Below are 72,089 nucleotides of genomic sequence, written 5' to 3'. Positions count from 1 at the left end.
AGGTATGAGTTTTCAAATATGGCTGCCAGTGTATTTTTAGGCGTCATTGCTTGCAACGTTTCATGTTATGTAGGTCTATGGTTCATGGGAGAACATGCAACGACGATAACAGACAGACAATAACGTCTTGACATACTTAGTAAGTTTCCTTGGCCTTATTGCTCAGGTGAACTAAACATTTAAGTTTGCGTAGTGATACTGCGTTTGCAACACCATGAAGATTTTTGGGTAGTATAGGTCTTCAGCAACCCATGCTTGCTGTAAAAGGCGACTATGCTTGTCGTAAGAGGTGACTAACGGGATCGGGTGGCCAGGCTTGCTGACTTGGTTGATGCATGTCATCCAATCCCAATTGTATGGATCGATTCTCATGTCAATGACAGGATTGTCTGGTCCAGACTCGATTATTTACAGACCGCCGTCATGTAGCTGGAATATTGCTGAGTGCGGCGTTGAACAACAAACAAACAAATACACACAGTTAAAATATATCTGTTCACTTGCAATCGATTAATAGACAGATGCTGAGATAATTTAGTGATATATGCCAATGAATGACATGAAGGATTCATTTCCGAAACAGTTCTGTATGGACAATGTAAACATGAAATCGTATCAGAGACCTCCTATTCGAGGTGTTACATAAAAGTAGATGACATGCATCCTGACCTCATACCACGATACTGTCAGCTCACAATGAGTGTGTCAAAACTCCTGCGAAAGCTTTTAACGTGAAATTAGATAGATTTGGATCATTGAAAAATGGTGGCATTAGATCGAGATTACACATAACCTGTATAAGGATACACGATTTTATCTTTTAACTAAAACCACTGAAAACATGAGACGCCGATAAGTGTAAAAAGACGATAAGTGTATAAGAGTCATGAACATTAAAAAACGGAGGGGCACCGGTGGCCCTGTCGTCTAAGGCGCCGCGATACGCTGTGCAGAGTTGCGTCCCTTGGGCATGCCAGAAACCTATGATTGTGGGTTCGAATCCCGGTTCGCCACGATTATGTTTCTAGGTCTGTCAGCACCATTCCCGTGCTCGTGGGTTTCACCGAAGTGGTAAACGCCTGAAACCTGCATCACTTTCATCCCACATAAAGCTGACACACCGCGATATAACTGGAATACTGTTAAAAGCGGCGTTAAACCAAACTCACTCACTCACTGAAAAAAGGATGTTCTGAATGTGATTTTACGTACGATTTACCGACTTATAATACCACGAATGTGTTGTGAACAATATGAGTCTGTCACTGGCAATGGCTTATCTTTGTTCTTTCACTGAAGTCTTTTACAACCTGCCTTTCTCCGAAAAGAAGAATGTGTGAAATTCGAGCTGTTCTCCCACATTAAACTGACACGCCGCCATATGACTGAAATACTGGTTTGGGGAAATAGGGGTGTCCATGAATGATAATCCTAAATGAGCATTTCGATGGCCCTTGTGAAGACTGGTGCAATACACGGCCAGTGTTCTGTCAAGACATGGTGAGACTGGCGACAATGTCCCCTTATACTTAATACGTTGTAAGGGATATCCTGTTCATAAAGATCCGAAAAATGAGTAGATGGCTTTGGTACATGATTCAATAGTATCTTTTATAGTTCAAAGTTGAATGATTCATAAAACACAATTATTAAGGTACACTATCATGACACGCTCTATTCATTTGCAAGCAAAATGTCAATATCAATGAAGCAGTCAGTAATTGATGATGAACTGGCTTTACTCAGAAGTCCCGGGCGTATCTTATCAGTACGCTTTGACTTTTCACTGTCATTTTTGTATCTCTAAATGAAAATGAATTTCTCTGTCTGTCTGGGGTATCCATGTCAAACTGCGGCATGGTGTCTCGCTGGGCTAGCACTAAAATTCCGGAAAAGTACAAGCAGCCACAAACACCCACACGTGCATGTACGTTGTTGTATAGAAAAACACGACATTAAACCTGCTTTCAACTCACCTGGCGGGCTTTATAAACGCTTTAAAGATAAAAAGTTTCTGTTGCTGTGGAGCTCGCTTGTGTCACATGGACAACCAGTTCAGAGGCAGACCCCAGTAGACTTTCAGTAGCAAGTCAGAATAACAATTGGAGTTTTCATGTAGTATGTGAAATGAAATCCTAATTTTATTAGTAATTGAGGCAAAATATGAAAGTGTTATCTCTGTTACAAGCTGAATTCAAAGTCTCACAAGACTCAACGAGATCACACCATTCTCCATTACCAGCGAAGAGCCAGCAAGAAGAATAAAGAGAGAAAACAAATTATTAAAGAATATTCCTAAAAAAAGGGCTTCTTTGGCAAATGTTACTTCGCTCATTGAGCTTAAACAAAACAAAATTGTCCAGTTCTCCTTGGCCGGAACGTCTATACTCAAATTGGCACAAAATGTGGATCATCTGTGGTTCAGTCTGCGAATCACACTATTCTACTGTAGTTTCGAGTTTCACTTTTCCTCACTAATTAGAACTTCCGGTCCCTTGCAATCCTTGGAATTATTGCTTATCTGTTCTGTGGCATTTGCCGTAATGCTGATGTTTCTCTCTTCTTAACTGAAAGAAAAACAGTTTGTAAGCAATGAGGCAATTAAGTAAGTTAGGGAATATGAAGCAAGGGTAAAAGGGTGGTAACAATTTCATATTTTGCCTCAATTACTTAAAACATAAGGTTGGTTGTTGGTTGGTTCTTTTTTGTTTAACGCCGCGCTCAGCAATATTCCAGCCATATGACGGCGGTCTATAAAAAGTCAAATCTGGACCAGACATTCCAAGGATTGAGGGCATGAGCATCGATCTATGCAATTCCGATACGATGTCATGCATCAACCAAGTCAGCGAGTCTGACCCGATCCCGATCCCGTTAGTCGCCTCTTACCACAAGCATTGGTTGCTGAAGACCAATTCTAGCCCGGAATCTTCACGGGACTATATCATTACGACTTCATTTCCAATTTCATACCGTAATCTCGGCAAGATATTCCCGTGTTAGTTTAAAGCTTACCCTGAAAGAACTGCATTCTGGAAAAGTACAACTCTTCGGTTCCATATAATAAAATCTCTTAAAGGTAGAGATTTCTTACAATCTACCCTGATGGATGATTTTGGAAGCTGACATACCCCTAATCACTGCTTTTGAAGTTGATGCACTTCTTGTAGAGTGAGCCTTGAACACCGATGTGTCTATGCTGGCCTTTTCTATCATAAATACGATCCATCTGGATATGGTGCATGTATGAACTGGAAGATGAGGTTTTCAACAACTGAGCAAAAGGTTATTCTACACTTCCTATCCTGAACTGTCCGCCTTGGGTTCGATCTCCTTAAGTATATTCTTATGCAGTCCACAACACATAACAAAGAATCTCAAAAGGCTTTAAATATCAGTGCTGAAGCTTCCTTACCTGGTCTACATGTTGTTTTACCCATCACAGCTCCCACAAACACGAAGAAAAAGATTTGAATGGAAGGTCCATAAGTGACAAAATCCTACTCAGTAAGCATGGGAGTTCCGATTAATATATGGAGAGCCTACCCTGCACAGTGCTATTACTGTCGATGTACACTTCAGGTATGACCATAGAAAACAACGCAAGCTACGTGTGTTCTGATCTGAGTATGTTTGACACCAGAATACACTCTCATATATGTGAGTACAATCACACCCCTTTGTTTACATTTGAAAAAACAGACCACTCTCGAGACAGTTATATGTGTATTCCATGTGCACGTATTCTTATATATCAGTCAGGAGAAATAGAGTTAAACCCTGGGAAATCAAATAAAGATCTAGAAGACATGAAATCAGCAATCATTCTACAAATAAAAGATTCAGAGGATAAACTAATAAACGAGATCAGTTCAATGAGGAACGACATTCAGTTGTTACGTGGTGACGTCACAGATCTTGAAAAACAACTCAGGGAGACCAAAGAAGAAAATAACATCATGAGGGCAGATACTGATGCTGTTAATGATAATGTTGACGAGATCCATAATGGTTATGATGCTATTGATTCACGCATAGAGGAATTTGAGAGACGTAGCAGAAGGGACAACATTATTATCTATGGTATCCCTGGGAGTGCAAACGAATCTTATTCTGATAATACAAAAATAAAGATTGAATGTTCTGAACTCGGCCAGAACTGATGACAGGGAAATATTAACACTGAGGGATATCGAGAGGGCACATAAGATCAGGCCCAGTTATTGCAAAGAGGTTCATTGGGCGATAAAATAAAGACTCTGAACTTGAGAGGTTCTCTTAAGTCCAGAGGCCACGGTATAGTAAACGACCTAACGATGACCCAGAGACAAGAAATAAAACAATGCAAAGAGAAAGACCCAAGCACATTACACATTATGTAACATTTCTAACCGCTTCCACATTGTCATGTATTCTGTACTATGGGCCTGTGGCCTTACAGTTATATATGAATAAACTGAATTGACAGATGCTTGGTCACCCCCATTTGTTTAATGTTATCAATGATCAAATACACATGTCATGCTTCCGCTCATTAAAATTGTTCGTAGATGTTTCCACACCATGTCATGCTGTCCCAATGGTGTCCCATTTACTGGCACTTAACATTAGATATTGCAGACCGGTGGGTATTCATGGACCTATATTGCGGGCCCTTGTCAAACAGGTTCAGGTTCAAGGTTACAGGCCTCCAAGGTTTTGTGTGCAACTCAGCAGACCCCTGTGAAATGTCTCTTGTTTCCGGGTGTATCCAGAGACAAGACATGCTGCCAAGGTCAGCAACCCCAGCTCCATTAGAGGGTGGCGTGGCCCTGAGGGCTGGTCAGCACATTTACTGGCATTGTCACTGACATCCTCAGCAACATGGAGCACCGTGGCTGAGCTTGCGAAGTTGAATATCATACTTTAAAAAATAAAATAGAGTTTCAGTGTACAAGTACATATAACTATGTTGTATAATCGCCGATAAGGCTATATGCATGCAGTTCAGAAGTGTTATGGCAACACCTCTACCTGAAACGCGAAACAGGCGATTACAAACATGTTGCAATACAAACGCATCCTTTCAATGTGATGACTGTCAATGATAACTGATTAACCGTTTTATTCAAAACTGTAGGAGTTATGGAAATGAAGACCACCTAGATATAGATAAAATTTGTTTATTAATCAGCTGATATGACATAATGTTGGATACCCGACAAAATGCATATTCTCTCATCCGATCTAGTTCTTGGTTCTTATGTATTTCATGATTTTTAAACTATAATCAACTACAGCAAACTACGCTCATAACGAACTCAAAGGGACCACTAAATTTAGTTCGTAATAACCATAGTTCGTTATAAGCATATATACAGCATTTATACAACAAATGGTCGGGACAAAGAAATACGTTCGTTACACCGGTCAGTTCGTTATAAGCGTGTTCGTTATAAACGTAGGTTACTGTATGTCTAAATACATATTATCTGAATCTTCATATTTAACACATTGTTAACCAACCATCTCCACATACTGAACCACTGACGTGCTACACTTATACTGATCGCTATATAGCGCCTCACACACACACAAGAGCAACTCGGAATAATACATCCACGTGAAAAGACAGATCACGTACTTGCTTTGAGTTGGAACCCCTATACCATGATACTTTCAATCATGAAGCAAATGTGGCGAATACGAGGCATCAAAACAAACTTGGTGATCATGGCAAGGTTTTTGAGTGATATTCATATTCATTGTAACCAATGACAAGATAGCGCGGATTCTCAACTTTAATATTACAATTGTAGACACGTCTCGAACATCCTTATGAAGCAGATACATTTGTATTAAAGAAGTTGATTATCCATGATAACCAAAATGCATTCAAAGATTGTATTTGTTCTCACCCTCCCTGTCGCTCGACATAAAGGCATTTCAATGAGCTCTCATTATAAAGTCGGAGAAAGTCCGCACCCCCAAGCCCACCAATCCAACCCCCTCACTCACACACACACACACACACACACACACACACACACACACACACACACACACACACACACACACACACACACACACACACACACATACACACACACACACACACACACACACAAACACACAAACACACACATTAGCAGCTAAAGTACATCGATTGTAGGCGTGTACAAGGCTTCGACCCAAGACAAATTGTACGTGGTGGGTAATGTTCACCAAAATTTATAGTAAATTGTGCCACTTGTCATTGTACGACAGAAAACAGTGAGATGAGTTGAATTATAATGTTATAATGCTGAATAGAGCAAAACATTAGCTGATAACGTAACTGATCAGATTAGTATTACATTACTAAGTTTATATGTATTTCTGATAGTTATTTTCAAGTAAACACAGTATGTTGTTCATGACAAGTGATGCGCCATATAATGATCAAGTGTGTCCTGGCGAAAAGCACTACTCAAAACAGATGATATATAAAATACAACACAACTAGTACTGTTGGTATTTGAGGGTTAACATTCAGGCATGTAGGCAACTACAGGCATATATAACATGACCAGAATGTTGATGTAAATTGTACATCTGGCGGACGGATTAGATATCCGCCATTTGGTATGTATTTTTTGCGGTAACTGTCTGATATGTATGCTGTATTTAAACTCCATATCTCACTGGAGTGAAATAACACTTCAGGTCTGAACTTATTTCAGTCTTTCCTAGTGACTGTAAACCTTTCACTGATAGGTCGTGAAGTTCACTAAGAAAATACATTACACACATGTGGATACAAGATTTTATCTTTTCTTGTCAAATAGCATGGTTAGCGCATCTCTTTGCATGACAAGGTTGGCATCTGCATTTGTGGCTTCACCACTTATGAAATATCCTCCATATATCCGCCATAAATCTGCTTCATAGTTGGAAACAGTTATTTTGTTACATATCCACCTGTATTTCACAAGCAACTGATAACAACCTCAGTCAGAGTCATGTGTCACAGATTGGATAACGGTTATCATTTCAATGAGTGAACAAATAGTATAAGTTCCTTAAACTATGCGCTTAAAAGAAAAACTACTCAAAGCTGAATAAGAACTGATCGCGATTTTATGTTCAGTTTAAAGCATTGTGGTTTTCATCATAAGTGATACGCTACTTATCGACCCAATCCGTCCCGCACGTGCGCCGCACGAGGTGATCGCCAGCTGGAAAGGATTCCGGTCATTGTAGGAACTCGCGTGCATAAAACTGTAAGTGGACGGCAACTGTATTCGTTTGGAGTTTAGTACACCACGGTAGCGGATTGTGAATGCGAAAAAAGTTTCATATGAAAGATGTGTTCAGGTGTTTATTTGCATGTGGAGATTGATACACGACGTGGATGCATTTCCTTGTGCACATACTTGTAGCGTTGTGGGTTCTACATACTCATTCTAATTATTTTGACAAGACGTGATGCTGGAGAGAGACTAAGACAAGGACGAACAGAAACACAAGACGACGTGCCGGCCGGACATTTAATTAACGTCTGAGAACGAGGTACAGGTCACGAGACGCCCGGTTAACTATACATTACATCTAACAACGAACCATAAAATTATAACATTAAACCGACTTCTGCTGAACACTACAATACTGATTCACATATTCGTTTATAGATTAGCTTGAATTCAGTGCTCTCTCAGTATCATTGCATTTATATGCATGAATCACGACATGCTACTCTTAGCTGGTGCTCGTATTTAGCCTGTTACATTTATCGTATTAATCCGCTGATCAGTACACGGAAGTAATTCGTAACCTTCATTTATCCACACTGTCAATGTGTCAGTCATACCTATTTGGGAGACATCCAATCAAATGCAACCAATCAGAAGGACATAAACCATTGGACACGTGAACACATGGCTGACGTTATTGTTGACTTGAGAATAGTTTTACGTTGATATTGGATATACAAAAATAATTAAATTTATTGAGTGATTGATAAGCGGTGCACTCAACAATATTCCAGGCATAAAACATACATACATTTTGTAAGACCTTCCCTGGTATCAATAGACAGGATAATAGATCATTAGTGATTTTTTAAACTTGTAAATATTAATTAATGAGTTACATATATTTTTCTCAGTTTATTATTTGTAACAGTGATATGATGGTAAGAAACATTGATGGTGATGCATAATACCAATTGCAAAAAAGGTTCGGGTGGGTTACACCGAAACACGACACTTGATATCAAGACTTGCAAACAAAGACAAACCACAATTACCCTTTGATAATGACAATTTAATTTTAATAAAATCTCAAAATAATCGGTTTTGATCGTGCCATACAGACCCATGAATGTTCAGTATTGTCTTCAATATTGTTTGTGTAAGCTCACCTGTCGAAAGGGAAACGAGCTGATGTCGTTTTATGATTTGATATGTTGTATGCAAATTCCCATTCATATGCATATAAAAGCACAAGAATGAGGTGGTGATCACCAAGGTTTTGCCAATGTCGATGCCTACTTCTTGGCTAAATGCTATTTTCACATTATTTTCAATCGCCCGACGCCCAGTGTCCAAATTTCCTCAAGGTCCATTTCTCTAAAATTCCACAGAAAGAAAACAAATTTTCTCGTTTTTTTATGATTTTGTGATATGCAGTTTATTTTATAAGACTCTTGCTCAGAAGTTGTTTGATCAATGTTACAACATTCAAAGCCTCAGTAAATCTTTCAAAAAGGTTTATGGTAGACATGTGGAGGACATTTCCAATCTTGACGCATCAGTGACAAAAATCATGTCCAACGCAATTCCCTTTTTGACTTGTACAATATGTTTTCAGGATTTTTTAGGTGAACAATTGGCTTGCCTTTGCATGTGTTTGTAATGGGTGCCTCGGGTGGGATAGGATATATACGATCATCTTTTTCGCAAACACCTGGAATAATAGCTATTTGATAGTAATTCATAATGACATTGTCATGATGTAGTCGGAATCGTACAATCGATTCTGCTTTTGGCAGAGATTCATATGAATGTCGAAAGGGTTTTGCCGCATTTATTTCCAAGTACATCAAACATGTCAACTAGAACTAGGCATGGTTACAGCCTGTTTACCTGGTAACCCTCCTTCTCACAACGTTGCTCATGATATTAACCAAAGGTTTGCCGATCCAAACTCGATATGCACTGTGATACAGATTTGATATTTACAATATATATTCAAACACGCAAACACAAATATTAAGTGGTCGGTCCATAATGCATGCACGGCCCATATATGCAAGAAATGTATTTTATTATAAACGTTCCATGACTAAATTCGATGTGTATTGTGATCCACCTTTGGCATTTGCACGATGAACTCAGCAGTAGAACTAGTTCTATGTTTTGTATTTCATTCAGTACAAGGCATGTGCACCGATATCTAACCACATCTGCCCCGTGAAGATCCGGGGTATAATAGGTCTTCAGCAACCCATGCTTGCCGTAAAAGGCGACTATGCTTTTCGTAGGAGGCGAGCTGCATGTCATCGTATCCTAATTGCTTGGATCGATGCTCATGACGTCAATCACTGGATTGTCTGGTCCATACTCGATTATTTACAGACCACCGTCGTACAGCTGGAATATTGCTGAGTGCGGCGTTGAAAAAGAAACACACACAAAAAAAACAGCTAATCAACAGCTGTTATATCTATGTTGGAACAATTTGATACTTGTTATGTTATCATCAACGCATATTGTAGAAAAGAAAAACTGTATTTTATATGAAACATCTGGCGTTATGTTTTAAATCGAGTAGTGATGAAACCACGTTTTTGCGAAAATGTGAGCATATCCAGCACCGGCACACAGATAGTAAGACAACTCAATTGTTCACCTGAAAACACGGGAACAGTTTGTACAAGTCAAAATAAGTAATTACATCGGGCATTATTTTTGTCACTGATTGTCACAAAGGTAAAAGCAATAGAAAACATTCCATGTCTACAAGAAATCTTTGCCAAAAGCTAAGTCGATTTTAAGGTTCCGACTATATCATGAGCATATACACGAAAGGCCGTCGTCAGCAATATTCCATTTATGTCATGTTGGTTTACTTGATGTTAAAACAATTCTTCAACGCACGAGCACAATTGCTACATATTAGTTATTTCGTGCCAGTGAAATATGTATTTGTGATCAAATAATGGGCAGCTGTGTTATCAATATCAGTATACGTTAAATCGGTCGAAAATGTTTTTGCGATTCGTCACATCAGACAGACAGATCAGAATCAAAATTAAACTCAAGGCATAACTCACACGTGATCTCTGATATCTTGAGAAGATATACAGTCTTGTCCTGGTTGCATTTGAAGCAAGTACAAACGGTTGGCAGGAGGATGTTTCTATACACAATAACTCTGCATTGTGCATGGCACAAGGTCTGTCCATCAATAACAAAATTATGTCTGGTACAAATCCATATTTTGAGTTTTATGGACAATCGACTTGCCTTTGCATGTGCTCATCTTTTCTCGAACACCTGGTATCATCATTATTTCATATGGATCCATACAAACATGCTTCAAATATTCTCGAAATCGTACAATATAGATTTCTTAGGATAATGGAAAGGGTTTTGCCACTTTATTTCCGAGTTTTGCATCGTTAGTGTATTAAACGTGATGACGGAAATATATGTAACTGTTATGTTGATGTTTCATAACGTATCGCCTAAATCCTTGTTGTTAGCTCTTCTAAAAATACAGTGTCCAGTAGAATCAATAACTCAAACTAAAACACAGCTGATCCATTACTACTTGGTCTCAACAATCCATTTATCTGGCTTCCGTCTGTATCACATGGCGAATGATAACATCGTGTTTTCATGACAGCACTTTCCAGCTACCGCGCAGTCTGGTGTGAAGATTCACAAGTAGTGTTAGAGACGTCATTGGTGACACATACACAATACTGATTGTCTGACACTTCAACCATGAGCCCACCAACAGCTGTTATATTGGTTTATACAAATAGATATTTTTAATGTTATCATCAACGTATATTGTAGATAAACAAACGTTGAATTTTATTTTGTATGAAACATTGAAAATCTAATATTTTTGTGTGTATATGTCTTTGGTAACTGGCACCTGGGACAGAAAAGTGAAGAATAGAACAAAAGCAACAAAACAATTTCCTTAATCATTAACAAAATGTGTACTATACCGACTATATCAGTTGTGGGTTATTCTCTGTCGTTAACGTGTTATGTCATGAATCAGAAAGTGATGATACCGTGTTTTTGCGAAAATGTGAGTATATCAAGCCCCACTGGTGACACCCGTCACAAACACATGCAAAGGCAAGTCATTTGTTTACCTCAATACACGGGAACTTACAGTACAAATCAAAATGGGGAAATGCATCGGCAATAATTTTTGTCACTGATGATCACAAATTAGGAAATGTCCTCCACATGTCCATTATAAACCATTCCGAAAACTTTAGTAAGGCTTTGAATGTTGAAACTATGATCAAACATCTTTTGAGCTAGAACCGCATGACATCTTTGAAATCTTCGTTGAAAGAGCATGCTCGAATGTACATGTACCTCAACAGTTTAGAAAAGTAGACACCGAAGGCTGGAGCTGCTTGAATATTGCTCGACATAAAGGGACATTTGACTTTTTGAAAGTTTGGGTCATTTCCTTATACTGTCTTGTTAAGAGTTTACGTTTGTGCCTCTGAATCGTTATGCATATAAGCATAACTCAAACGAGAGTGTTTCAATGTTTTTTTTATTTCTAGTTCAGGTGGGTAGGTCAGTGGAAGAGAACTGGCTATTTGATGGTTATTGAATCACATCCGACTATTGATATACCCGAAGCTTAGACTTTTAACTCGTGTGCATAAAGATGCAGATCAGCACGGGGGAAGCACAACTGGTGGCCATGGGGATGCCTCTCTGTTGCATAAATATCCTATCCCCAAATGTCACATATATGCTTGAAATGAGTTTCAGTTTTGACAATTTGTGATGAATCACGTTTAGTTTCAAATCCGCCGAGGTTCAAGGAACGGCGTTTTCCACGACGTGTATGGTTTGGGATAGTTGTGTACAAAGATGAACAATCAAAATGTTTTCGCATAATTGAACTTGGTTCTTTTTTAAGATTGCAAAAGTTAAACAAATCCTTTGAGTTTTTGAGAATCCACATGGTTTTAATTCCACATGTCTCAAATACTTTTTGAGAAAATAAAGAAAGCCCTTCTTTAAATGTATTACGGATATTGGCTAATCTTTGCGACAGGGATTTGGTGGTACATTATTTTGCTTAACCAGCAAAATGTGTCTCTTTTATGGGGCTTTGTAATCCAGTACAAAAGGGGAATAGTCACATCTTCGATAAGGTTTTAGAGTTAAGTGAGTGAGTGAATTTAATTTTAAATCACGTCGGCAATATTTCAGCCATAGTGTGACTTGAACATCTTTTACAATATTTATAAAAAACTGTCAACAAAAGACATTAAAATAAATAGCAATATGTCACAGTTTTTCTTAAAACTAGTTGTAGAACATTAAAACACCTATTAATGGGTAACGATACGATATAAAAATGGGGCTATAGGTCGCCAGCAACAAAGGTAGGGTCACCATACTAGGGACCAAGGAGACTTACGGTACCTCTGCTACCTGCATGGTTCCCCAGCATGATTTACACCTTTCCCTTAGTTACTGGCAATTGTTTCAAGTTCAGCCACAGATTAAAAGTGAACACATTTTCTGCAATTAAATTTGGGTAGATATATTTATTTTTTGAATGAGGTGGTCTTACATACCCTCTCAGGGGGACAATAATGTTTACGGTACTGTAACCCCCGTCGAGGGCTTTTAGAGTCAAGGCAAGAGTGGATAGTACTGGTGCATGGTTTTGTCAGAGTTTTTCCTCACTTAATATACTGGTCGTTCATGTGACATTATTTGATAGGTCACGTGTACCAGGTTCTTGGATCAAACAACTAATGTCGGGATGAATGTTATATGATGGTTATGTTATCTAAGGACCTGGTCAGTTGGAACAACTAAATACTTTTTTTACAGGGCATTGGCAGCTGGTTAGGACAGAATGGATTTATTCGAACTCTCAGACTATGTCTTTTTTTCAGTTTGCGCATTCTATCCATTTGATCAATGACAACATAACGCACTGACATAACCTAGCCTAAAAGACACGCAAGAGACATATGCGTGTGGGTTCGAATCCCGGTTTGCCCCGATTATGTTTCTAGGTTTGTCAGCACCATGGCCGTGATCGTGGGCTTCACCAAACTGGTAAACGTCTCAGGCCTGCATCACTTCGGGTTCTCTTCCAATAAATAGACACGCCGGGATACAACTGGAATACTGAATACAAAGCGGCATTAAACCCGACGCACTCACTCATTCTTCGTCTCTGTTTGACCATCTTGTGGCATACGCTTCAACAGCATCCGTAATTTTAAAGTTGTGATCCCAGTTGAGAGCAGGCTGTTTACGATATTTGGTGACATATTTGAATAACTGACAAAGGATGTTATTGTCAACGACATATTCTAATAGTGAACATGGTTATTGGTTTGTAAATGCATGTCCACATGCGTTTTCGCTGAGTGTTATATTCTTCAAGTAAATCAAATAGAAAAATCTATTTTAAACGTTAACGACAAAGAATAATCTGTCTCCAATATGTGATTCCATTGGGTGTAAAGGGGTAAACAGTAATGAAAATCATATGACAACATCACCGAATATCAGCATGTCCTATTCTATCGTGTAACTCCCACCACTCACACAAATAAAGCTGGAATATTATTGCTGAGTGCGGCGTTTAAACAACAAACAATCACAAATGTCCTAGTGAGTACCAGTAAGTAGATGTCAGTTATAGTAGGACAAACTATGAAACACAAAATGACGTGGGAAGAAACTATGAAGTGACAAGGTCTTGCGCGTTTGTCTCTTTGGTGAAACCGACGAGCACAGGCATGGTTCTGACATACCCAGACACATTATCAGGGCGAGCCTAGGATTTGAACCCGCGATCATGTATTTGTGGTACGATTTAGGGACACAGCAAATCGTGGCACCTTAGACCACTGGGCCACCCATGACCTTTGGGGGTAAAGACAATGACTTAAATAACCACATGTGGAAACATTATACACTCTCTTCAAAAGCAATAATTAGCTGCAATTTCCATTTTTTTTACTTTTTACAATTCTTAAATATTAGTCTCTGTCCACATGTAGAAAACCATACACATTGTGAGATGGCTTCATAAGGTACACAGACACAATTAGTTAATATTATCAGCTGATGCAGCAGGATATATCACATGATCAACCATATCCCTTTGTATAACATTTGAAAGAATATTTGATTTGGTGATAAAATACGTATGTACGTCATGGAAAATTTTAAATCCCTCAATAGCAGGTGTGATAGATCCATTAGCACCGGTTTGGGTGTAAAATCGTGACCATATATTTAGGAATCCATTTTCCGGATATTCGCTATACTGACACCATCATTATGGAACATATATTGATTGCATTTCAATTTCGCATCTGGTGCACAGGACAGTGTTAAACCAGGAGAAACTTTTTTCAAGAGGATTAAGTGAAACATTTTTTACTGTACGAAACACAGGAATACTGTGAAGTGACTGAGTGAGTGAGTGAGTTGGGTTCAACCGGGATTCGAACCCACAATCATAAGATTCAGAGATGCCCAAGGGACGCATCTCTGCACACCCGTGCCCTAAATACTTGAAGAAATGAAGCTGATAAGAAGGAATTTGCCAGAAGCCAGTTGACAATCTGTGTCTGTTAACTTTTGATAAAGGAGTGCGTTTAAAGCTACAGAAATTAGAGAGTTCGGTTTAACACCACCATTCCTCTGTACAAACATCTTGTCTCTGAAATCAATTTTTTTCACAGAAGAAACAGTTGTGAAATTATCTTACTAAATTATAATAAAAAGGAGAGCAGAAGTTATCGTCATTCTTTTGGTCCGTAGTCAGTCAATTCGGAAACGTGGAGCATTCTTCACGATCAACTGGCACTATCCTTCTTCAGACGACAGGCTCCGCAGTCGGCTGCTACTACCTCATCCTAATAGCAACGTGTAGCACAATGTTCTTTGGGTTGGTATCGGTTCCCTACTTGTGGGGGATTTGGTTGAGTGTATGTCTTAGGTTTTTCCTGCCACCATGGTCTCTCAGGTGTAACTCGCAATACAGGTTGTAACCGCCACTAATCCTTCCTTTTGCCATGCATACACAGTGTCATATCCATATCTCTTTAGTTAGATTAGTTTAATGTTATACAGCTTCAGTGTAAAAGTACTTCAGCTCTAATCAGGATCTTGGTCTCCCGGGATGGTTGGGGAACATGCTTCTCCCAAAAGCAAGATTAACAGAAGTGCAAAGAAACAACGTCATAGGCCGCCTGCTGGCAGGGGAATCCCAATCAGCAGTAGCCTGGGTTTTCAATGTAGCGCCCGGCACCATCACAATACTATGGGATCGGTTTCAACAGCATGGGTCAACACGTGATCAGCCTAGGTCGGGACGACCAAGAGTAACCACCCCCGCCCAAGATCGCTACAGCCAACTGCGCAACCTACGTGAAAGGACGACCACAGCAACCTCAACCGCATCCCAAATACCCGGACTGAACAGAATCTCCGACCAGACCGTACCAAACCGTTTTAAGAGCAGCCGGTCTACGAGCAAGACGTCCTGTTCGACGCGTCATGTCGAGTCGTCATTAACGACCGCATTGGTGTCGTCAACACAGGGTAAGGCCTCAACTGCGATGGATTTTCTCCTCCGTCGAGGGGATGGAAGGGCACGGGGCTACAGACGTCGGGGAGAACGTTATGCCGGAAACTGCGCACAGGAAGTGGACCGGTTTGGTGGGGGAAGCGTTATGATGTGATCTCTCATCATGGCAGGACAGGTTTGGTCCATATCCAGGGCAATCTTACGGCTCAACGATACATCAACGAAATTCTCCTACCACACGTCCTCCCAGTAGCAGCCAACGGCAACGGTCTTTTCCAGCAGAACAACACTCGACCGAATAAATCACGGATTACAAGAGCCCGTCTTCACAACAACAAGGTTGATGATATCCCCTAGCCCTCCAGATGTCCGGATTTGAACTCGATAGAGGACCCGTGGGATTAATTTGATAGACGGCTACGCCAACGTCAACCACAACCCCAGACGTTGCAGCAGTTGGCTTTTACGTTGCAGGCCGAGTGGGCTACCATTCCCCAGGATGTGATTCGAATACTCGTCTCTTCAATGAGAAGGAGATGTCAGACCGCTATCGATTCCAACAGGGAACATACGCGTTATTGATGGTAGCTGACCTTCACCTTGGACTTTTCCTATGAACTGAAAACTGAGATGACTACAATCAACAAGTGTTCTCACCACAACACTTTGGCTGAATACCTTGTACGGTTCTTCGTATAAATGTATTTTCCTACCTCACACAAATCTGGCTTTGTGTTTCTTTTTTTTCGAAGAGTATGTTAACTCAAACTTAAAACAACTGGAACAAGCGGAAATCAACTTGCAGGCCAGTCATACCACTTTCTATGACCGGTGGCAGACGGCCTCTAAAGGTTTCAGCAGCGAAATGGAGGTTGTCTCTGAAGATCTTACCAACCTGGAAGCCAGTAACCCTGAAGATCCTTTATGTGGCCGTCTCGCCAAAGCACCCATGTCTAGACCTAGTTCTGAGGTATATAGTATTGAAGTGTCAAGGCGGAGTTCTGTGACAATGTCCAGCACTGTGGAGGTTCTCCAGCGTGGTGAGGGGAATGTCCACCAGTGACATGCTCTAACCCCTGGGCATAGGGAGGGGAGGATACCAGGTCAAACAAAATCCAGGGCCCCTCGGCCAATCCCATTTAACGCCCAGTGGAGTGGTAGACAAGAAACCACATCCATCTGAGAGACCATTGCGTCCAGCTCTCAGTATTTGTCATTTGAAAAAGAGGACTGTCTCTTGTCTGAAAATGAGCTGTTGGAGGACAATAAAATCTCTGGCACGAGGTCTGAAATAGACAACCCTCTTCTGCTCAACAGACATGGAAGGTATGGGTAAAACGATACACCGATATTCCGATGCATCGCGATTCTTGACCAACGATACGATATACGATAAACGTGAGCCCAATTATCGATACGACTACGATACGGAACGCAAATCTCAAGTACAGCGTTTCCTCGCTATTGTGCCTAACCCCACTCTATATTTAGCAAGGAGGGTCACTGGACAGTACCCTTGGGACAACATACTGTCATCCTTTGTTTGGCCCGTTTTCAAGGCGTGTGGGTCGACGTTTAGTCTTTCAGGACGACAACGCTCACCGTTCACAAATCGTCAATGCTCACCTGCAGGAGCACAACATCCACAGAACGTCATGGCCAACAGTGAGCCCAGACCTTTCCCCCTTTGTACACGTCTGGGACATGATAGGGAGACGTGTGTGTCAAGGTCATAGCCCACCGACCACTTTTTCTGAAGTTGACCAGGCGCTGTAAGAGGAGTTGAACAAACTCCCTCAAATCGCTATTGGGAGACTCACTCGTCGAGTGAATGAATGTTTGATTAATCGTGGCAGTTTTACGCCCTACTTTTCCAAAACTTTGAAATTCAACCCTATCTTCCATCAGGATCTTTTGTGGTCTCCTGTCACAATTCACTACCGTTTGTATTATGTTCCATATTCCTTAATTATTATCATACAACAACTACTAGAGGAAGTAATATCTCTTACAATTTTGGACATTTTAAGTTATTTCCGACTATCGCTTATATTATAAGAGTCTATTAGGTATCCACTTTCTTGATCTTCGCTATACCATAAAGGAACCGATGTATACTCAACAACAAAAGTTCCTGGGACACCAATATTTTAGTGTATTTTTCAAACAAGTAAAGTTTGGTTTTCAATATTGTAGTACATGTATGGAATCAAGTCACAACGCAATCAACGCAACTGCTACAGAAAAGCATGCATTCCATGCAAAAGTTGACTTTTATGCAAGCCCATGCATTTCACTACCCAAGAATGGGTATAAAAACATGTGCGTTAACAGGATTCCATATGCATTGTTTAGCATCGTGCTGACAACAACCACTCAGAAAAACAACAAAATTACGCAATTATTCAACATTACGAAATGCCACGCCTGTCCAAAAATGAGCGTCTGCGAGCCATTAGTATACTTGAAACAGAATCGAGTCAACGTGATGTTGCAAGAGAATTTATCGTCCACAGAAACACCATTTGGTGTTTATGGCAACGTTGGCAACAGACGAATGCAGTCAGAGACCATCCTCGGAGTGGCAGGCCACGCGTAACCAATAACAAGACAACTGGATTCGAACAACACACCTACGAAATCGATTCCAGCGAGCAACAGTGACTGCAAGAAGCATCCCTGCCTTTGACGAATATCTTCACAAACCGTACGTCGTCACCTCAGATGTGCTGGGATTATCGCCAAAAGACCCGCCGGACGTCCCATTTTGTTCTACCGTTTTTGCGTCGTCATGGCCCAGGCATTACCTTTCAACATGACAACGCCCGGCCTCATATTGCACGACTTGTTCATGATTGTCTTAAAAAAACCAACGTGAATGTCATCCCCTGGCCGGCTCGCTCCCCTGATCTCTCACCAATCGAGCACATGTGGAACGAGATGGATCGGCGCCTTCGACGTCAACCAGGTGTTCACAGAGACTCCAGGAAGTTCGAAACATGCTCCAGCAGATATGGACGGATATCTCACAGGACTTTGTGCGACGCTTGGTCCATTCCATGAGACGAAGATATGTTGCTTGCATCGCAACCAGAGGTGGACACACACGCTATTGATTTGTAAATTGACATTTTGGCATGTTTGTGATTTTTATGAAATCACGCATTTTCTGAAGTCAGTATGGCAAATTAAACCATTCGAACACTAACAGGAATCTTTTATCTGTTGCAAACCGAATTTGTTTCAGATTTGGTAAAAAACATAACTTTGCATTTAATCTTATTCAATGTCACAGGAACTTTTGTTGTTCAGTATAGATTGCAGACATTATGGGCAGTGCTAGACCAGGATTAACACTGAGTTGAAGGATTTAATGAGACTTTATTTACTGCCATAAAATTGTAAAAAATGGAATTTGCTAGGAGCCAAATGTCAATATGTGTCCGTTAACTTCTGCTAAATCTGCTTCCCAAGGCATGTCAAAGGAAGTATTTGAAGCTATAGAAGCTAGCAAGTTTGGTTTAAATATTGCACCATACCGATTAATCCCAACAAAATACCAATTCATCCTTTTCGAGCAATATCAATTCTAGGAAGTAATTAAAATATATTTTTGAAATATTAAGATAATTTAGATAGGGACAAACTATTTGATATTCTGAGGGGATGGGAGTTTATGGTTTTGAAACAAAATGATGGATGTTTACAAGATAATTTCGGAGCAAATAATCACATTTTGAAGCAGAGACCGAAAAACATATTGTAGTCAAAACGAAAATCTCAGGCACGGTCTAAATATAAGGAATTTTCAATCAAAATATTAGATGTATTTTTATACATTATTTGGGAAGTAAGGAGTATGAACAAGTCCATTATTTCTTTAATATGTACCCCAGCTGAGCTTGTGAAGGCCTGTGTAAAATCAGCAGCGGACTCGAGAACGTTACGTTACTGTTTAAATCTTTACCTCAAACCATGACCACGACAACATATTATTCAAGCTGGTTTGTATTCAGATCCACGTGAATCTGACGTACACAATGAACGAAATAATGGATCCGGAATGCAGTCATGACCATTACTCGTAAGTGGACGGCAGCGGCCCCAACCTAATTTTTAATAGTATATATGTCAAAGATCATATGCGACTTGTCACCCATTTTCGTGTTTTTGTTGATCTCAGTGTATATGTAATATAAGATGTAAAGCCATAATAATAAAATCTTACCTAATTGATGACTACTGCTTCAATAACCTGCACCGTCGCATTGAAAGAATAAAGAATTAGAATTACATAAGTCAACCATGTCAACCTTCGCCAAATGCCAAACAAAAATGCTCAACTGGAAGGATATGTTTACATTATAATGTAGGATAAATTAGATGTATGCAATTCCGTGAAGATTTCGGGTTAGAATTGTTCTTCAGCAACCCATGCTTTCGTAAGAGGCGACGAACGGGATAGGGTGGTCAAGCTCGCTCACTTGATTGATGCATTTCATTGATGCTTATGATGTCAATCACTGGATTGTCTGGTCCAAATTCGATTATATAGCCGGAATATTATTGGATTTCAAGCTATATTTAACAGTATTGCAATTATATTGCATTGCTCATCAGCAATGGGTCCTCTGTCAAGAAGGAAAACCTCTGGAGAGGGAACTATGCAAACGACTTGAAGAAAGAAACAATTACATGTGGTATGACAAAATACTATATGTATTATGAATCTACAGATTATGATACTAAATGGACGTGTAAAACCCATTTCTCTCGTCTTTGTTTTAGATTGTCTGTGTTGTCCACAACTTCATATCCCATCCTATCTGATCATTATCCAACAAAAAATGAGTAAAATGCTACTGTCAATTTGTTCCAGCTACCTTTGTATATGATGGCATACATGAAAATCAGTGATGCTTCAATAATGGCGCATCATTGTTCGTCTTTTTAGCCTTAATGAGAAGATACCAAATCCTTCAATCACAGTTTACTCATATTATTGCATTAACCTACATGGTCTACTCATGCATACAAACTCATACAAGTCTGGTTTGCATTAATTTTGGGCGTGTGCCATCTGGAGTTCAGAACAGACGTGTGATCAGCTCTTTGGGTGCATTAAAAATCAGATCAGTTGTTGTGGACATATGGGAGTTTCATATATATCACACCTTTGCAACATGTTGGCAAATACAACGTACCCGGACACTATAAATGAACGCTAGATGCCAGCTGTCTGTACACAACTGACATCATGGAGAAAGTCATCATTTGCAGCATTGTCGCTCTGATATCACTAGTTCTCGCTGCAGGATCTGGGTTAGATAAATCAAGTACACTGGAATCCGTGATTGCCCGACTGGCTTTCAATGACAGAACAACTCGTAGCAAAAGTAAGTGTTCACAATCTAGCAAGTCTCTGACATAAAATACACGTTTCTTATGGTATATGTGTATTGTACATCAATACGAAGACCTAATAATTAGATAGACCGATTATAAAACTCATTGAGGTTCAAAAATTCATTTAGTTTATTACATTAACAATAAGCAGCTCAGAAGAAGCACTAGTCTGGTTGTACCCACACAAGAGACATCGCGAAAGCCTATGTGTTTCTTACCTTCGCTCTCTTCACCCTAGCCCTAGAGTCCAGCCAAGACAAGCGAGATGGGGAAAACATCAACGCCAGACTCGAGGCTGTGGAACGTCAGCTTTTGGCATTTAAATCAACACCATTGGAAAGAAGAACCCCGTGCACATCCAGTAAGTCTTGCTAATCCGTTTCTTACCATCCACAGTCGACGTGGAAGAACTTGGTATGTCCTACAGTAGATATTCACCAACAATCGTCTGTCCACGTGGAAGAACTACGTAAATCATGCAGTAGATATTTACACACCATTGCCTATCCACGTGGGAGAACTTGGTACGTCCTGCAGTAGGTATTCACCAAAAATCGTCTGTCCACGTGGAAGAACTACGTAAATCATGCAGTAGATATTTACACACCATTGCCTATCCATGTGGTACGTCCTGTCGTAGGTATTCATCGATCATCGCCTGTCCACGTGGATCAACTAGGTACTCATGCAGTACGTATTCACCAACCATCACCTGTCCACGTTGAAGAAGTAGGCACGTCCTGCAGTAGGTAAACAGTAAAACAGTAGGTATTCACACACCGTCGCCTGTACACGTGGACGAACCAGGCACGTCATACAGTAGATATTCACACACCATTGTTTGTGTACGTGGAAGAACTTGACACGTCCTGCCGTAAGTATTCACACACCATCGCCTGTCCACGTTGAAGAACTAGGCACGTCAAACAGTATGTATTCACGAAACCTTCGCCTGTCTAAGTGGAAGAAGAAGGCACATCATGCAGTAGGTATTCACAAATTATCGCCTGTACGCGTGGAAGAACTTGGCACGTCCTGCAGTAGGTATTCATCGACCATCGCCTGTCCACGTAGAAAAACTAGGTACTCATATAGTAGGTATTCACCAACCATCGCCTTTCCACGTGGAAGAACTAGGCACGTCATGCGGTAAGTATTCACCAACCATCGCCTGTCCACGTGGAAGAACTTGGCACGTCCTGCCGTAGGTATTCACACACCATCGTTTGTGTACGTGGAAGAACTTGACACGTCCTCCCGTAAGTATTCACACACCGTCGCCTGTCTACGTGGGCGAACTAGGCACGTCCTGCCGTAAGTATTCACACACAATCGCCTGTCTACGTGGAAGAACAATGCACGTCATGCAGTAGGTATTTACCAACAATCGCCTGTCCACGAGGAAGAACTTGGCACGTCATGCAGGAGATATTCACACACCATCGCCTGTTCACATGGAAGAACTTGGCACGTCAAACAGTAAGAAATCACACACCATCGCCTTTCCACGTGGAAGAACTAGACACAGCATCGGTAGTTATTTACAAGTACCTCGGAGTGATTATTACCACTGATTTATCTTGGAATTGAATTCATTTACATGTACACAACAAGCCATAAAAGCAACATTTTGCCTTAACGATTTATCTGCAAATATAGAATAGATATTGAAATGTTACTCTTCTGCTTACACCCCTTGACAATGCTGGTCGGAGGGTCTAGACTGGTGATGTACGTAAATGAATATTTTCTTTAGGATTTGGATAAACTTTGCTTGTTTGTCCAATGTATAACAGTTTTCAGAAAGAAATATCTACAGCCATCCAGTATGTTATTTACATATCAATACTCTATTAAACATGTGAAACAAACAAAAGGAAGACTGGAAAGTAGGAGCTCAACGTTGTTTAATGTATTTTCTGAGGATGAATTTGTTTCCTATTTACAAATGCTGTTGTAGGGAAGTCTGTTGTATCACTTGAAGCCACTTGAATTTGCAAATGTATCTATAAATTAAAACATTCTGTAATGTAACCAATCTGGACAGGTTAGCGCCGAGAGGCCTACATTTTGAATAAATCATTTTGATTATGTAGTTGTCACGTCATACAGTAAGCATTTACAACTGTTAGCCAGTCTACGTAGGAAACCTGACCGCATAACCGAAAAAAAGATTTATTCAAAGGCACTTCTTTCGCAAACATGTCCTACCTTATTGACGTTGCGATAGTACATGTTGAGGTTCCAACATTATTCACAGCGAGTTTGGCAATATATTTAAGGTAGAGTACTTGGCGAACAAATACTTAGAGAATGTATTGTAGTAACATCGACAAAGCTTGACGTTTTACTATCGCAACTTGATAGTTGCGTACTGTGACGTCATGTCTACTGTTTCGACTTCCCATCAGGAGAGCTTTATGACGCCAAAGTGGAGTAGGAAGGGACAACAGTAATAAGTAAAGTATATATCGCTAGTCGGAATGATATAGGGTAGGAAGGGGACAGAAAAATATACTCTTCGAAAAAGGAAATGCAAAACGGATAGTTTTAGCCATAAAGCAAAATGAAGAGGCATAATGTATTATAGTGTCAGTGACAAATTTCACGGATCAAAATTATCACAAGAAGAACATGCAAACCATTAGTCGGGAAACACGCACGATTCGGAACGTACGCAGTGCATTAACAAAAGGTAATGGAGCTGCACGTACTGAACGTGCAGCAGCACTATGAACGCTATTAAAGTGCAGGGTTTTTGATCGCCTGGCATCTGCGTCAATCGAGCAGTGGCAGTTCAACAACATGCCAAGATAAACAGAAGTGCAAAGAAACAACGTCATAGGCCGCTTGCAGACAGGGGAATCCCGATCAGCTGTAGCCAGAGTTTTCAATGTAGCGCCCAGCACCATCACAAGGCTACGGGGTTGGTTTCAACACCATGATTGGCCTAGGTCGGGACGACCAAGAGTAACCACCCCCGCCCAAGATCGCTACAGCCGACTGCGCCACATACGTGAAAGGACGTTCACAACTACCTCAACCGCATCCCAAATACCCAGACTGCGCAGAATCTCCGAACAGACCGTACCCTAACCGTTTAAGAGCAGCAGGTCTACAAGCAAGACGTTCTGTTCGACGCGTCACTTTGAGTCGACAACATCGTCAACAACGACTGCATTGGTGTCGTCAACACAGGGTATGGCTTTAGCTACGACGGAGAGATGTCTGTTTCAGCGGAGAATCAAGATTTCACCTCCGTCGAGGTAATGGAAGAGCACGGGGCTACAGACGTCGGGGAGAACGTTACGCCGGAAACTGCGTACATGAAGTGGACAGGTTTGTTGGGGGTAGCGTTATGATGTGGGCGGATATCTCTCATCAAGGCAGGACAGGTTTGATCCATATCCAGAGCAATGTTACGGCTAAACGATACATCATAGCAATCCAGTTTGTTCTAAAAAATTCACGTAACTTACGGGTCTCCACGCTGTTTCAATATGTTTTAACAACTCGAAATCGGAAATATCGACGGAGCTCGTCAAATGTGCGTGGTAACAACTTCTCATCAGGCGGCGCTGCTCCAAATATGTTTATAAACTAGTATTCACATTATCAAAATTTGGCTGTAATACCTAAAGCACCATTCAGCCTTTTTTGTAAAAGTGTATTGATTCTACAATCATAAATTTTCCTCCGATAGCCATAACTGGACATTTATCAATTGTGAGATTGATATCTTGTTTAACATCCAATTGTATATGCTTAAAGTATTTATGTCGTACGCACACATGTAGCTATACAACCGCTCCAATGAAGGAGTGATCAAGTCTCCCATAAGAGTGTTACACATAGTCGTCATAATGAAACCATAATGATTTTTATCACAAAACGATAATATTCCATGGAGAGTTATATATGCATTCTATGCGATAAGTATGATATAAGATATGGGCAACTGATAAGCATATATATAGAGGTTATCACGCAAGTGTGTTTGGGGATGGTAAATATCCTGTATTTCAAATAAACATTGTATTAGCGAGCTTTGGCGAGCTAAATACATAGTGTTTATTCCTAATACAGGATATTTACCATCCCCAAGCACACAAGCGGGATAACCTCTTTATCACATAATATGATATATCATTCTTCAGTTCATTGTTCGAAAATCTCTTCCCATCTCTCACATACATTACCTAAACATTGCACAAACAAGGTAACAGACGAAACAAGGTAACAATTCGGGCATATTTCTCCCAAATCCAACTGTTAATTTGTGGAGAAGGTTCCGAGCCGCAGAGGTCTGCACAAGCACTGATATGGCACCTGCTCCCGCTATCTCAAGAGTTTCCTAAACACCTGGTTTGTTGTTTTACGCCGCACTCAGCAATATTCAAGCTATATGACGGCGGTCTGTAAATAATCGAGTCTGAAACAGACAATCCAGTGACTGACATCATGAGCATCGATCCACGTAATTGTGATCAGTGACATGCATCAACCAAGTCATCGAACCTGACCACCCGATCCCGTTAGTCGCCTCTTATGACAAGCATAGACGCCTTTTTATCCAAGCGTGGGTTGCTGAAGACCTATTCTACCCCGGATTAACGTTAAACGCCCTAGCTACGTCTCTGTTAGACACTGATTTTCAGCATTTTAGACTATTCTTTTGATAATGATAGCAATTATCCCAGTAGTTTCTCCAGATTCCCGATGGTTAATTCTGACTCGATCGCTGATTATGTTTGTTTATAAAAAAACTGAAAGTTGTCCCTACTTTATCTTTGATATTTGCATCTCTATCCGCATATAACCCCAACGGACATCGTTTTTATCCGTTGGCTTTATCCTGCCAAGAAACCTACCCATTATTTGATAAAAAAAAATTAAATATATGGCTTCTGTGAAATATCTTTTTGAAAATTGAGTGTTTTATGTAGGTTTACATCTGATACTTATACTGACGGATGTAATTTTATGACAACTTATCCCATTGTCTCTATTTCATTAATGCATTACATTTCTAAGGTTATTCGTATGAAATCCCAGTGAAATCAATATGTTGTGAGTTTGAATATTTTTATTTCAGATAGATCGCACGAATTTGTCTCTTTCCAAGTGAAATTAACGCAACACATTAAGATTGTCCAGAAGCATGAGGTTCTCAAATTTGACAAAGTCACAGACAACAAGGGCAGAGGTTACCATGCCTCTTCCGGTATATTTGAAGCCCCCGTGTCCGGCACCTACCTCTTCTGGGCCAACATCCTGGGATATAACAATGGGTACCTCAATATTGCATTGATCAAAGAAGGTGTTGTGATTGGAATGGGGTTTGGTACGTATGAAACTAAATACAGCGTTGCACCTCTTACCTTCCTGACGGACATGAACGAGGGGGAGAAAGTCTGGTTTACAAAACCGGACGGAACAGTGCACATTTGTGGCCGATTCTCCAACTATGGAGGAGTCCTCCTTCACGCAGCCTAAAGTAAAGCAACAAATGCCAGTAATAGGTTTCATGTCTTTGATGTTGCTTTGACATTTCAAGCTCGAATCACCTGAGACAAAAGAGCATTTGATTTTGAGGTCTATTTGAAATGTTCAATAAAAGTTTCGTCTCCCTTCAATCATTTCTTGTTTCTTGAAAGTCTTAGTGAGAAAGCTCGTACATGTAACACATCGATCACCTCTTTCTGATGTCTCAACAAACCATACAACAAACGTCAATTATCTCAACCCCGTGAAGATTCGGGTTCGAATTGATCTTCGGCAACCATTGCATTTCGAAGAGGCGACTTACGGGACTTGGTTGATGCATGTCATCGTATCTCAGTTGTGTAGATCGATGCTCATGTAATCTGGTCCATACTCGATTATTTACAGACAGCCGTCATATAGCTGGAATATTGCTGAGTGTCGCATTAAACACCAAAACAAACAAACAATGATCTTAAGTTGTCTATAATATATTTTGCCCTTTTCGCCAAATGGAATCTGTTTCGGCGGATAATCAAGACTGGTTGTTCCCTTGCATTGGTATTTTATTGAGACGCGGATATGTTTTACAATCCGATCATTTGATACAAACTGATACATTTAAAGTCTAGTCTATGTTGTTTTGTAACTGATAATGAAGTAATAAATGTCTCAAATAGTCGGTACAAGATGGAAAAACGACGTAAAACCAAACACTCACTCATTCCTTTTGGAGTATATGCCTTAACAACTGACAAGGTAGTTGGACAAGAAAGACGTCCTATAAATCTTGTGACATATAATTGTTTATCTTCATTTTTAATACATTGTTAACCAACCATCTGAACACATTGTACAAATGATACACTAATACTATTGATTGATTGATTGATTGATTGAGTGATTGATTGATTGAGTTTGATTTTACGCCGCTTTTAGCAATATTCCAGCAATATCACGGCGGGGACACAAAATATGGGCTTCACATGTTGTACCCATGTCGGGAATCGAACCAGGGTCTTCGGCGTGACGAGCGAACGCTTTAACCACTAGGCTACCCGACCGCCCCCCTAATACTATTGGGATGGTATCTTTGGCTGCCGTAAACGTTGTCTTATTAGGTCAGCAGAAACAAGTATTGGGCGAATTTGTTATGCCAAAGGGTTCACACTATCTCATATATTGATTGCACATTTGTCAAATGAAAACTTTGCACCTACGACCGCTGACGTAAAGGGTAAAAGGGAGACAACTCTTTAACCCTTAGAGACCAAACGTTGTTGAAATGTTTAACTATCATTTTTATTAATACAGTCACGAACGTGCTGTATTTTAAGTTAATGCCATTGCATAACACAAGGGGTGTTACACAGAAGTAGATGATATGCATACTGACACACTACAACTATATCTGGAAAACCACGATACTGTCAGATCACAATGAGTGTGTCAAAACTCCTGCGAAATCTTTTAACGTGATATTAGATAGATTTTGATCATTGAAAAATTGTGGCATAAGATCGAGGTTACACATAACCTATATAAGGATACACGATTTTATCTTTTTAACTAAAATCTACTTAAAGCATGAGACGACGATAAGCGTAAAAAGACGATAAGTGTATAAGAGTCATTAACATTAAAGAAAGAGGTGCTGAATGTGATTCTACGTACGATTTACCGACTTATAATACCACGAATGTGTATGTCACTGGCAATGGCTTATGTTTGTCCTTTCACTGAAGCTATTTACAACCTGCCTTTCTCCGAAAAGAAAGAATGTGTGAAATTAAGTGTGGTGGCTACCCGCCTAATCAATTCGAGCTATCACCCACATTAAACTGACACGCCACCATATGACTGTAATACTGTTCAAAGCGGCGAGTATACGAGAGTTTAATTGTGGAAATTCTTTAATATTAAGCCAAGGAAACTTTGGTAAGTTGTGCACGACCACAATAAACGCAAATTCAATATATGATGGTTTTATAAATATATTTCTTTAAACATTTGGTAAATAGAAATATTGTGAACATGTGTAAGAATCCTCTCTAAAAGGTCAAGTAAAGTCAACATAGCAACTTTACAAATTTTAATACTATAGGGCATACTTAATCCCAGATGCTTGACCAAAATCAATTTGAAAAACAGAAATAGTGTGGAACAGACAATAAAATACGACACGGGAAGAAAGTCAACATAAACACCAGAACACCAATGTAGATTTTGTAGCAGCTTCACAGTCTACAGTTCTCCTTGTTTTCTACAATTCTACCTTGACTGAGGTTTATATTGCCGCGTGCAATTACAAACCCCGTGGGGTTGCGTCCTAAAACTTGCTAATCACCTGGCGACAGGTCTCGCTTCTGTTTGGTTCTTATTTTGTGTTATAATGTTTTGTTTTATCCACGTTTTCACACGTACATGTACATGTACATGTGACAGTTTTACATCTTTGGGCGGGGCACACAACAGGTCTAGGTGCAAATAAGATAGTAAAATGGTCACCATTTGATGCATTACATGTTCAACAAAACAAGGACAAAAATGTATTTCATTTTTCTTCAATGCATAAATTGTATTCAATATCCAGTTCTCCTTGGACGGCAACGTCTATAGTCAAATTGGCACAAAACCTCTGATCATCTGTGCTTCAGTCTGCGAATCACACTATTCTAGTGTAGTTTCGAGTTTCACTTTTCCTCACTAATTAGAACAACTGGCCCCATGCAATCATTGGAATTATTGCTTATCTGCTCTGTGGCATTTGCCGGACTGCTGATGATTTTCCCTTCTTAACTGAAAGAAAAACAGTTTGTAAGCAATGAGGCAATTAAGTAGGTTGGGGAATATAAAAGCAAGGATAAAAAGATGGTAACAATTACATATTTTGCCTCAATTGCTCATAAACATAAGGTTGGTTGCTGGTTGGTTCTTTTTTGTTTAACGCCGCGCTCAGCAATATTCGAGCTATATGACGGCGGGCTGTAAATAATCAAACCTGGAACAGCCAATCCAGACAAACCTCAACATCATTGAGGTCATGAGCATCGATCTATGCAATTGGGATACGATGCCACGCATCAACCAAGTCAGCGAGCCTGACCACCCGATACTATTACGACAAGCATTGGTTGCTGAAGACCAATTCTAGCCCGGATTCTTCACAGGACTATAACATTACGACTTCATTTCCAATTTCATATCGTAATCTCAGCAAGATATTCCCGTGTTAGTTTAAAGCTTACCTTGAGAGAACTGCAGTCTGGAAAAGTACAACTCTTCGGTTCCATATAATAAAATCTCTTAAAGGTAGACATTTCTTACAATCTACCCTGATGGATGATTTTGGAAGCTGACATACCCATAATCACTACTTTTGAAGTTGATGTACTCCTTGTAGAGTGAGCCTTGAACACCGATATGTCTATGTTGGCCTTTTCCATCATAAATACGATCCATCTGGATATGGTGCATGTATGAACTGGAAGATGAGGTTTCCAACAACTGAGCAAAAGGTTATCTCTACACTACCTATCCCGAACTGTACGCCTTGGCTTCGATCTCCTTAAGTATATTCTTATGCAGACCACAACACATAACAACGAATCTAAAAAGGCTTTAAATAACAGTGCTGAAGCCTACTTACCTGGTCTACATGTTTTATACCCAGTACTTGGCTGGGAAGACATGTGGCCCCCTGTCACAGCTGCTATAGCGTGTACGTAATAGCCTCTAGGATATCTGTCAAGTCCCATATCTATAATAGCCTGTAGGATAGTCAGTTTATCTGTCAAGTCCTGATCTGTAATAGCCTGTAGGATAGTCAGTTTATCTGTCAAGTCCTGATCTGTAATAGCCTGTAGGATAGTCAGTTTATCTGTCAAGTCCTGATCTGACAGATGCCTCCCGTTGGAAGCGGTTGTTGTTATCACAGCTCCCACAAAATCCTACTCAGTAAGCATGGGTGTTCCGATTAATATATGGAGAGCCAACTCTGCACAGTGCTATTACTGTCGATTTACGCTTCAGGTATGACCATAGAAAACAACGCAAGCTACGTGTGTTCTGATCTGAGTATGTTTTACACCAGAATAACAAACGATAACAAACGAGATCAGTTCAATGAGGAACGACATTCAGTTGTTACGTGGTGACGTCACAGATCTTGAAAAACAACTCAGGGATACCAAACAAGATCATCATGAGGTTAGATATTGATGCTGTTAATGATGAGATCCATAATGGTTTTGATGCTATTTATTCAAGCATAGAGGATCTTAAGAGACGTAGCAGAAGGAACAACATTATTATCTATGGTATCCCTGAGATTGCAAACAAATCTTATTCTGATAATACAAAAATAAAAGATTGAATGTTCTGAACTCGGCCAGAACTCATGACAGTGAACTGTTAACACTGAGGGATATCGAAAGGGCACATACGATAGGGCGCATGTCGTCCGATATACCAGGCCCAGTTATTGCAAAAATGTTCATTGTTACGATAAAATAAAGACTCTGAACTTGAGAGGTTCTCTTAAGTCCAGAGGCTACGGTATAGTAAACGACCTAACGATGATCCAGAGACAAGACATAAAACAATGCATAGAGGAAGACACAAGCAAACATTATTTCTATAAAGGTGGTAAACTGTCATCTGTGACAGAAACAACCCACGTCGGGCCGACAGAGGTAGCCCATTGCCAGGATACTTCATACTGGGACTTTCTCTTAGACAGGTTTAATCTGTGTAGATATTCAAACGATACTGTTCTTAATAACTTTAGAAACGTTTTATTAATGTATGTGCTGTTTTAAATGTACACATTATGAATGGCCGCTGTGGAAGTGATTCTGGGAAAGGTGATTTTACATTTGTTAGCAATGCTGGAGCAAGTGTTATTGATTACATTATTAGCACCACACCATAGATTTTATTTACTTGTGCTAAAATTTTGATATTGAGTCACGCCACGAATCACAGCATCTGGCTATCACAATGTCTTAACGAGCGCTTCATTCATGTGGAAAACCATCGTTTGTTAACGCCTACCATAGTCATTCAATGTTTAAGTGGGATAACAGCAAAGCAGACATTTTCCAAGAACGTCTGTTATCAGACACTTTTGCATGTCTCTTAAATGAAGCTATTGATTCTGTTTTTACAAATATTGATGAAAGTATATCTTACAGAAGCTAGTGTATATGCAGAGAATGTAATCAAACGGGAATATACCCCAAACAGAGAAAGTAAACAGTGGTTTGACTGGGAATGTGAGTTGTTAAAGAAGGAAAGATTCGCTCTTTTCAACCATTTCAGGAAATTAAGGGATAACGACTCACTTGCTAAGTAATAAGTATAAAGCTACTTGCAGAAAAAAACATTTCATTGTTAGAAGCTGACAAAAACTAGAATTAAGTATCAATCAGTTTCGGACAACCTTGAAAAGCCTCAACGAAAGAAGGAAACTAAGAATAATATAGAAATGCATGAGTGGACAATTACTTCAAAAGTCTTTTTAGGCGGTGATGATCCCACAAATAACTTCCAGTTGAACTCTTTTGATAACGATGAACCAATTTTGCAACGGAAACATTAGATTCCCCAATCTCAAAAGAAGAAATTAATCTGAAATCTTGAAAAGCCCTGGACTTGATAGACTTATAACAGATTTTTTTTTTAAACTCTCTTGATAACACCCGGTAACCTTTGAACATTTTAGCGACTGTGCTCATAAATTTTTCTTCAAAATTTCTGACACAAAAATAGTTCCTATTCTTTCTTATGGTTCGGAAATATGCTTACGCATGTAAAATATTCTTGGTGTTAAACACAGTACAGTTAAACACATGCCCTTGTACATTGTATATATATCACTATATAAAAATCAAAAGATATTGGTTGAAATTACTGAAAATGCCACAAAGTACCTTACCAAAAAAGTGTAATATACTACTCAAAAGAAGTTAAGGATCACCTGATTCTTTTATATTACAATAGTTAATCTCTCATGCCATGACAGATTAACATTAAATATATGAAAGAATCGGGTGATCCTTAACTTATTTTGAGTAGTATAATATGATGCTATTGCATACAATGTTAAATGTCTACTGTATAAATGTGGGTATGGTTACATCTGGGACAACCACAGTTTCTTTGAGAATCATGCCATGTTTATATCGAAAATAAGGCAGACGCTTTTTGACATGTACTTTCAAACATGGAGATCTACTGTAGATGTTTCTAGCAAATGCGAATAATATAGATATTCAAAATGCAAATATGCGCAGAGAATTATTTCACTGATGTAAATATCAGAACATGCAGAATACCATTAACACAATTTAGACGCAACTCACACAGGTTGATGGTTGAAGTTGGCAGGCACACAAAAATACCAAAAAATTTAAGATTATGTAGACAATGTTCTTTAAGGTATTCATGGACCTATATTGCAGGCCCTTGTCAAGTTCAAGGTTGCAGGCCTCCAAGCTTTGGTGCAACTCAGCAGACCCCTGTGAAATGTCTCTTGTTTCCGGGTGAATCCAGAGACAAGACATGCTGTCAAGGTCAGCAACCCCAGCTCCATCAGAGGGTGGGGTGACCCTGAGGGCTGGTCAGCACATTCACTGGCATTGTCACTGACATCCTCAGCGACATGGATGGAGCACCGTGGCTGTGCCTGGGAAGTTGAATATCATACTTATAAAAATGAAATAGAGTTTCATTGTACAAGTTCCTATAACTATACTCTTCAAAAAAAGAAACGTGACACTAATTTCAAAATGTTATATAATGCGATTGTTTCAAAATAGGACACAGAAACCATAATTGAAACACTGTTTGAAGATCAATGTACACAATGTTCAAAACATAAATGCAGGATCCTGTGCTGCACGTTTTTTACAGGCGGTTGCGTTTGGATGAAGCTGTAAAATTGATCCCCAAACGCTACGTTTATGTGCTTTGCATGTGTTTTCGCGAATTATAGTCACATCATCTTTCTGTTTGACTTATTTGGTTCTCTTTTAGTGTAATTAGTTTAGATATTTGGCAATATTTAATACATTGTTAACCAACCATCTTCACATACTGAACAAATGACGTGCTACACTTAAACTGATCGCTATATAGCGCCTCACACACACAAGAGCAACTCAGAGAAATAAATCCACGTGAAAAGACAGATCACGCACTTGCTTTGAGTTGGAACCCCTATACCATGATACTTTCAATCATGAAGCAAATGGGGCGTGTACGAGGCATCAAAACAAACCTGGTGATTATTGCAAGGTTTTTGAGTGATTTTCATATTCATTGTAACCAATGACAAGATAGCCGCAGATGCTCAACTTCTGTACTACAATTGTAGACAGGTCTCCAAAATCCTTATGAAGCAGATACATTTGTATTAAAGAACTTTATTATCGATGATATCGTGTCATTTGTGGGAACATGCTGTACATTAATGTACACTTCAAGCAATACATGACTATGTCCAATATATGTATTAACTAAAGACAGCATTTTAGAAGGTCATGTGGCACATCAGAAATGTATCCTTTCAGGTCACATTTCCGTAAGGTCTGTTTCGGCCGATATTCGAGACTGGTTATTATCCGGGGTTGACGTCTTTAAAGATCAAATATTAATATTTGAAAGTCTGAACATATATACTTAGCTCATGATGTTGTTCTCATTTGACATAAGACCAAAAACGTTTTCAAACAGTTTATATTTCTTAAGGTTAATTCACACGCTTGTATTCTTGCACAACGAATTACATATCAAAGTATACAATGATACATGCTAACACGGAGGAGAATCGGGCAAACAACCACACGCAGTTTCATTTTCCCACACGAACACCGTTTCATCCACGTTGTTCAATTACAGGAACGTGTTGCATAACGTGGGCAAGGTTGCTCATGATGTAAATCCCATTACTTGTGGCTGCAAAGACTCATCTTGCAGCATACACCTATGATATGGTGACTTTTGCGTACGCTCGATCCAGTTAACAATATCCATTTGATCGACCAACTATGTATACTCTAATGAATGTTACCTTTCTATTACTAAATGTCGTGGAAGCTGGGATGTGATGACAAAACACGTTAAGTTTTACATATGCTTGGCCCACTAAACAATGACCACTATTCCTAACATATGTGCCATGAATACCACGTGATGAATCTTATGATTATATCTTATGCGTGTAAAATACATAAAGTTTAAAATCTGCAATCTGCATAATTAGTTGTCAGCACTGGAAAGATTGTATGAAGGAAGCGCTGTTGAACTTCTGACGCAGATCTGTTGATAATGCGCAACGTCGCATTTGTGAAAGGTGGGCATGTAAAATATTCCCATTCTGCCGTTGGTACTTTGTTGATGGCGAGATGAACCGAGGAGACGCAAGTGGTGTTAAACCTGTGACGGAAATTGGCAAGCATATACACGATTGAAAACATTAAAGGGCATGGGACAAAAGTTTAATACAAGTAAGAAAAATATGTTTGGTTCTTCTTTTTATGTTTCACACCGCACACAGCAATGGTCCAGCTATATGACGGCGGTCTGTAAATATTCGAATCTTGACCAGACAATCCATCGATTGACGTCGTTGGGATACAATGACATGTAAATCAGCCAAGTCAGCCAAGTCAGCGAGTCACCAGTGGCCACTTACAACAAACACAGGGTGCTGGTGATCCCCGTCCTTACCAAAATGTTTAGGTGTTCTAACGCTGTTGAAACAACAATACTTTCGTCACTGGCTTATTCTGTCCGCACGTCAAACCTTTTGCCAAAATGTATTGCGAGAGAAAAAGAGTTTGTAGCCATAGCATATTCATAACATATGCTTTCCTTATGTCTTGATGTCTTTTTCTCATATATATCACCAAGGCATGATAATGGTCGTTATCCTTTCCTGATAATATAAGAAGCCCGTTAAGATGAGAAGACATTAATTTCGATGTTATGCTGAATGGATAGACGGAAATTTCATTTGAATCTCATGCCGAGATGTGGAGTTTTCAAATGAAAGACATTTCGTTCATCCATTCAGCATACATCACGCAAAAGTTTACAAAACGTGATATTTATAATCTAATTGTAATATGAATGTTGTTTAAAATCGTGTTCAGGATGAACGCATTCATTAGAGCATGATACAACCGAACTGTCATTAGTGAAATTTGTCCACGTGCTTACCATCGGCGAAATGCATGACATGGGATGCCGCTAAACCAATCACTGGTGTCAAGATACTCCAGTTATGATTGTTCATTTTTTCAAAGGGGTGGTCACGCCTTCACAAAACATTCATAAATTAAGTTCTTTCTCACAGTTTTTATTTTATTTTGCAATTGAAAGGCATGTGTATCTTCAAAATACACATAATCAAATTAAGGAATACATATATATTTTATTACCCCTTTCAAAGATAGTGTTAACTCGACTGTCGAGACAAACTTTATTGAGGCCAGAGAGGTTAGCAATCTTCTTCATCACGATACCAATAACATTTACACTAGGGCCTTACTGGTGCGCCATTCAGTGTCGTCGGTGTGAACTCGTCTCTTGGGAACATGGTTCAAGATTTCGGACACCAAGCCATTCTAAAAGTGAACGGATGACCTGCTTCAGGGTACAACTGTAACAGTAAGTGGGCCTAATTTGTTTTCATTTATGTATTCGGTTAAGAGTTTTGCAAACTTTGATGACGATACATTAACCACGCTTTACATTGCTAAGTCAATGGGGTAAAGGAGGTCATGTTGAATTTTAGATTTGTGTTATTTGTAAATATTCTTTATTGTCTATCGTCTTACGTCGAAATATGGTAACTCCCGAGGTGGGTTTGATTTTGAGAGGTTCTCATCCACAATATCCTGTACAGCTTTCACATCAAGAGACGGACAGGTTTTTATTTTGACGTCGGTTGTGCTGGTGATACTGGCTGCACTGCCGGCTTCATGGTCCGTCTCAGAACACTTTTCAGTTTCAACAGCTGTTGTGGGTAATAATACCATAATTATGTGGGTGCATGAAAGTCTTAACAATTAAAGACAAAGTAAAAGTCGAATAAATGAGTTTATTTCTCCCTTAGAAACTGATTTTATTTCTTTGGTCAAGCCCATGCAAATTACATGTTTATGATTGTGTAATTAATGGTCCAAGGTACATTTTATATTCCTTCAATGTCTTGAGTCATCTCAGGAAACGCATCCGATTTTACAACATGTCCATCTGGTCCTCAATGGTAAGGATTAAAAAAATAGTTCCATTAATGAATGTGTAAATCTATAGTGATGAAACCCAAAAATGTAAGTGATGTCATGCTCATTCGACAACATTTTCAACTAATCAGATCAGAGAACATACCTACTTTCAGAATATTATTCGAAATAAATCATCATTGACTTTGATGCTGGCATGTTTTGTGCAGTCTCGACGGTAATGAAGGAGAATGCCACAAAGTTGTTGTAGATTTGTCCACTTTTTGTCCATTTCTTCCACAAGACTTTCTTCCCTTCGTTAACCTTGACCATGCAGTTAGGGTAACAACGCCATACTGAACATTCCCCGAACAACACTCAGTGTTCAGAGTAACACCACCTTTGATGAAATCAATACAGAGAATCGAACCGTCGATGTGAGACCAGAATAGGTAGGTCCTGGACACGGTGTCTTCAAACAAACCATAATAACACCACCCGCCATTATTTTCTGTGGCCCGGAAAACAATTAGTTCGCATAAGAAACGTGTGTGACGATTGGGATAAGTACAATTAATTTCTGGTTAAATGAAAACAGCAAATCTTATACTAAACTGAGTATTAAAAAAGAAATATATATTTTCAGTATTATATGTTATTTTTAACACATAAGAATAACTAAAAGCCTGCCTGTGATACTGGTATGTGATATGATTATTATCCTTTGAATAGGCCCGGTGTGGATTAACTGATCGAACTATGTCCTGTGTTTGTCCCTTGCCTTTTTATACCGACAGGACAAGACCTACTTCGATTATTTCTTGGAAATTGTTGATGCAATTTTCCACGATATTTCCAAGCACTTGTACAATGTCAAAATACTGGACAGGATTCTTGTTTGTCATAAACAAATGAAAGCACACAACGTATGGGAGAACAACGATACCAATGTAACATTATCAATCACATTTATTGTTAATGTTTCCTACTTCCATGTGTACGTAACCGCCTCCGTGGTGCAGTGGATCAAGCGTCTACCCAGAGAGCAGAAGGTCAGTTGTACTGTCCCCCTGACCGCGTCATACAAAAATGCATTCAAAGATTGTATTTGTTCTTACCCTCCCTGTCGCTGGACATAAAGGGGACAACACAAGGGCTGTTCCACACGGAATCCCTACAATTTGTCTGTGTGGCGTATCCATGTTAAACTGCGACACGGCATCTCAATGAGCTCTCATTATAAAGTTGGAATAAGTCCGCACCCCCAAGCTCACCAACCCCAACCCCTCACACACACACACACACACACGCACGCACACACGCACGCACGCACGCACGCACACACACACACACACACACAATAGCAGCTAAAGTACATCGGTTGTAGGCGTGTACAAGGCTTCGACCCAAGACAAGTTAAACGTGGTGGGTAATGGTCACCAATCATTATAGTAAATTGTGACGCTTGTCACTTGAAAACAGTGAGATGAGTTGAATTACAATAATGTTGTAATGCAGAATAGAGCAAAACATTAGCTAAAAAATGAACTGAACAGATTACTATTGCATTACAAAGTTGATATATATTTCTGATAGTTGCTTTCAAGTTAACACAGTGTGTTGTTCATGACAAGTGATGCGCCATATAATAACCCTGTGTCCTGGCGAAAAACACTATTCGGATGTAAAACAGATAATATATAAAATACAACACAACTGTTGTTATTTCAGGGTTAACATTCAGGCATGCAGGCAACTACATGCATGTATAACACGAGTAGAATGCTGATGTAAATTGTACATCTGGCGGACGGATTAGATATCCGCCATTTGGTATGTATTTATTGCTCACTTGAGTGAAATACCACTTCATGTCTGAATTTGTTTTCAGTCTTCCTTAGTGACTGTAAGCCTTTCACTGATATGTCCTGAAATTCACTAAGAAAATACATTACATACATGTTGATACAAGATGTTATGCTTTCTTGTCAAATAGCATGGTTAGCGCATCGCTTTGCATGACAAGGTTGGCATCTGCATTTGTGGCTTCACCACTTATGAAATATCCTCCATATATCCGCCATAAATCTGTTTCATAGTTGGAAACAGTTTTCTTGTAACATATCCAACTGTTTTTCACAAGCAACTGATAACAACCTCAGTCAGAGTCATGTGGCACAGATTGGATAACGGTTATCATTTCAATGAGTGAACAAATGATAATCAGATCCTTAAACTATGCGCTTTAAAGAAAAAAACGCAAAGTTGAATAAGAACTGATCGCCATTTTATGATCAGTGTAAAACATTGTGGTTTTCATCATACGTGATACGCTACTTATCGACCCAATCTGTCTCGCACGTGCACCGCACGAGGCGATCGCCAGCTGGGAAGGATTCTGGTCATTGTATGATCAGTTAAACTCGCGTGCATAAAACTGTAAGTCGACGGTAACTGTATGCGTTTGGAGTTTATTACACCACGGTAGCATTTTCCCTGGATTAAAACCACATGTAAGTATTTTCAGATTCATATCAAACGTATTGGACATAAATTGTATCTGTGAGTTTGGATATATTATGTATAGACACTGTGTAGATGTTTATGGATTAGCTTGAATTCAGTGCTCTCTCATTATCATTGCATTTATATGCATTATTAACGACATGCTACTCTTAGCTGGTGCTCGTTTTTAGTGTGTTACATTTATTGTATTAATCCGCTGATCAGTACACGGAAGTTATACGTAACCTTCATGTAACCACACTGTCAATGAAGTGTCAGTCATACCAAGTAAGGGGAACTCCAATCAAATTCTACCAATCAGAAGGGCATAAACAATTAGACACGCAAACATATGGCTGACGTTATTGTGGACTTGAGGCGAGTGTAACGTTGATATTGGATATAAAAAATAGAAGTGACTGTTAAGCGCCGCACTCAACAATATTCCAGGCATAAAACATACATAAGACCTTCCCTGGTATCAATAGACGGGATAATAGATCATTAGTGATTTGCATTTTTTAAACTTTGTAAATATTAATTAATTAGTTACATTTTTTTTTCTCAGTTTGTAACAGTGATATGATGGTAAGAAACATTGTTGGTGATACATAATACCAATTGCAAATAAGGTTTGGGTGGGTTACTCCGAAACACGATACTTGATATCAAGACTTGCAAACAAAGACAAACCACAATTACCCTTTGAAAATGACAATTTCATTTTAATAACATCTTAAAATAATCGGTTTTGATCGTGCCACACAGATCCATGAATGTTCACCTGACGAAAGGGAAACAAGCTGATGTCGTTTTATGATTTGATATTTTGTATGCAAATTCCCATTCATATACATATAAAAGCACACGAGTGAGGTGGTGATCACCAAGGTTTTGCCCAAGTCGATGCCTAATTCATGGCTATATGCTATTTTCACAATATTTTCAAGCGCCCTAGACCCAGTGTCCAAATTTCTTCAAGTTCCATATCTCTAACATTCCACAGAAAGAAAACAAATTCTTATGTTTGTTTTATGATTTTGTGATATACAGTGTATTTTATAAAACTCTTGCTCAGAAGTTGTTTCATAAATGTAACAACATCAAAGCCTCAGTAAATCTTTCAAAAAGGTTGATGGTAGACATGTGGAGGACATTTCCAATTTTGACGCATCAGTGACAAAAATGATGTCCAATGCAATTCCCTTTTTGACTTGTACCATATGTTTCAGGGTTTTGGCTTTGCATTTGACTTGGCAATTGACTTGGCTTTGAATGTGTTTGTGATAGGTGCCTCGGTGGGGCAGGATATATACGATTGTCTTTTTCGCGAACACCTGGTATCATAACTATTTGTTAGTAATTCATAATTACATTGTCATGATATGGTCGGAATCTTACAATCGATTCTGCTTTTGGCAGAGATTCTTACGAATATGGAAAGGGTTTTGCGCTATTTCCAAGTACACCATGCATGTCAACTAGAACTAGGCATCGTAACAGCCTGTTTACCTGGACACACACACACCCACACCCCACACCCCAACCCCCACCCCCACCCCTCAGCTGTAGAACTATTTCTATTGTTTGTATTTCATTCAGTTACAAGGCAGGTGCACTTATATCTTACCAACAGCTGCCCCGTAAAGATCCGGGGTATACTAGGTCTTCAGCAACCCAGGTTTGCCGTTAAAGGCGACTAAGCTTGTGTGTGTGTATGCGCGCGTGTGTGTGTACGCCTTGTTAACTGACATACGGGAGACAGAAAAGTGAAGAATACAATAAAAGCAACCATTACAATTTGCATTGTCATAAGATGTCTCTCCATTGTATTATACCAACCATATCAATTGTGGGCGTTATGTTATAAATCGAGTAGTGATAATACCACGTTTTTGCGACAATGTGAGCATATCCAGCCCCACCAAACACATGGTAAGACAGCTCAATTTTTCATCTGAAAACAATTTGTACAAGTCAAAATAAGTAATTTCATCGGACATTATTTTTGTCACTGATTGTCACAAAGGTAAAAGCAACAGAAAACATTCCATGTTTACAAGAAATCTTTGCCAAAAGCTGAGTCGATTTTAGGGCTCCGACTATATCATGAGGATATACATGAAAGGCCGTCGTCAGCAATATTCCATTCATATCATGTTGGTTTACTTGATGTTAAAACAATTCTTCAACGCACGAGCACAATTGCTACATATTAATTATTTCGTGCCAGTGAAATATGTATTTGTGATCGAACAATGCGTAGCTGTGTTATCAATATCATTATGCGGTAAATCGGTCGAAAATGTTTTTGCGATTCGTCACATAAGACAGACAGATCAGAATTAAAATGAAACTCAAGGCATAACTCACAAGTGTCCTCTGATATCTTCAGAAGATGTACAGTATTGTCCTGGTTGCATTTGAAGCAAGTACAAACGGTTGGCAGGAGGATGTTTCAATACACAATTACTCTATATTGTGCATGGCACAAGGTCTGTCCATCAGTGACAAAATTATGTCTGTTGCAATTCCCTATTTTGAGTTTTATAGACAATTGACTTGCCTTTGCATGTGTTCATCTTTTCGTGAACACATGCTATCCTCATTATTTCATATGGATTCATACAAACATGCTTCAAATATTCTCGAAATCGTACAATATAGATTTCCTATGACAATGGAAAGGGTTTTGCCGCTTTATTTCTGAGTTTTGCATCGTTAGTGTATTAAACGTTATGACGGAAATATATATAACTGTTATGATCCATTACTACTTGGTCTCAACAATGCATTTATCTGCCTTCCGTCTATATTACATGGCGAATGATAACATCGTGTTTTCATGACAACACTTTCCAGCTACCTCGCAGTCTGGTGTGAAGATTCACAAGTAGTGTTAGAGACGTCATTGGTGAAACAAACTCAATACTGATTGTCTGACACTTCAACCATGAGCCCATCAACAGCTGTTATATATGTTTATACAAATTGATATTTGTAATGTTATCATCAACGTATATTGTAGATAAACAAACGTTGAATTTTATTTTGTATGAAACATTGAAAATCTAATATTTTTGTGTGTGTATGTCTTTGCTAACTGGCACCTGGGACAGAAAAGTGAAGAATAGAACAAAAGTAACAAAACAATTTCCTTAATCATTAACAAAATGTGTACTATACCGACTATATCAGTTGTGGGTTATTCTCTGTCGTTGACGTGTTATTTTATGAATCAGAAAGTGATGATACGATGTTTTTGCGAAAATGTGAGTATATCCATCCCCATTGGTGACTCCCGTCACAAGCACATGCAAAGGCAAGTCAATTGTTTACCTCAATTCACGGGAAATCAAAATAGGGAAATGCATCGGCAATATTTTTTTGTCACTGATAATGACAAATTAGGAAATGTCCTCCACATGTCCATTATAAACTATTTCGAAAGCTTTAGTAAGGCTTTGAATGTTGAAACTATGATCAAACATCTTTTGAGCAAGAACCGCATGACATCTTCTTCGAAAGAGCAAGTTCGAATGTACATGTACCTCAACAGTTAAGAAAAGTAGACACCGAAGGCTGGAGCTGCTTGAATATTGCTCGACATAAACGGACATTTGACTTTTTGAAAGTTTTAAGTCATTTCCTTATACAGTCTTGTTTAGAGTTTAATTTTGTCCCTCTGAATTCTTATGCACAGAATTATAACTTTAAGTATGACTCAAACGAGATGGTTTCATTGGTATTCTTTATTTCTAGTTCAGGTTGGTAAGTCAGTGGAAGGGAACTGGCTATTTGGTGGTTATTGAATCACATCAGACTATTGATATACCCGAAGCTTAGACTTTTAACTCGTGTGCATAAAGATGCAGATCAGCACGGGGGAAGCACAACTGGCGGCCATGGGGATGCCTCTCTGTTGCATAAATCTCATACCTCCAACTGTCAAATATATGCTTTAAATGAGTAGAGCTTCAGTTTTGACAAATTGTCATGAACCACGTTTAGTTTCAAATGCCCCGTGTTTCAAGGAACGGCGTATTCCCTGACGTGTATGGTGTGGGATAGTTGTGTACAAAGTCGAACGATCAAATGTTTTCGCATAATTGAACTTGGTTCTTTGGTAAGACTGCAAATGTTAAACAAATCCTTTGAGTTTTTGAGAATCCACATGGTCTTAATCCCACATGTCTCATATACTTTTTGTGAAAATAAAGAAAGTCCTTTGAATGTATTTAGGATTATGGCTAATCTTTGCGACAGGGATTTGGTGGTACATTATTTTGCTTCACCCAGCAAAATGTGTCTCTTTTATGGGACGTTTTAATCCAGTACAAAAGGGGAATGGTCACATCTTCAGGTTTTAGAGTTGAGTGAGTGAGTGAGTGAATTTAATTTTAAGCCAAGTCGGCAATATTTCAGCCATAGTGTGACTTGAACAATTTATACAATATTTATAAAAAAAACAGTCGACGAAGGACAGTATAATAAATAGCAATATGTCACAGTTTGACTTAAAACTAGTTGTAGAACATTAAAACACTGATTAATGGGTAACGATACGGTATAAAAATGGGGCTATAGGTCGCCAGCAACAAAGGAAAGGTCACCATACTAGGGACCAAGGGGACTTACGGTACTTCTGCTACCTGCACCTGAGTGAGTGAGTGAGTGAGTGAGTGAGTGAGTGAGTGAGTGAGTGAGTGAATGGCATTATTTCAGCCATAGTGTGACCTGAACAATTTATACAATATTTATATAAGAAATGGCCAAGAAGGACAGTATAATACATAGCAATATGTTACAGTTTGACTTAAAACTAGTTGTAGAACATTAAAACACCGATTAATTGGCAACGATGTGATATAAAAATGGGGCCAGCAACAAAGGTACTAGGGACCAAGGGGACTTACAGTACCTCTGCTACCAGCATGGTTCCCCAGCAGGATTTACACCTTTCCCTCAATTACTGGCAATTGTTTCAAGTTTAGCCAGACAATAAAAGTGAACACATATTCTGCATTTAAAATTGGGTAGATATATGTATATTCTTTGAATGAGGGGGTCTTACATGCCCTCTCAGGGGGACAACATTTTTATGGTATTGTAACCCCCGTCGAGGGCTTTTAGAGTCAAGGCAACATTGGATAGTACTGGTGCATGGTTTTGTCAGAGTGTTTCTTCACTTAACATACTGGTCTTACATGTGACATTATTTGATAGGTCACGTGTACCAGGTTCTTGGATCAAACAACTAATGTCGGCCTGCTTGTCTTATGATGGTTATGTTATCTAAGGATCTTGTCAATTGGAACAACTACATACTTTTCGTACAGGGCTGCCAGGCATTGGATTGCAGCTGGCTAGGACAGAATGGATTTACGCCAACTCTCAGACTGTTTCTTCTTTTTTAGTTTGCGCATTCTATCCATTTGATCAATCACAACATCACGCACTGACCCAACCCACTCTAAAATACATTCAACCGGTTCATCTTCTCATGGACACCTATGCTTGTGGATTCGAATTCGGTTCGCCCCGATTATGTTTCTATGTTTGTGAGCATCATTTCCGTATTCGTGGGCTTCACCAAAGTGGTAAACGTCTCAGGCCTGCATCACTTCGGGATTTCTTCCATTAAAGTAGACACGCCGGGATATAACTGGAATACTGAATAGAAAGCGGCATTAAACCCAACTCACTCACTCATTCTTCGTCTCTGTCAGCCCATCTTGTGGCATACGCTTCGACAGCATCCGTAATTTTAAAGTTGTGATCCCAGTTGATAGCAGGCTGTTTACGATATTTGGTGACATATTTGAATAACTGACAAAGGATGTTATAGTCAACGACATGTACTAATAGTGAACATGGTTATTGGTTTGTTAATGCATGTCCACATGCGTTTTCGCTGAGTGTAATATTCTTCAAGTAAATCAAATAGAAAAGGTGTGTGTGCTATACCAATTTGTCATCTAATTTGTGAAGTCATCAATTTTAAACGTTAACAACAATGAATAATCAGTCTCCAATATGTGATTCCATTGGGCGTAAAAGGGAAAATAGTGATGAAAATCATATGACAACATCACTGAATATCAGCACATTTCCATAAATGGGTAAACATGTACTGTTCTATCGCTCAGAAGCTATGCAAATGTTCCAGCAAGCAGGTCCTAGCCCTGATATGGATGCTATACTATTCAAAAGAAGAATACGGATATTTTTGGCAATAAAAGCAAAATTAGCGGACCAAGAGGTGCACAATGAAGAGGTTTATTGTGTTATGGTGTCAGCGACAGATCCTTCCCGGATCAAAATGATCACAACAAGGACATCCAAACCATTAGTCGGGAAACACGTACGATTCGGAAAAACGCACCGAGTGCATCAACAAAAGGGCCCATGGAGCTGCACGTACTGCACGTGCAGCAGCGCTATGAATGGTATTTAAGTGCAGGGTTTTTGATTTCCTTGCATCAGCGTCAATCGAACAGTGACAGTTCAACAACATGCCAAGATTAACGGAAGTGCAAAGAAACAACATCAGAGGCTGCTTGCAGGCAGGGATCAGCTGTAGCCAGGGTTTTCAATGTAGCGCCCAGCACCATCACAATTCTATGGGATCGGTTTCAGCAGCATGGGTCAACACGTGATCTGCCAAGGTCGGGACGAGAAAGAGTAACCACCCCCGCCAAAGATCGCTACATCCGACTGCGCAACCTACGTGAAAGGACGACCACGGCAACCTCAACCGCATCCCAAATACCCAGACTGCGCAGAATCTCCGACCAGACCGTACGAAACCGTTTAAGAGCAGCAGGTCTACAAGCAAGACGTCCTGTTCGAGTCGACAACATCGTCAACAACGACTGCATTGGTGTCGTCAACACAGGGTATGGCTTCAACTGCGACGGAGAGATGTCAGGTTCAGCGAAGAATCAAGATGTCTCCTCCATCGAGGGGATGAAAGAGCACGGGGCTACAGACGTCGGGGAGAACGTTACGCCGGAAACTGCGTACATGAAGTGGACAGGTTTGGTGGGGGTAGCGTTATGATGTGAGCAGCTATCTCTCATCATGGCAGGAAAGGTTTGGTCCATATCCAGGGCAATCTTACGGCTAAACGATACTTAAACGAAATTCTCCTACCACACGAGACCCGTGAAGATTCCGGGGTAGAATAGGTCTTCAGCAACCCATGCTTGCCGTAAAATGTGACTATGCTTGTCGTAAAAGGCGACTACGGCATCGGGTGGTCAGGCTCGCTGACTTGGTTGATGCATGTCATCGATCCCAATTGCGTAGATCGATGCTCATGATATTAGTCACTGGATTGTCTGGTCCAGACTCGACTATTTACAGACCGCCGTCATATAGCTGGAATATTGCTGAGTGCGACGTTAAACAACAAACCACTTCAGTACTTCCTACCACACGTCCTCACAGTCGCAGCCACCGGCAACGGTGTATTCCAGCAGGACAACGCTCGACCGCATACAGCAGGGATCACAAGAGCCTGTCTATACAATAACAACGTTGATGATCTCCCCTAGCCCTCCAGATCTCCGGATTTGAACCCGATAGAGGACCCGTGGGATGAATTGGATAGACTGCTACGCCGACGTCAACCAGAACCCCAGACGTTGGAGCAGTTGGGTTTTACTTTGCAGGCCGAGTTGGCTACCATTCCCCAGGATGTGATTCGAATACTCGTCTCTTCCATGAGCAGGAGATGTCGATTTTAACGGGGGACATACGCGTTATTGATGGTAGCTGACCTTCACCTTGGACTTTTTCTATGTGCCGATAACTGAGATGACTACTATCAAGAAGTACCTTGTACGGTTCGTATAAATGTATTTTCCTACCTAACACAAATCTGGCTTTGTGTTTCTTTCTTTTTTAAGAGTATATTAACTCAAACTTAAAACAACTGGAACAAGCGGAGATCAACTTGCAGGTCAGGCGTAGAGGCCTTACTCCATAAAGTCATAGTACTTTCTATGACCGTTGACAGACGGCCTCGCAAAATTTCAGCAGGGAAATGGAGGTTTTCTCAAGTAACCCTGAATATCCTTCATGTGGCCCTCTCGCAAAAGCACCCATGCCTAGCCCAAGTTCTGAGGTATATGGTATAGAAGTGTCAAGGCGGAGTTCTGTGAGAAAGCCAAACACTGTGGAGAATTGACCGTCGGGTCCTCCAGTGTGATGAGGGGAATGTCCACCAGTGACATGCTCTAACCCCTGGGCATATGGAGGGGAGGGGACCAGGCCAAACAAAATCCAGGGCCCCTCGGCCAATCCCATTTAACCTAGACCAGTGGAGTTGTACACAAGAAACCCCTTCCACCCGAGAGACCATTGCGTCCAGCTCTCAGTATTTGTCATTTGAAAAAGAGGACAGTCTCTTGTCTGAAAATGAGCTGTTGGAGGACAATAGACAACAGACATGGAAGGGATCGTCCTTGCACTTAATCCTCAAATCCGGATTGTATAATCAGGGATATCAGGGGCTCAGATACAAGTATTAACGGGGCTCTATGGATCATTGCTCCAACCGGGTGCACCGGGAAACACTCAACAAGTACTAGGAGACACTCAAGATGTGTCCGTTCGATCTGTGCAAACCGCAATTTCAAATTCTAAAGTGGAGTTTTACTCAACAGGATGCTACACAAGCACAACTAACACGCAACATGTTTCAGGTTCAGTTATCTAGTCAATATTCTTTCACTACTTGAAATCCAACTTATCAGATCATTATCCCCAAAATATAACCTTTGGTATTGTTTATCCTGTATAGCATAACAAAAGTTGATTTTAAAGCCAATGTTCCAGCTACCCTGATATGATGACAAACATGGAAATACTTGGAAAAAATGGAAATACAATGATGGCTCATCATTGTCTGTACATCGTTTTAGCCTAAAACAAGTTACTCATATCACATACACCTACATTAGTTATGCATTCTTCCCTGTGAAGATACGGGTTAGAATTGGTCTTCGTGTTTGTCGTAAGATGCGACTATAGGTATCGGGTGTTCAAACTCGCTGACTCGGTTGATGCTTGCCATTGTATCCGAATTGCGTAGATCATGGTGTCATGATAGCAGTTTCTAGCTCGCTCACTATCTGGTGTGAGATGTGTGTGTTGTAGAGGTGAGGCAATGAACCTGTGAACATAGCTGATGCAAACACGATACTGATTGTCTGACACCTGCACAATCAGCGCCAATCGATCGACAGTCGTTATGTCTGCGTTAAAACAAACAGATGTGATCAGCGGCCTGGGTATCTGTAACGTTATCAGCGCTTATTTTAGAAGAGTTGATATTTTTTGTGTATGAAACACTGAAACCGTAACTTTGCTAACTTACATGTAGAACAGAAACACGAAACATAGAAGCTATGAACTGATAATGAACATAGACATGGGTTCATGCATGTATTTCCACAAGTGTTTTCACTGAGTATGACATATTCTTCAAGTAAAACGAATAGAAATAGTTTGTGTGTAGTATGCAAATCTGTCTTCTCATCGGTTATGTCATCTATTCAAAACGTCAATGCCAGAGAACATTCAGTGTCAATTATGTGCCAAAACTGATCCCAAGGACTGATCCCAAGGAGCGGGTGTCCAAACTCGCTGACTCGGTTGATGCATGCCATTGTATCCACATTGCGTAGATCCATGATCATGATGTCAATCACTTCATTATTTAGTCAAGATTTTCTTGTTTACAGACCGTCGTAATACAGCTGGAATACTGTTGAGTGTGACGTTAAACAACGAACAAACAAACAAAACAAAACATTGCATACACAAACAAACTCATACAAGTGTGCTAATTATGCAGTATGCAGTATTAATTATTTTGGTTCAGACGTATTACATGATAAACATCGATATTCCATTAATGCTTTTGGACATGGGTGTATCATATGATCAAATATGTCACACCTTTGTAATATGTTTGCAAATGCAACATATCCTGACACGATAAATCTGACATTTGCTCTGATCTGACAAGCTCTCGCTGCAGGGTCTAGTCAGACAAATCAAGTACACTGGAATCCTTAAACGCCCGACTTGAGATAGTGGAACGTCAGCTTCTGGCTTTCAATGAAAGAACAACACGTAGCAAAAGCAAGTGTTCAAAATCTTGCAAATATATAACATAAAAAACGTTTCTGTAGGAGACCTGATAACTACATGTACCAGGATATGTATATTGTGCTTCAATGCGAAGTCCAAATAATAAGTCTGCCTTTCTTATCTCCGCTCCCTTCACCCTAACCCTCGAGTCAAGACCAGGCAAGCAGGCACACAGAGAAACAATTGAGTCGTGATGATCTGTTTCTTAGAGACAGATGTATATTTGACTTTACAAGAACAATTTATTTCAGATACTTATTGTAAATATACTTCAAACGATAATAATTATTTTCAAAATACGACAAAATGACAAATTATAACACAAAATCAAATTTGTGTTTAAATTGTATGAGGTCGTTTTACAAATAGATTCACATGATCCATTTCAGGAAATGTCTGCTCTTGAGGGCTTATTTGAAATAAAACATAACACATTTTACATGTTGTTATTGGTTTTTGCCATAAGGCGGAAAACGTTTTGAACTGAAGTTCGATTTACATTTATAATTTGTATGATTTGCCTTCGAATGTTTTATGCGGATGGACATAGAAAAGTGAAATGGTACAGGTCTTAAGGTTACAATATGTACATAATCTTTCAGATTTTGGAATTTTGTGGTAACTCTCAGTGTGCAGCTGCAGGACTATTGCTCTCTATAAAGGGAAAGTTGAAGCCATCTCTCTTGTAATACAGTTTTGTGGAGAATGTTTTGTAGCTCTGAATCTTTATGCATAAATCTAAACAGATGTGGCAGTCTCACTGTTCTCCTTTATTTATGGATTGAATTTTTATTTGTTGACTTTCATCAGCTGATAAATTCGAAGACGGTGAAGTACGCAAGCAAATTCCATGATGCGCATCAGAAAAACAAATCCAGATCCTGTTGATGGTGACCAGTTTAATAAAATAAACGTTCTGTAAACTTTGGGTGTGTTTGAGTCATAGTAAGGTTAGATGAGGTGCTGATGACGGCGATTGAATTGCCACTTGAGTTCGCGTGCTTGGATTTGCACGTCAGTGTGGAGCTTAGTGATTCCTTTTGATAAGTAGAGCATTCTGAGTAGAATCATTTCCTTTTGCCTGTACTTTTGTTATGTATTTGAAAACTAAGATAATGGCATTATTTTTTGTGAAATGTGCACAATCTTAAAGAATGTATCATTTGATAATGCTACTTCCGTTACTTTTACACATTGGGGAATTCGTCTCGATATGACAAAGATTTATAACTGAAACACGCGACATACTGACGTTCATGTGGAAATGAACCATATTTAGCTGGTAGTGCATCTAGGTGAGGTCAGCCGCTACTCTCAATGTTTCTAGTACAGGTGGTTAAATCAGTGGAAGGTAATTGGATATTTGATGGTTATTGAACTATATCCGATCATCGATATACCTGAAGCTTCAGTTAAACTTCTAGACCAAAAATCAGCAAGGGGGGGGGTGGAGGGGGGGGGGGGGGGGGGGGGTACAATTGGTGCCCATTTGATGCCTACTTCTTGCCGAATGTCTTACCCCAAATTTTACACACAAAACAACTTTTTGTAACAAAAGCTCCATGGATCAGAGAAGGAAGTTTTTCCTTAAGTTTGTCATATGGCATAGGGGTGTATAAGGTTGCAAAATCAAGTGTTTTAACGGAATTGAAGTTGGTTTCTTCTGAGATTGTAAATTTATCTAAATATGAAACAGGTGTCTCTTGGATACATAGAGGTATGTGCACTGATAGTCAAAGTAAATTTCCTTTTAAAAGTTTATCATTTATGAACGAATGTTATACAACCGTGAACGTTTACATATAGGGTTTTGTATGATGTGTTATACATAAGCATACTCTAATACTCTACAGCTGTCAATATTTTTCTCCCGTGAACTAACAAGTTGTTGTCATATTATATGTCACAAGCTTAGTGTGTGTGCATGTGAAGATCTGGGAAGTTTGATGGTATCAGTTACATGAATTCTACACCTCTCCGATAGACATCTCCAATGCCTTATGTTCCAGGAATCGATATATATCGTATTACTAACACTGATTCCACACCTCACCAATAAACATATATAATCCAACATGTTCAGGGAATCGATATATAACGTGAATGTGCATAGTTGAATGTTAAAAGTAACGAATTCCTAACAATTATTTGAGTAACTGATTCAATGTTATTTACTTCACAAGCAACAATTATATGTTTGCGTTTTGAAAGATATCAATATTGTAACAAATAGCGTGGACTAACATATCCCCAGATGACAGCTTACATGCATTGTGGATGAAGCAAAGTGTGCAGCTCTTGACCTTTTCAATGTAAGAATTAAAATTTGTTGGGGACATGTATTGCCATATACTGTATGTCATAAATAATATCTATTGAAAACATATTGGTATCCGAAATCCTCTAAACTTAAATTCTTCTTGCTGTTGCATTATGATTCTGAAGTCTAAATTGAAGTGTCCCGAAGAGTAGGGATATTTCTATTGAACTCGGAAAAGCTCGTAACTATATTTCATTGCGAAAGTACATATATACTAAATGCCTATTTCTTCACGTGAAACAGTAAGTGTATAAATGCTGAGTAACGCCAGCACTATTTCACTTATATAATGCTCATTGCAGACATTTACGCCCTTTTTCAAACCCTGGAGCCCAAGTTAGTTATAATGGTTATTTAAGAGGCATTAAAACATTTTAATGTGCTTGGGAACAAATGAAGTGTCATCGTTAAACTATCCTTTTGTGGTAAGTCGGCCTAAAGTCGGATGTATATTGTTGCAATACCACACATCAGATCGGAATCAATATCCTCGAAACTCATGGTACAATTCACAATTACCCTATGCTATCTTGAGAATAATACAACTGACAGTCCTTGTTGCAATTGCATGAGTTCAAACGGTGGACATGCTTATATTGATACAGGATTACTTTATCTTATGTACGATATACATTATGACTCATTTCATGTCAGTCATGTAATGAGTGAGTGAGTTAAAATTTAACGTCACATCCGCAATATTTCAGCCATATCGTGATGAGAACATTAATAATAGCTAAAATTAGACGAATAAAAACCTGTCATCGACGGACAGTATAATAACTAGACTATCACAGTTTAGGAGTAAACCTAGTTGTGAACAATTAAAAGAATAACCTATGATTCAACAATACATTATAAAAACAGGCTATACTTCGCCAGTAACCAAAGTTAGGCCAACATACTAGGGACCGTGGGGACTTACTGCCATTCACGTAAAGTAAATATTCTCAGAGGCACGCGTGTAAATGAGGTGTGTTCCGAGTTTTGCATAGTTAGTTGGACAAACGAAATATTTGTGTTTGTTACGTTTTTGTTTGATCATGTATTATCTAAACCAGACTTGTTTGCTCTTCTAAGCATCAGTGTACAAATCCAGGAGAAACAATGAATCAAACTAATAAATAGCATGATTCATTATTACTTGGTATCACAAAACTCTTTATCTGCCATCCGTTAGTAGCACACGTATTCATGACATAAGTGTCTAGCTCTCTCAATATCCGGTGTGGAATATGCGTGTTGTGGAGGTGTGGAAATGTACAAGTAGTGTTGTGCAGGCCTACATGAGATCTCAGCTGGTACAAACACGACACTGGTTTTTTTACACCTGTACAATCAGCGCCCATCGACAGCCGTTATGTTTGCGTTAAAACAAACTGATAAGATCAGCGTCCAGGAAAGGTGTAATGTTGTCATAAAAGTGTATTGTGGAAAAGCAAAAAATACATTTTATTTGAGAAATAAACAACTCGTGGTCGTTGTTTATTGTACAATAAAACACTACAGGGAGAATAAACCTTGAGGGGTGCAAAACACTGCAGGAAGAATAGACCTTGAATGGCGCAGTCCCTCATAATTTATTCCCCTCCAGTGTTTTGTTGTACTATAAGCAACGACCCCTAGTCGTTTATTATTTCTTATATTGAGATATCAACATTATTTACAGCCTCTTTAAGGATATGGATAAAATGTACAAGCTTTTAAAATATTTACCTAAAATTTAATAATTATGACTCCCTGAATAAAATCCGACCTCGGAAATGTCAGATAAGTCCATTTTACGAACATATGTGGTAAGATTGGTATTTCCTGCATATTCTCACAATCCTCATGTCGATTATCTGTATCTTTTCTCCTCATTCTGATTGTCATATCTCTCCCACTTTTGGATGCGATCGTTCGGCCACTGCGTTTATCTGCGTACCACAGCTACATTTGTGGGTAACAATTCACAAGATACTTCCCTCTCAAATATAACGTCGTCCAATATATGACGTCATCAAGTTGCGAGAGCATATTCGAATCTCCAGGAATGACGTCTTGCTAGTACAATGTTTTATTGTAAAATAAACCACTCCTCGTTTTTCATTGTTCTTTGCGATTTATCGTGACTTGAAAAGCTATAAAGATCAAAAAGAATAAGTGTCAGGGTGGTTCGGCCCATAACACTGTTCACAAGAAACACAGAATTCAGAGGTCTCTAGACCCGTGGAGATCCGGGGTAGAATAGGTCTTCAGCAACCCATGCTTGCCATAAAATACGACTATGCTTGTCGTAAAAGGCGACTAAGGGGATCGGGTGGTCAGGCTCGCTGACTTGGTTGTTGCAGGTCATCGATCTCAATTGCGTGGATCGATGCTCATGATTTCAATCACTGGATTGTCTGGTCCAGACTCGATTATTTACAGACCGCCGTCATATAGCTGGAATATTGCTGAGTGGCGTTAACAACCAACCAACCAACCAACCATCAGAGGTATCTATCTCCAGATTGGCCCATGAGCCAGCGCCTTCTGGCATAAGACTCAAGGCAAATTTGAGCATACAATTGTTTTTATCACAAATTCTAGTGTGAAATCACATATATTTATTAACAATATAGATTTCAAAAGTCATGTATTCCATGCTAGGGCATGACGTGACCAGCCGATTGATAGAATCGGGCCCATTTTACCACCCGTCCAGATGAAGTAAGGGTCGAAGTGGTGTGTTGGGCAAAAGGAACGCCTGTTTCTGGTTCAAGTACCCTCAACCACCAGAATCCCGTCCTCCACCGACACAGGGGCGCAACCCACGGCAAACAGGTTGCACAATTCGGTCGCCTTTTACGACCAGCAATGGGGTGCTGAGGACACATACCTATCTATCGCTGGTCCCCTCGGGGGCACGGGGGCAGGAGAGTTAAGGGGGCAAAGTTAGTCGCACTGCAACAGTTTGAGGATTAGTTTGTAGTATAACATGGCTATGGATAATATCCTGCCTCACAATGATTGAGTGAGTGAGTTGGGTTTAACGCCGCTTTTAACAGTATTCCATTTATATCACGGTACAATGATTGATGTTCCTCCATCAGCCTTATCGCCAGGAGGAGAAACAGAAATGATACGCATTGAGTTAAAATTGTCTGTCTGCTTTAAAAAGGTTTCTTGTAGACAAAATGCTGACGGTTTAAAATCCTCGACTAATAACTGCAATTCATTAATATCAGTCCTCAGTCCTCTGACGAATATGCGACAAAACTATCTCTTTGAGGATTAACTGGGGATCTACCGCTCACCTTCCTTGAGCGTCACGAGCTATGTGTCCTATAATGGCTGTTATCGGACACATCCATGCCTTATAAGGATCCAAACTTATTGAACAGTTGGATCTGGTCGTCCCCTTTAGAGGGTCTACCGCTTTGATATTTTACAAACAAAACGTGAGTACTCTCCTATCAAAACAACAGACTTTGATGACTGGCCTTCTAAACTCAATTCAATTTCAATTCAATTATGTTCTTCTCATGGAACCACCCACGGTTGTACAAGACGTGTTTTACGAACAAATATATGTTCAACAACAGTGATCATTCAGTCGGGAAGAGTACATTTAAGTATTATTTCTAAAGTATTTGTTGACATTGGAAAAAAGCTTCGACAAAATCCTCATTTCTGCTATTATCGTTGTGCTCAGTAAATGTTTGAGTTTATAAAGATTAGGCAATAAATAACACTTTTCGCGTATATATCTACTACTGTTGTATCGAAGGCTTGACATTCAAATAAATAGTTGAACTATTGATAGTGTAAATAGTGGAACCATGATTGTGTAAATTGATCTTTTGACGTTAACTCTTACCTTACAGACTTGCTGTTGACTTTTTGTCAACAAACTCAGAACCAGACTTAGAACTAGATCTAGGAGGGGATAAACTATCCTTTCCTGATTTGTAACCCTGTGAATTCCTGCTGAAAACCCGGACTACAAATATGCCAAAACAGATTCCAAGGACCGTAAAGGGCAAAATAGTAATGGAAGTTATATGAATGGATCACTGAAAATCAGTAATGAAACCAGGTGACGGCTGTCCTGCTCTCCAAGAGCTCTCCCATTCTCCAAGAATATCGTTTTTAAAAAAAGGTTCCTTAGTGTGACATCACCCTCGAAGTGATGTACTGTTCCGGAAATTATATTTAAAAAAAGACATTGTGCATTGTTCATCATTCATCATAGTTATTGTGGGTTTTTTCATTAATCAATACATTTGAAACTGCTGTGGAACAGTTCTGAAAAAAGGGGATTCGAACAACATGGTCTGCAGAACATTTATAAAATTACATATACTGATCGGGAGGAAAAGGAATTCTGACAATATTGACTATTGCATCTTATAACTGCACTAGCAAGCCAAGAAATAATATTAATGAGTGGGTGTGTTTGGCTTGTCGCTACTTGGATAGTATTTCAGTAATCACGCTGCATGTCAGCTTGGTGTGGGAGAAAAGAACGACGTAGAAATTTATACACATTGTGCCATAGCGTACTAGTACTATCGCCCCTTGCCATGTACAATCGTCACTTTGCCAACAGATGTCAATGGTGTACACAACGTCGAAATAGGGGTAATCGTGGCTGGTCACGTGTCATGTTTTCACATCAGTCCCGATTCACTTTGCACTTTCTTGACAGGCGTGGTCGTGTCTGGTGGCGACGTCGAAAAGAACGTCAAGCCAATGTCAACCCGAGACTTTATGTCAGATTTGGCGGGTTGGCATCACTATAACTGAGCAAACCCCACTCTTTTTTGTGCAAGGAAGGGTCACTGGAACGTACTATAGGGACAAGACACTGTCATCCTTCGTTTGGCTCGTTTTGGAGGCGTGTGGGTCGACGTTTTGTCTTTCAGGATGACAACGTCCGAGCTCACCGTTCACGAATCGTCAATGCTCACCTCCAAGAGAACAACATCAATAGAACTTCATGGCCAACAATGAGCCCAGACCTTTCCCCCTTTGTCCACATCTGGGACATGATAGGGAGACATGTGTGTCAAAGTCATAGCCCACCAAATACGTTTTCTGAAGTTGGCCAGGCGCTGTAACAGGAGTTGAACATACTCCTTCAAATCGCCATTGGGAGACTCATTCGTCGAGTGAATGAATGTTTTACAAATCGTGGCAGTATTACGCCCTACTTTTCAAAAACTTTGAAATTTCCCATCTTAACCCTATCGTCCATCAAGATCATTTGCGGTCACATCTCCTGTCATAATTCACTACCGTTTGCATTGTGTTCCATATTCCTTAATAATTATCATACAACTATTACTATAGGAACTAATATCGCTTACAATTTTGGAAATGTTAAGTTATTTCCGAGTATCCCTTTACTTTTTAAGAGTCTATTTAGGTATCCACTTCTGGATCTTCGCTGTACCATAAAGGAACAGATGTAGATTGCAGACATGGGTAGTGCTAAACCAAGATTAACATTGAGTTTCAGGATTTAGTGAAACGTTATATACTGCCATAAAATTGTTCAGAAAATGGAATTTGCTAGAAGCCAATTGTTAATATGTGTCCGTTAACTTAGTTAAGTTGGCAAGTTTGGTTTAAATATTGCACCATACTGATTACTCCCAACAAAGTACCAATTCATCCTTTTCTAGCAATCTAAATTCTAGGAAGTTATTAAAATATTCTTTTCAATAATTAATGCAATTTAGATAGGCAACAAACTATTTGATATTCTGAGGGGGTGGGAGTTTATGGTCTGGAAACTAAATGATGGATGTTTAAAAGATAATTTCGGAGCAAATAATCACATATTGAAGCAGGGACCGAAAAACATATTGCAGATAAAACGAAAATCTCAGGCACGGTCTAAATAGACGAAATTTTCAATCAAAATATTAGATGTATTTTTATACATTGTTTTTGAAGTAAGGAGTATGAACAATTCTATTATTTCTTTAATATGCACTCCAGCCGAGCTTGTGAAGGGGTGTGTAAAATCAGCAGCGGACTCGAGAACGTTACGTAACTACTTCTTTAATGAGCTACTTTACGTGGACCACGACAACATGTTATTCAAGCTGGTTTGTATTCAGATCGACGTGAATCTGACGTACACAATTTTACGAACCAATGGATCCGGAATGCGGTCATGACCATTACTCGGAAGTGGACGGCAGCGGCCCCATCCTAATTTTGAATAGTATATATGTCAAAGATCATATGCGACTTGTCACCTATTTTCATGTTTTGGTTGATCTAAGTGTATATGTAATATTAGCTGTAAAACCATTATAATAATACCTTACCCAATTGATGACTACTGCTACAAGAACCTGCACCGTCACATTAAAAGAATAAAGAATTAGAATTCCATAAGTTAACCATGTCAACCTTCGCCAAATGCCCAACAAAAATGCTTAACTGGAAGGATATGTTTACATTATAATGTAGGATAAATTAGATGTATGCAATTCCGTGAAGATTTCGCGTTAGAATTGTTCTTCAGCAACCCATTCTTTCGTAAGAGGCGACGAACGGGATCGGGTGGTCAGGCTCGCACACTTGAATGATGCATGATACATTGTCTGGTCCAAATTCGATTATATAGCCTGAATATTACTGGATTTCAAGTTATATTTTAACAGTATTGCAATTATATTGTATTGCTCATCAGCAATTGGTCCTCTGTCAAGAAGGAAAGACTCTGGAGAGGGAACAGTGCAAGCGACTTGAAGAAAGAAACAATTACATGTGGTATGACAAAATACTATATGTATTATGAATCTACAGATTATGGTACTAAATGTACGTGTAAAACCCATTTCTCTCGTCTTTGTTGTAGATGTTCTGTGTTGTCCACTACTTCATATCCCATCCTATCTTATCATTATCCAACGAAAAATGAGTAAAATGCTACTGTCAATTTGTTCCAGGTACCTTTGTATATGATGGCAAACATGAAAATCCGTGATGCTTCAATAATGGCGCATCATTGTCTGTTTGTCTTTTTAGCCTTAATGAGAAGATACCAAATCCTTCAATTTAATCATATTATTTCATTAACCTACTTGGTCTACTCATGCATACAAACTCATACAAGTCCGGTTTGCATTAATTTTGGGTGTGTGCCATCTGGAGTTTAGAACATACGCATGATCAGCTCTTTAGGCGCATTAAATATCAGATCAGTTGTTGTGGACATATGGGAGTTTCATATATATCACACCTTTGCAACATGTTGGCAAATACAACGTACCCGGACACTATAAATGAACGCTGGATGCCAGCTGTCTGTACACAACTGACATCATGGAGAAAGTCATCATTTGCAGCATTGTCGCTCTGATATCACTAGTTCTCGCTGCGGGATCTGGGTTAGACAAATCAAGTACACTGGAATCCGTGATTGCCCGACTGGCTTTCAATGACAGAACAACTCGTAGCAATAGTAAGTGTTCACAATCTAGCAAGTCTCTGACATAAAATACACGTTTCTTATGGTATATGTGTATTGTACATCAATACGAAGACCTAATAATTAGATAGACCGATTATAAAACTCATTGAAGTTCAATGATTCATTTAGTTTATTACATTAACATTAAGCAGGACAGCAGAAAGCACTAGTCTGATTGTATCCACACAAGAGACATCGCGAAAGCCTATGTGTTTCTTACCTTCGCTCTCTTCACCCCAGCCCTAGAGTCCAGCCCAGACAAGCAGAGAGATGGGGAAAACATCAACGCCAGACTCGAGGATGTGGAACGTCAGCTTTTGGCATTTAAATCAACACTATTGGAAAGGAGAACCCCGTGCACATCCAGTAAGTCTTGCTAATCCGTTTCCTACCATCCACAGTCGACGTGGAAGAACTTGGTACTTCCTGCAGTAGATACTCACCAACAATCGTCTGTCCACGTGGAAGAACTAGGTAAATCATGCATTAGATATTTACACACCATTGCCTATCCACGTGGGAGAACTTGGTACGTCCTGCAGTAGGTATTCACCAACAATCGCCTGTCCGCGTGGGAGAACTTGGTACGTCCTGTCGTAGGTATTCATCGATCATCGCCTGTCCACGTGGAACAACTAGGTACTCATGCAGTACGTATTCATCAACCATCCACGTGGAAGAAGTAGGCACGTCCTGCAGTAGGTAAACAGTAAAACAGTAAGTATTCACACACCATCGCCTGTCCACGTTGAAGAACTAGGCACGTCAAACAGTATGTATTCACGAAACCTTCGCCTGTCTAAGGGGAAGAATTAGGCACATCATGCAGTAGGTTTTCACAAATTATCGCCTGTACACGTGGAAGAACTTGGCACGTCATGCAGTAGGTATTCACCAACAATCGCCTGTCCACGTGGAAAAACTAGGTACTCATATAGTAGGTATTCACCAACCATCGCCTGTCCACGTGGAAGAACTAGGCACGTCATGCGGTAAGTATTCACCAACCATCACCTGTCTAAGTGGAAGAATAAGGCACATCATGCAGTAGGTATTCAGACACCATCGCCTGTCTAAGTGGAAGAATAAGGCACATCATGCAATAGGTATTCACAAATTATCGCCTGTACGTGTTGAAGAACTTGGTACGTCCTGCAGTAGGTATTCACCAACCATCGCCTGTCCACGTGGAAGAACTAGGCACGTCATGCGGTAAGTATTCACCAACCATCGCCTGTCCACGTGGAAGAACGTGGCACGTCCTGCCGTAGGTATTCACACACCATCGTTTGTGTACGTGGAAGAACTTGACACGTCCTCCCGTAAGTATTCACACAACGTAGCCTGTCTACGTGGACGAACTAGGCACGTCAAACAGTAAGTATTCACGCACCATCGCCTGTCTACGTGGACGAACCAGGCACGTCATGCAGTAGGTATTCACCAACAAACGCCTGTTCACATGGAAGAACTTGGCACGTCAAACAGTAAGAATTCACACACCATTGCCTGTCTAAGTGGAAAAACTAGGCACGTCAAACAGTAAGAATTCACGAAACCTTCGCCTGTCTAAGAGGAGGAAGAAGGCACATCATGCAGTAGGTATTCATAAATTATCGCCTGTCCACGAGGAAGAACTTGGCACGTCAAACAGTAAGAAATCACACACCATCGCCTTTCCACGTGGAAGAACTAGACACAGCATGCAGTAATTATTCACAAGTACCTCGGAGTGATTATTACCACTGATATATCTTGGAATTGAACTCATTTACATGTATCACAACAAGTCATAAAAGCAACATTGTGCCTTAAAGATTTATCCGTAAATATAGAATAGATATTGAAATGTTACTCTTCTGCTTACACCCCTTGACAATGCTGGTCGGAGAGTCTGGGCTGGTGATATACGTAAATGAATATTTTCTTTAGGATTTGGATAAACTTTGCTTGTTTGTCCAATGTATAACAGTTTTCAGAAAGAAATATCTACAGCCATCCAATATGTTATTTATATATCAATACTATATTAAACATGTGAAACAAACAAAAGGAAGACTGGAAAGTAGGAGCTCAACGTTGTTTAATGTATTTTCTGAGGATGAATTTGTTTCCTATTTACGAATGCTGTTGTAGGGAAGTCTGTTGTATCACTTGAAGCCAATTGAATTTGCAAATGTATCTATAAATTAAAACATTTTGTGATGTTACCAGTCGGGACAGGTTAGTGCCGAGAGGCCTACATTTTGAATAAATTATTTTGATTATGTAGTTGTCACGTCATACAGTAAGCATTTACAACTGTTAGCCAGTCTACGTAGAAAACCTGACCGCATAACCGAAAAAAGTATTTATTCAAAGGCACTTCTTTCGCAAACACGACTCACCTTATTGACGTTGCAATAGTACATGTTGAGGTTCCAACATTATTCACAGCGAGTTTGGCAACATATTTCAGGTAGAGTACTTGGCGAACAAATACTTAGAGAATGTATTGTAGTAACATCGACAAAGCTTGACGTTTTACTATCGCAACTTGATGGTTGCGTACTGTGACGTCATGTCTACTGTTTCGATTTCCCATCAGGAGAGCTTTATGACGCCAAAGTAGAGTAGGAAGGGATCACAGAAATAAGTAAAGTATAGATCGCTAGTCGAAGTGATATACAGAAATATAAAGACACAGAAATATTCTCTTCGAAAAAGGAAACGCAAAACGGATATTTTAGCCATAAAGCAAAATAAGCGGACCAAGAGGTGCAAAATGAAGAGGTGTAATGTGTTATAGTGTCAGTGACAAATTTCCCGGATCAAAATTATCACAAGAAGGACATGCAAACCATTAGTCGGGAATCACGCACGATTCGGAAAAAACGCACCCAGTGCATAAACAAAAAGGTAATGGAGCTGCAGGCACTGCACGTGCAGCAGCACTATGAACGCTATTAAAGTGCAGGGTTTTTTGATCGCCTGGCATCTGCGTCAATCGAACAGTGACAGTTCAACAACATGCCAAGATTAACAGAAGTGCAAAGAAACAACGTCACAGGCCGCTTGCAGACAGGGGAATCCCGATCAGCTGTAGCCAGGGTTTTCAATGTAGCGCCCAGCACCATCACAAGGCTTTTGGATTGGTTTCAACACCATGATCGGCCTAGGTCGGGACGACCAAGAGTAACCACCCCCGCCCAAGATCGCTACAGCCGACTGCGCCACATACGTGAAAGGACGTTCACAACTACCTCAACCGCATCCCAAATACCCAGACTGCGCAGAATCTCCGAACAGACCGTACGAAACCGTTTAAGAGCAGCAGGTCTACAAGCAAGACGTCCTTTTAGTCGACAACAACGACTGCATTGGTGTCGTCAACACAGGGTATGGCTTTACCTACGACGGAGAGATGTCTGTTTCAGCGGAGAATCAATATTTCACCTCCGTGGAGGTAATGGAAGAGCACGGGGCTACAGACGTCGGGGAGAACGTTACGCCGGAAACTGCGTACATGAATTGGACAGGTTTGTTGGGGGTAGCGTTATGATGTGGGCGGCTATCTCTCATCATGGCAGGACAGGTTTGATCCATATCCAGAGCAATCTTACGGCTAAACGATACATCGTCGCAGTCCAGTTTGTTCTAAAAGATTCATGTAACTTACGGGTCTCCACGCTGTTTCAATATGTTTTAACAGCTCGAAATCGTAATTATCGACGGAGTTCGTCAAATGTGCGTGGTAACAACTTCTCACCAGGCGGCGCTACTCCTAATATATTTATATACTGGTATTCACATTATCAAAATTTGTCTGTAATACCTAAAGCACCATTCAGCCTATTTTGTAAAAGGGTATTGATTCTACAATCATAAATTTACCTCCGATAGCCATAGCTGGACATTTATCAATTGTGAGATGGATATCTTGTTTAACGTCCAGTTGCATATGCTTAAAGTATTATGTCGTACATACACATGTAGCTATAACATCGCTTCAATGAGGGAGTGATCAAGTCTCCCGCAAGACGGAGTGTTACACATAGTCGTCATAACGAAACAGTAAAAACATCCATAATGATTTTTATCACAAAACGATAATATTCCATGGAGTGTTATATATGCATTCTGTGCGATAAGTATAATATAAGATATGGGCAACTGATAAGCATATATAGAGAGGTTATCACGCAAGTGTGTTTGGAGATGGTAAATATCCTGTATTTCAAATAAACATTGTATTAGCGAGCTTTGGCGAGCTAAATACATAGTGTTTATTCCTACACACGCTATTGATTTTTAAATTGACATTTTGCCATGTTCATGTTTTTTTATGAAATCACGCATTTTCTTAAGTCAGTATGGCAAATTAAACCCTTTGAACACATACAAGAGTCTTTTATCTGTTGCAAACCGAAATTGATTCAGATTTGGTAAAAAAAACATAACTTTGCATTAAAGCTTATTCAATGTCACAGTAACTTTTGTTGTTCAGTATATAATGTCATTCTTCAATTCTGTGCTCAAAAATTTCCTTCAATCTCTCACACACATTTCCTAAACATTGCTGTTTAAAGTTTTCCTGGAATGTACGCATTAATATATATTACGTCAGAAGGTTAGTGTGTCAGTCGGACAGTGACAGTAGCCAATATAGTTCCAGCTGAACCTGTTTCTTATACAGTGGCGTAGCATATATATATATATATATATATATATATATATATATATATGCAAAACAACAATTGCTTACACAACTTGTTTCTCCTTGCCTTTCGCGGCAATCCATCGGTCTGCCCGCAAGAGTAACTGCCCTTTATCAAGAGGAAGCTACTCTAACCCTAGTTTATGAGACGTCACGGCCAGTCGGACGTTTTTTGACAGTCGGCCTGTCCTGTCATAACGTTACGAAGTTCTGTCAGATGTCCAGACACAACAAGGTAACAATTCGGGCATATTTCTCCCAAATCCGACTGTTTTAATTTGTGGAAAAGGTTCCAAGCAACAGAGGTCTGCACAAGCACTGATATGGCAACTGCTCCAGATATCTCCAAAGTTTCCCAAACTTTTGGTTTGTTGTTTTACGCCGCACTCAGCAATATTCAAGCTGAATGACGGCGGTCTGTATGTAATTGAGCCTGGACCAGACAATCCAATGATAGATATCATAAGCCTCGATCCACGCATTTGGGATCGATGACATACATCAACCAAGTCTTCGAGCCTGACCACCCGATCTCGTTAGTCGCCTCTTACGGCAAGCATAGTCGCCTTTTATGGCAAGCGTGGGTTGCTGAAGACCTATTCTACCTTCTCAGTTAGATATTAGACTATTCTTTTGATAATGATAGCAATTATCCCAGTAGTTTCTCCAGATTCCCGATGGTTAACTCTGACTCGATCGCTGAATAATGTTTGTTTATAAACACTGAAAGTTGTCCCTACTTTATCTTTGGTATTTGCATCTCTATCCGCATATGACCCCAACGGATATCGTCTGTATCCGTTGGCTTTGTCCTGCCAAGAAACCAACCCATTGTATAATAAAATTAAATATCTGGCTTCTGTGAAATATGTTTTTGCATATTGACTGTTTTATGTAGGTTTACATCTAATACTTATACTGACGGATGTAATTTTATGACAACTTATGAATTATGAATGCATTACATTTCAAAGGTTATTCGTATGAAATGCCAGTGCCTAATTTTTGAAGGCTATTGTGTTATTGAAATCAATATGTCGTGAGTTTGAATATTTTGATTTCAGAAAGATCGCATGAATTCGTTTCTTTCCAAGTGAAATTAAATCAACATAAGGTTGTCCAGAAGCAAGAGGTTCTCAAATTTGACACAGTCACAGACAACAAGGGAGGAGGGTACCATGCTACTTCCGGTATATTTGAAGCTCCCGTGTCCGGCACCTACCTCTTCTGGGCCAACATCCTGGGATATAACAATGGGTACCTAAATATTGCATTGATCAAAGAAGGTGTTACACTTGCGATTGGGTATGGTTTGTATGAAGATAAATACAGCGTTGCACCTCTTACCTTCATGACGGACATGAACGAGGGGGAGAAAGTCTGGTTTACAAAACAGCAAGGAACATTGAACATTTATGGCAACTTCTTCTCCTACTATGGAGGAGTCCTCCTTCACGCAGCCTAAAGTTAAACAACAAATGCCAGTAATAGGTTTCATGTCTTTGATGTTGATTTGACATTTCAAGCTCGAATCACCTGAGACAAAAGAAGATATGATTTGGAGGTCTGTTTGAAATGTTCAATAAAAATTTCGTCTCTTCCCTTCAATCATTTCTTGTTTCTTGAAAGTCTTAGTGAGAAGCTCGTACATGTAACACATCGACCACCTCTTTCTGATGTGTCAACAAACCATACAACAAACGTTAATGATCCCGTGAAGATCCGGAAGATTCGAATTGGTCTTCGGCAACCCATGCATTTCGAAGGGGCGACTTACGGGACTTGGTTGATGCATGTCATCGTATCCCAGTTGCGTAGATCGCTGCTCATGTCATCTGGTCCATACTCGATTATTTACAGACCGCTGTCATAAAGCTGGAATATTGCGGAGTGTCGCATTAAACAAGAAAACAAACAAACAATGACCTTAAGTTATCTATAATTTATTTTTTCCTTTACGCCAAATGGAATCTGTTTCGGCGGATAATCAAGACTGGTTGTTCCCTTGCATTGGTATTTTATTGATACATGTACACTGATATGTTTTACAGCCCGATCATTTGATACAAACTGATACATTTAAAGTCTATTCTATGTTGTTTTGTCACTGATACTGAAGTAATAAATGTCTCAAATAGTCGGTACAAGATGGAAAAAAGGCGTAAAACCACACACTCATTCCTTTTGGAGTATATGCCTTAACAACGGACCAGGGAGTTGCACAAGAAACACGTCCTATAAATAGTGTTACATATAAGTGTGAATCTTCATTTTTAATACGTTGTTAAGCAACCATCTGAACACATTGAACAAGTGATACACTAATACTATTGGTATCTTTGGTTGCCGTAAACTTTGTCTTTATAGGTTAGCAGAAAAATATTGGACGAATTTATTAACCCGAAAAGTTCACACTGTCTGGTATATCTATCGCACATTTGTCAAAATGAAAACTTTACACTTATGACCGTTGCCGTTATGAACAAAAGGGAGACTTCTCCTTAACCCTTAGAGACCAAACGTTGTTGAAATGTTTAACTATCATTTTTATTAATGCAGTCACGAACGTGATGTATTTTAAGTTAATGACCTTGCACAACACAATTAATGATATAAAAACACATAACAGTGTCCAGAATTTTCATGTGAAATATATGAGGTGGGTGTTGGATTATTCAAGATGGTTGTTCCTGACGGTAAACTGTCTCATGTAAGGTCAGTAACAACCGTCTTGGGTGTTTAGTGGCGGTATATGGGCTCATAGGAGTTCTACTCTCTACTTGGTCAATGTTACTTTGAGGCATAATATTGATCATTATTTAATGACACGCGTTCAGAAGTAAGACTCAGTGTAATGCATCCATGTGACCAGTTCACGTACTTGCTTTGAGTTGGACTTTCTTTATAACAGTTGTTGTTACGTCTCGTCTCGATGCACATTCTAACACGATTATGAAGCAGCTGCAGATACTATTGAAGAAGTTGATTGTCCGTGATACCTGTAGTTCGTTCGAGAATGCTGAATCATTTAAGAAGGTTTTATGGCAAGTTCAGAGCGGCACTCTTTGGGGTCACGTTTCAGCAATGTCTGTTTCGACATGTTTAATGTCAAGTTGGTGAAAGGTTGAACACATATGCTAAACCCATGGTGTAGTTTCTAGTCCAAATTGCAGGTTTGAGTTTTCAAATATGGCTGCTAGTGCATTTTAGGCGTCATTGCTGGCAACACGTTTCAGTTATGTAGGTCTATGGTTCATGGGAGAACATGACGACGACGATAACAGACAATAACGTCTTGACATACTTAGTAAGTTTCCTTGGCCTTATTGCTCAGGTGAGCTTAACATTTGAGCTCGCGTAGTGATACTGCTTTTGCTACACCGTGAAGATCGTGGGTAGAATAGGTCTTCAGCAACCCATGCTTGCTGTAAAAGGCGACTATGCTTGTTGTAAGAGGTGACTAACGGGATCGGGTGGCCAGGCTCGCTAACTTGGTTGATGCATGTCATCGTATCCCAATTGTGTGGATCGATTCTCATATGTCAATCACAGGATTGTCCCGTCCAGACTCGGTTATTTACAGACCGCCGTCATGTAGCTGGAATATTGATGAGTGCGGCGCTGAACAACAAACAAACAAATACACACAGTTAAAATATATATCTGTTCACTTGCAATCGATAAATAGACAGATGCTGAGACAATTTAGTGAAAGATGCCAATGAATGACATGAAGGATTCATTTCCGAAACAGTTCTGTATGGGCAATGTAAACATGAAATTGGTTGATGCATGTCATCGTATCCCAATTGTGTGGATCGATTCTCATGATGTCAATCACAGGATTGTCCCGTCCAGACTCGGTTATTTACAGACCGCCGTCATGTAGCTGGAATATTGATGAGTGCGGCGTTGAACAACAAACAAACAAATACACACAGTTAAAATATATATCTGTTCACTTGCAATCGATAAATAGACAGATGCTGAGACAATTTAGTGAAAGATGCCAATGAATGACATGAAGGATTCATTTCCGAAACAGTTCTGTATGGGCAATGTAAACATGAAATCGTATCAGAGACCTCCTATTCGAGGTGTTACATAAAAGTAGATGACATGCATCCTGACCTCATACCACAACTGCATCTGGAAAACCACGATACTGTCAGCTCACAATGAATGTGTCAAAACTCCTGCGAAAGCTTTTAACGTGATATTAGATAGATTTGGATCATTGAAAAATAGTGGCATTAGATCAAGATTACACAGAACCTATATAAGGATACACGATTTTATCTTTATAACTAAAATCTACTGAAAGCATGAGACGACGATAAGTGTAAAGAGACGATAAGTATATAAGAGTCATTTACATTAAAGAAGGAGGTTCTGAATGTGATTTTACGTACGAGTTACCGACTAATAATACCACGAATGTGTTGTGAACAATATGAGTCTGTCACTGGCAATGGTTTATGTTTGTCCTTTCACTAAAGTCTTTTACTACCTGCCTTTCTCCGAAAGGAAAGAATGTGTGAAATTAAGTGTGGCGCCTACCCACCTAATTAATCAATTCGAGCTATCCTCCCACATTAAACTGACACGCCGTCATATAACTGAAATACTGGTTTGGGGAAATAGGGGTGTCCACGAATGATAATCCTAAATGAACATTTTGATGGCCCTTGTGAAGACTGGTACAATACACTGCCAGTGTTCTGTCAAGACATTGGGATGCTGGCGACAATGTCCCCTTATTCTTAATACGTTGTAAGGGACATCCTGTTTAAAAAGATCCGAAAAATGAGTAGATGGCTTTGGTAGATGATGCAATGGTATCTTTTATCATTCAAAGTTGAATGATTCATAAAACACAATTATTAAGGTACAATATCATGACACGCACTATTCATTTGCAAGCTAAATGTCAATATCAATGAAGCAGTCAGTAATTGATGATGAACTGGTCTCACTCAGAACAGAACTCCCGGGCGTATCTTATCAGTATGCTTTGACTTTCGTTTCATTTTTGGACCTCTAGAAAAATGACTAATTTCTCTGTCTGTCTGTCTGTCTGTCTGTCTGGGTTATCCATGTCAAACTGCGGCATAGTCTCTCGCTGGGCTAGCACTATAAAACTGGCGTAATTCCGGAAAAGTACAAGCAGCCACAAACACACACACGTTTATGTACGTTGCTGTATAGGTGTAATAATCTTGAACGCGACATTAAACCCGCTTTCAACTCACCTGACGGGCTTTATAGACGCTTTAAAGATAACAAGTTTCTGTTGCTGTGGAGCTAGCTTGTGACACATGGACAACCAGTTCAGAGGCAGACCCCAGCAGACTTTCAGTATCAAGTCAGAATAACAATTTGAGTTTTCATGTAGTATGTGAAATGGAATTCTAATTTTATTAGTAATTGAGGCAAAATATGAAAGTGTTATCTCTGTTACAAGCTGAATTCAAAGTCTGACAAGACTCAACGAGATCACACCATTCTCCATTACCAGCGAAGAGCCAGCAAGAAGAATAACGAGACAAAAGATACAACACACCAAGTGTGAAGACAAAAACTTTATTAAAGAATATTCCTCAAAAGAAGGGCTTCTTTTGCAAATGTTACTTCGCTCATTGACCTAAAACAAAACAATATTGTCCAGTTCTCCTTGGACGGCACGTCTATGGTTAAATTGGCACAAAGTGTGGATCATCTGTGGTTCAGTCTGTGAATCACACTATTCTATTGTAACGAGTGTCACTATTTCAGCACTAAATAGAACTTCTGATCATCTGTGGTTCAGTCTGTGAATCACACTATTCTATTGTAGTTTCGAGTTTCACTTTTCCTCACTAAACTAAACTTCTGGTCCCATGCAATCCTTTGAATTATTGCTTATTTGTTCTGTGGCATTTGCCGGACTGCTGATGATTCTCCCTTCTTAACTGAAAGAAAAACAGTTTGTAAGCAATGAGGCAATTAAGTAAGTTGGGGAATATGAATCAAGGGGAAAAGGATGGTAACCATTTCATATTTTGCCTCAATTACTCATAACATAAGGTTTGTTGTTGGTTTGTTCTTTTTTGTTTAACGCCGCGCTCAGCAACATTCCAGCTATATGACGACGGTCTGTAAATAATCAAATCTAGCCCAGACAATCCAAAGATTGACATCATGAGCATCGATCTAGGCAATTGGGATACGATGCCATGCATCAACCAAGTCAGCGAGGCTGACCACCCGATCCAGTTAGTCGCCTCTTACGACAAGCATGGGTTGCTGAAGACCAACATTACGACTTCAGTTCCAATTTCATATTGTAATCTCGGCAAGATATTCCCGTGTTAGTTTAAAGCTTACCTTGAGAGAACTGCAGTCTGGAAAAGTACAACTCTTCGGTTCCATATAATAAAATCTCTGAAAGGTGGACATTTCTTACAATCTATCCCGATGGATGATTTTGGAAGCTGACATACTCCTAATCACTGCTTTTGAAGTTGATGCACTCCTTGTAGAGAGAGCCTTGAACACCGATGTGTCTATGCTGGCCTTTTCCATCATAAATACGATCCATCTGGATATGGTGCATGTATGAACCGGAAGATGAGGTTTCCAACAACTGAGCAAAAGGTTATATCTACACTTCCTATCCTGAACTGTCCGCCTTGGCATCGATCTCCTTAAGTATATTCTTATGCAGTCCACAACACATAACAAAGAATCTGGAAAGGCTGTAAATATCAGTGCTGTAGCTTCCTTACCTGGTCTACATGTTTTTTACCCAGTACTTGACTTGGAAGACATGTGGCCCCCTGTCACAGCTGCTATAGCCTGTACGTAATAGCCTCTAGGATAGTCAGTATATCTGTCAAGTCCTGATCTGATATAGCCTGTAGGATAGTCAGTTTATCTGTCAAGTCCTGATCTGACAGATGCCTCCCGTTGGAAGCGGTTGTTGTTATCACAGCTCCCACAAACATCGAAGAAAAAGATTTGAATGGAAGGTCCATAAGTGACAAAATCCTTCTCAGTAAGCATGGGTGTTCCGATTAATATATGGAGTGCCTGCTCCATACAGTGCACAGTGCTATTACTGTCGATTTACACTTCATGTATGACCATAGAAAACAACGCAAGCTACGTGTGTTCTGATCTGAGTATGTTTGACACCAGAATACACTCTCATATATGTGAGTACAATCACACCCCTTTGTTTACATTTGAAGAAACAGGCCACTCTCGAGACAGTTGTATGTGTAATCCATGTGCAGGTATTCTTATGTATCTGTCAGGAGAAATAGTGTTAAACCCTGGGCCATTACATAAAGTTCTAGAAGTCATGAAATCAGTAATCATTCTGCAAATAAAAGATTCTGAGAATAAACTAACAAACGAGATCAGTTCAATGAGGAACGACATTCAGTTGTTACGTGGTGACGTCACAGATCTTGAAAAACAACTCAGGAAGACCAAAGAAGAAAATAACATCATGAGGTCAGATATTGATGCTGTTAATGATAATGTTGATGAGATCCATAATGGTTTTGATGCTATTGATTCACGCATAGAGGATCTTGAAAGACGTAGCAGAAGGAACAACATCTATGGTATCCCTGAGAGTGCAAACGAATCTTATTCTGATAATACAAAAATAAAAGATTGAATGTCCTGAACTCGGCCAGAACTGATCACAGTGAACTATTAACACTGATGGATATCGAGAGGGCACATAAGATAGGACGCATGTCGTCCGATAAACCAGGCCAAGTTATTGCAAAAAGGGAACATTTTTCATTGGGACGATAAAATAAAGACTCTGAACTTGAGAGGTTCTCTTAACTTCAGAGGCTACGGTATAGTAAACGACCTAACGATGACCCAGAAACAAGAAATAAAACAATGCAAAGAGTAAGACCCAAGCAAGCAAACATTATTTCTATAAAGGTGGTAGACTGTCGTCTGCTCCTTTACGTGATACGTACCCTTCACGTGTAAATACAGAGGTGACTCGAC

General features: G+C 39.6%; 1 protein-coding gene across 3 annotated transcripts; it reads left to right on the top strand.

Moving 5' to 3' along the window:
* Positions 1–20,948: 20,948 nt before the first annotated feature.
* On the top strand, positions 20,949–65,678 carry LOC124135795 (C1q-related factor-like). 3 transcript variants are annotated; one of them, XM_048382318.1, is made up of 3 exons: positions 20,949–21,200; positions 59,615–59,740; positions 65,135–65,678. In XM_048382318.1, the coding sequence occupies exons 1-3, from the start codon at positions 21,062–21,064 to the stop codon at positions 65,533–65,535; spliced, it is 666 nt and encodes a 221-aa protein (XP_048238275.1). In that variant the 5' UTR covers positions 20,949–21,061; the 3' UTR covers positions 65,536–65,678. The 3 variants fall into 3 exon arrangements, with proteins under 3 accessions (XP_048238275.1, XP_046357298.2, XP_048238274.1); XM_046501342.2 differs by lacking the exons at positions 59,615–59,740; positions 65,135–65,678 and adding exons at positions 21,449–21,571; positions 26,306–26,839 and having other exon boundaries at positions 20,951–21,200; XM_048382317.1 differs by lacking the exon at positions 20,949–21,200 and adding an exon at positions 59,121–59,365.
* Positions 65,679–72,089: the final 6,411 nt, after the last annotated feature.

This window comes from Haliotis rufescens, unplaced genomic scaffold, assembly GCF_023055435.1.
Source record: "Haliotis rufescens isolate VD_foot unplaced genomic scaffold, xgHalRufe1.0.p SCAF_4, whole genome shotgun sequence".
Lineage (NCBI taxonomy): Eukaryota > Metazoa > Mollusca > Gastropoda > Lepetellida > Haliotidae > Haliotis > Haliotis rufescens.
This window is presented reverse-complemented; position numbering and strand designations above follow the sequence as displayed.

Excerpts from the sequence above, each read along its gene's own strand:
- LOC124135795 (XM_048382318.1), top strand. The coding sequence starts at position 21,062 with ATGGAGAAAGTCATCATTTGCAGCATTGTCGCTCTGATATCACTAGTT. Across the intron at positions 21,201-59,614 it reads CAGAACAACTCGTAGCAAAA|CCCTAGAGTCCAGCCCAGAC; the intron begins GTAAGTGTTCAC and ends TCTTCACCCCAG. Across the intron at positions 59,741-65,134 it reads GAGAACCCCGTGCACATCCA|AAAGATCGCATGAATTCGTT; the intron begins GTAAGTCTTGCT and ends TTTTGATTTCAG.